Below are 72,089 nucleotides of genomic sequence, written 5' to 3'. Positions count from 1 at the left end.
ATGACATGCTAAAGAGTTGATGTTGGACAAGGAAGACAATGTAATGGGTTATGTTTTCTTATATCTGAAATAAAGCATATTGTCATGGATCATCCAACATGTTGAGCTTGCTTTTCCCCCTCATGCTAGCCAAATTCTTTGCACCAAGTAGAGATACTACTTGTGCTTCCAAATACCCTTAAACCTAGTTTTTCCATGAGAGTCCACCATATCTACCTATGGATTGAGTAAGATCCTTCAAGTAAGTTGTCATCGGTGCAAGCAATAAAAATTGCTCTCTAAATATGTATGATTGATTGGTGTGGAGGAAGTAAGCTTTATACGATCTTGTGATGTGGAAGAAATAAAAGCAACGGACTGCATAATAAAGGTTCATATCACAAGTGGCAATATAAATTGACGTTCTTTCGCATTAAGATTTTGTGCATCCAACCCTGAAAGCGCATGACAACCTCTGCTTCCCTCTGCGAAGGGCCTATCTTTTATTATTATCTTCTACCTTATGCAAGAGTCATGGTGATCTTCACCTTTCCTTTTTACATTTTATCCTTTGGCAAGCACAGTGTGTTGGAAAGATCTTGATATATATATATCTAATTGGATGTAAGTTAGCATGAACTATTATTGTTGACATTACCCTTGAGGTAAAAGGTTGGGAGGCGAAACTATAAGCCCCTATCTTTGTCTGTGTCCGATTAAAACTCCGTAACCACAAGTATTGCGTGAGTGTTAGCAATTGTGAAAGACTAAATGATAGTTGAGTATGTGGACTTGCTGAAAAGCTCTGACATAGACTCTTTCCGATGTTATGATAAATTGCAATTGCTTCAATGACTGAGATTATAGTTTGTTAGTTCTCAATAAAGTTTTTGATTCATACTTTGCATTGTGAATAGATTATTACTTGAGCATAAGAAATCATATGACACTATCCATATATGTTGCTGTTATAAGAATGATCATGATGCCCTCATGTCTGTATTTTATTTTACCGACACCTCTACCTCTAAACATGTGGACATATTTATCGTTATCGGCTTCCGCTTGAGGACAAGCGAGGTCTAAGCTTGGGGGAGTTGATACGTCCATTTTGCATCATGCTTTTATATTAATATTTATTGCATTATGGGCTGTTATTACACATTATGTCACAATACTTATGCCTATTCTCTCTTATTTTACAAGGTTTACATAAGGAGGGAGCATGCCAGCAGCTGGAATTCTGGGATGGAAAAGAAGCAAATATTAGAGACCTGTTTTGCACAACTCCAAAAGCCCTGAAACTCCACGGAAGTTATTTTTGGAAATAATAAAAATACTGAGTGGAAGAAATACCAGAGGGGGCCCACACCCTGGCCACGAGGGTGGGGGCGCGCCCTACCCCCCTGGGCGCGCCCGCCTGCCTCGTGGGCCCCCTGTTGGCCCTCCGATGCCCATCTTCTGTTATATGAAGTCTTTCGTCCGAAGAAAAATCATAAGCAAGCTTTCGGGATGAGACTCCGCCGCCATGAGGCAGAACCTTGGCGGAACCAATCTAGGGCTCCGGCAGAGCTGTTCTGCCGGGGACACTTCCCTCCGGGAGGGGGAAATCATCGCCATCGTCATCACCAACGCTCCTCTCATCGGGAGGGGGCCAATCTCCATCAACATCTTCACCAGCACCATCTCTTCTCAAACCCTAGTTCATCTCTTGTATCCAATTCATGTCTCTATGTCTGGGATTGGTACCTGTAGGTTGCTAGTAGTGTTGATTACTCCTTGTAGTTGATGCTAGTTGGTTTATTTGGTGGAAGATCATATGTTCAGATCCTATATGCATATTAATACCCCTCTGATTATGAACATGAATATGCTTTGTGAGTAGTTACGTTTGTTCCTGAGGACATGGGAGAACTCTTGCTATTATTAGTCATGTGAATTTGGTATTCGTTCGATATTTTGATGAGATGTATGTTGTCTCTCCTCTAGTGGTGTTATGTGAACGCCGACTACATGACACTTCACCATTATTTGGGCCTAGAGGAAGGCATTGGGAAGTAATAAGTAGATGATGGGTTGCTAGAGTGACAGAAGCTTAAACCCTAGTTTATGCGTTGCTTCGTAAGGGGCTGATTTGGATCCATATGTTTCATGCTATGGTAGGTTTACCTTAATACTTCTTTTGTAGTTGCGGATGCTTGCAATAGGGGTTAATCATAAGTGGGATGCTTGTCCAAGTAAGGACAGCACCCAGGCACCGGTCCACCCACATATCAAATTATCAAAGTACCGAACGCGAACCATATGAACATGATGAAAACTAGCTTGACGATAGTTCCCATGTGTCCTCGGGAGCGCTTTCCTCTATATAAGAGTTTGTCCAGGCTTGTCCTTTGCTACAAAAAGGATTGGGCCACCTTGCTGCACTTTATTTACTTTTGTTACTTGTTGCTCGTTACAAATTATCTTATCACAAAACTATCTGTTACCTATAATTTCAGTGCTTGCAGAGAATACCTTGCTGAAAACCGCTTATCATTTCCTTCTGCTCCTCGTTGGGTTCGACAGTCTTACTTATCGAAAGGACTATGATAGATCCCCTATACTTGTGGGTCATCAGCGCCCTCCACCCTCGTGGATTCCTCGTGTCCCTTTTGGACTACTTCTTATTTTCCTATTTTCTTAAATATTCCAAAACGGAGAAAAATTGCTATTAGAACTGTTTTGGAGTCGGTTTACTTACCGTACCACATACCTATTCCTTTTCGGAGTCTGAAACATTCTGGAAAGTGTCCCTTATGTACTCCTCTGGGGTTACAGTATCAATACATTGGTTTCAACATTTATGGGATTACTTGAGATATAATGTTTGATTCTTTGACCGTTCACCACCTTCGGATTTGTTCCTTCGAAATTGTTGATTTTTATTGCACCGGAACGATAGACCTCCTTGATAATGTAAGGACCTTCCCATTTAGAGAGGAGTTTTCCTGCAAGAAATCTTAAATGTGAGTTGTATAACAAAACATAATCACCTACATTAAACTCACGCTTTTCTATCCTTTTGTCATGCCATCTTTTAACTTTTTCTTTAAATAGTTTGACATTTTCATGGGCATTTCTTGACGTCTACTAATATTACCAACTCTTTGACATTCATCACAAGACAAGACAAACTTACGGGCATCTTTGAAAAGAGTAGGCCAATAAAAACCAGATTGTAATACCTTATGTGCAGTTCTATCTCCAGCGTGGTGTCCTCCATAAGCCTCGGAGTGACACTTGCGTAGGATCTGTTCCTGTTCATGCTCAGGTACACAACGTCTAATAACACCATCTACTCCTTCTATATAAAGGTGCGGGTCATCCCAGAAGTAATGTCTTAAATCATAGAAAAACTTTTTCTTTTGCTGGTATGTGAAACTAGGTGGTATAAATTTAGCAACAATGTAATTAGCATAATCAGCATACCATGGAGCAGTACGAGAAGCATTTATGACAGCTAATTGTTCATCAGGAAAGCTATCATCAATAGGTAGTGGGTCATCGAGAACTTTCTCTAACCTCGATAAGTTGTCTGCAACGGGGTTCTCAGCTCCCTTTCTATCAACAATATGCAAATCAAATTCTTGTAGCAAGAGAACCCATCTAATAAGTCTAGGTTTAGCATCTTTCTTTTCCATAAGATATTTAATAGCAGCATGATCAGTGTGAACAGTTACTTTAGAATCAACAATATAAGGTCTGAACTTATCACAAGCAAATACATTGCTAGCATATTGGATAACATTTAATTTCTTGTCAACTCTTTGTCCTAAACAACACCTACAGCATAATCACTAGCATCACACATAATTTCAAAGGGTAAATTCCAATCAGGTGGCTGAACAAATAGGTGAAAAGATCAAGGCTTTCTTAAGTATTTCAAATGCTTCTACACAATCATCATCAAAGACAAAAGGAACATCTTTTTGTAAGAGATTAGTCAGAGCCTAGAAATTTTTGAGAAGTCTTTAATGAACCTCCTATAGAAACCGGCATGACAAAGGAAACTTCTTATACCTTTGATGTCCTTAGGACACGACATCTTTTCAATAGCATCAACTTTAGCTTTATCAACTTCAATACCTCTTTCAGAAATTTTATGCCCCAAGACAATACCTTCATTAACCATAAAGTGGCACTTCTCCATTTTCAAGACAAAATTAGTTTCATCACATATCTGCAAAACTCGATCAAGGTTGCTCAAGCAATCATCAAAATAAGTTCCATACGCGGAGAAATCATCCATGAAAACCTCAACAATCTTTTCACAAAAGTCAGAGAATATAGCAGTCATACATCTTTGAACGGTAGCAGGTGCATTACATAAATCAGAAGTCATACGTCTATAAGCAAAGGTACCGAAAGGGCAAGTAAAACTGGTCTTTTCCTGATCCTCTTTTGACACATGTATTTGAGAGAAACCAGAATAACCGTCTAGAAAGCAAAAATGTGAATGTTTGGATAATCTTTCTAGCATTTGATCAATAAAAGGTAAAGGTATGATCCTTTCTAGTAGCTTTATTTAATTTGCAGAAGTCAATTACCATTCTATAACCTATAACAATTCTTTGTGGGATCAATTCGTCTTTATCATTTGGAACAACAGTAATACCTCCCTTCTTAGCGACACAATGGACAGGACTTACCCACTGACTATCAGCAACGGGATAAATTATACCTGCCTCCAGAAGCTTTAGTATTTCATTTCTTACCGATTCTTTCATCTTAGGATTTAACCGTCGTTGGTGATCAACAACCGGTTTAGCGTCTTTCTCCAATTTTATTTTGTGCTGGCATAGAGTGGGACTAATGCCCTTAAGATCATCAAGAGTATATCCAATAGCAGCACAGTGCTGCTTCAGAGTTTTCAATAATTTCTCTTCTTCCTGCTCTGAAAGGTTAGCACTAATAATAACAGGATATATCTTCTTTTCATCAAGATAAGCATATTTAAGAGTATCAGGTAATGGTTTAAGCTCAAACACGGGATCATCCTTGGATGGAGGAGGATCCCCTAAAATTTCAACATGCAAGTTGTGTTTCAAAATAGATCCCTATTTAAAGAATACTTCATCTATTTCCCTTCTTTCATTCATAAACATATCATTTTCATGGTCTAGCAAATATTGTTCACATTGATATCTTCGTGAGCAACCAAGTTGGATGCACACCCACTTAGTGTCTTTTGTTGAGCTTTCATACATTTATAGCTCTAGTGCATCCGTTGCATGGCAATCCGTACTCACTCACATTGATATCTATTGATGGGCATCTCCATAGCCCATTAATATGCCTAGTTGGTGTGAGACCATCTTCCTCTTTTTTGTATTCTCCACAACCACCATTCTATTCCACCTATAGTGTTATGTCCATGGCTCGCACTCATGTATTGCGTGAAAGTTGGAAAAGTTTGAGAATACTAAAGTATGATACAATTGCTTGGCTTGTCATCGGGGTTGTGCATGATTTGAACATTTTGTGTGACGAAGATGGAGCATAGCCAAACTATATGATTTTGTAGGGATGAACTTTCTTTGGCCATGTTATTTTGAGAAGACATGATTACTTTGTTAGTATGCTTGAAGTATTATTATTTTTATTTCAATATTAAACTTTTTTATTGAATCTTTCGGATCTGAACATTCATGCCACAATAAAGAAAATTACATTGATAATTATGTTAGGTAGCATTCCACATCAAAAATTCTGTTTTTATCATTTACCTACTCAAGGACGAGCAGGAATTAAGCTTGGGGATGCTTGATACGTCTCCAACGTATCTATAATTTTTTATTGTTCCATGCTATTATATTATCTGTTTTGGATGTTTAATGGGCTTTAATATGCTCTTTTATATTATTTTCGGGACTAACCTATTAACCGGAGGCCTAGTGCCAGTTTCTGTTTTTTTTGCCTATTTTAGTGTTTCGCAGAAAAGGAATATCAAACGGAATCCAAACGGAATGAAACCTTCGCGATGATCTTTCTTGGACCGAAAGCAATCCAAAAGACTTGGATTTGAAGTCTGGGACGCCACGAGGCGGCCACGAGGCAGGAGGGCGCGCCCCCACCCTCGTGGGCCCCTCATAGCTCCACCGATGTACTTCTTTCGCCTATATATACTCTCATACCCTAGATCGATCAGGGGGAGCCACGAAACCACTTCTCCACCGCCGCAACCTTCTGTACCCGTGAGATCCCATCTTGGGGCCTTTTCCGGTGATCTGCCGGAGGGGGAATCGATGACGGAGGGCTTCTACATCAACACCATTGCCTGTCCGATGAAGCGTGAGTAGTTTACCACAGACCTTCGGGTCCATAGTTATTAGCTAGATGGCTTCTTCTCTCTCTTTGGATCTCAATACAAAGTTCTCCTCGATGTTCTTGGAGATCTATTCGATGTAATACTCTTTTGCGGTGTGTTTGCCGAGATCCGATGAATTGTGGATTTATGAACAAGATTATCTATGAATATTATTTGTCTCTTCTCTGAATTCTTATATGCATGATTTGATATCTTTGCAAGTCTCTTCGAATTATCGGTTTGGTTTGGCCTACTAGATTGATCTTTCTTGCAATGGGAGAAGTGCTTAGCTTTGGGTTCAATCTTGCGGTGTCCTTTCCCAGTGACAGCAGGGGCAGCAAGGCATGTATTCTTTTGTTGCCATCAAGGATAAAAATATGGGTTTATATCATATTGCTTGAGTTTATCCCTCTACATCATGTCATCTTGCCTAATGTGTTATTCTGTTCTTATGAACTTAATACTCTAGATGCATGCTGGATAGCGGTCGATGTGTGGAGTAATAGTAGTAGATGCAGAATCGTTCCGGTCTACTTGTCATGGACGTGATGCCTATATTCATGATCATTGCCTTAGATATCTTCATAACTATGCACTTTTCTATCAATTGCTCGGCAGTAATTTGTTCACCCACCGTAATACATGCTATCTTGAGAGAAGCCACTAGTGAAACCTATGCCCCCCGGTTCTCTTTCTTATTATATTCCATCTTTTTTATTTACATCGCATCTCGTTTACTATTTTGCAATCTTTAGTTTCCAATCTATACAACAAAAATACCAAAAATATTTACTTTACTATCTTTATTAGATCTCACTTTTGCGAGTGACCGTGAAGGGATTGACAACCCCTTTATCGCGTTGGTCGCAAGGTTCTTGATTGTTTGTGCAGGTACTAGGTGACTTGTGCGTTGTCTCCTACTGGATTGATACTTTGGTTCTCAAAAAACTAAGGGAAATACTTACGCTACTTTGCTGCATCACCCTTTCCTCTTCAAGGGAAAACCAACGCACGCTCAAAAGGTAGCAAGAAGGATTTCTGGCGCCGTTGCCGAGGAGGTTTACGCCAAGTCAAGTCAAGATTTGATCTCCCGTCAACTTGCCGATTTCTGGCGCCGTTGCCGGGGAGATCTACGCCAAGTCAAGATATACCAAGTACCGATCATAAACTCTTCTCCCTCGCATTACATTATTTGCCATTTGCCTCTCATTTTCCTCTCCCCCACTTCTAAAACGTTTTTCGAAAACCTTTGCCTATTTCTTTGCCCCTCTTCCGTTCGTCCTTCTGTTTGCTCGTGTTACCATGTGCCTTCTATTTGCTTGCATCTTCGCTTGCTAAAAATCTATTGTTATGGATCCTCATCCTCTTTCTAATCTTTTTAAAAGATCCAATTATTATGAACCAATTGCTAGTGAGTTTCGTGCACTAGATTATCTTTATGAGGTTTTGCTTGAAATTCGTGAATCTGAAAATTGTGATGAAGTGTTGAAAGAAGAAACTTATGAAGTGATTCACAATAGCTCCTTGAATGAAAAGCATGATTGCAATGATATTATTATAAATTCTATTAATGTCAATTGTGTTAATGATATGCAAAACCCTAAGCTTGGGGATGCTAGTTTTGCTATGTCCACAACTTGTTGCAAGGATCATGATTGGGGTGATTCTTCTTATGATCTTGAAAATTTATTTAGGTCTCATGATGAATATGAGATTGATAATAATGTTTGCAATAATCTTGAAAGTGGGTTTGGAAGAGTGTCAACTTTATAACCCACATATTTGGAGAATGTTCAATCTTATGAAGTTTTTGATAAAAGTGGGTTTGGAGAGGTCATGACTTTAGTTAATGTTAATCCCACTATTTTGGAAGAGTGTCAACTTTGCATACATGTGGATCGTGTTAAGAATATGTTTTGTGATAGCTATATTGTTGAATTTGTTTATGATCCTAAATGTAATTATTATGAGAGAGGAAAATATGGTTGTAGAAATTTTCATGTTACTAAATTACCTCTCGTTATGTTGAGATTGCTATTGTTTCTTTCCGCTTCCTTGCATATGCTAGTTTTTTCTTACCTTGATAATTTGTTTGCCTATAAGAGCCTATGCATAGGAAGCATGTTAGACTTAGATGTGTTTGTCACGTGTTTTAAGATGCTCTCTTTGTGCTTCAAATCTTGTCTTTCATGTGAGCATCATTGAAATTATCACTGCCTAGCTAGGGGCGTTAAACGATAGCGCTTGTTCGGAGGCAACCCAATTTTATTTTTGTTCCTTGCTTTTTGATCCTGTTTAGTAATAAATAATTCATCTATCCTCTGTTTAGATGTGCTTTTATGTTTTAATTAGTGTTTGTGCCAAGTGGAACCTTTGGGAAGACTTGGGTGAAGTCTTTGCGATCTAGCTGTAAAAAACAGAAACTTTTGCGCTCACGAGATTAGATGCCATTTTTAATGGAGAGTGCTTTTAGGTTGATTCTTTTTGCATATGATTAATAGAAAAATTCCTCACGTCCACCAATTTATTTCAGAATTTTTGGAGTTCCATAAGTATTCGATTAAGTCAGATTACTACAGACTGTTCTGTTTTTGACAGATTCTGTTTTTCTCGTGTTATTTGCTTATTTTGATGAATCTATGAGTAGTATCGGGGGGTCTGAACCATAGAGAAGTTGGAATACAGTAGGTTTAACACCAATATAAATAAATAATGAGTTCATTACAGTACCTTAAAGTCGTGGTTTATTTTCTTATACTAACGGAGCTCATGAGATTTTCTGTTGAAGTTTTGTGTTGTGAAGTTTTCAAGTTTTTTGGTAAAGATTTGATGGATTTTGGAATAAGGAGTGGCAAGAGCCTAAGCTTGGGGATGCCCAAGGCACCCCAAGGTAAAATTCAAGGACAACCAAAAGCCTAAGCTTGGGGATGCCCCAGAAGGCATCCCCTCTTTCGCCTTCGTCTATCGGTAACTTTACTTGATGCTATATTTTTATTCACCACATGATATGTGTTTTGCCTGGAGCATCTTGTATGATTTGAGTCTTTGATTTTTAGTTTACCAAAATCATACTTGCTGTACACACCTTTTGGGAGAGACACGCATGAATCAGAATTTATTAGAATACTCTATGTGCTTCACTTATATCTTTTGAGCTAGATAATTTTGCTCTAGTGCTTAACTGATATCTTTTTAGAGCACGGTGGTGGTTTTATTTTATAGAAATTATTGATCTCCCATGCTTCACTTATATTATTTTGAGAGTCTTTTAGAACAGCATGGTAATTTGCTTTGGCTATAAAACTAGTCCTAATATGATGGGCATCCAAGATGGGTATAATAAAAACTTTCATAAAATTGCGTTGAATACTATGAGAAGTTTGATGCTTGATGATTGTTTTGAGACATGAGGATGGTGATATTAGATTCATGCTAGTAGATTAATTGTGAATTTGAGAAATACTTTTGTTGAGGTTTGCAAGTCCCGTAGCATGCACATATGGTAACCGTTGTGTAACAAATTTGAAGCATGAGGTGTTTCTTTGATTGTCTTCCTTATGAGTGGCGGTCGGGGACGAGCGATGGTCTTTTCCTACCAATCTATCCCCCTAGGAGCATGCGCGTAGTGCTTGGTTTTGATGACTTGTAGATTTTTGCAATAAGTATGTGAGTTCTTTATGACTAATGTTGAGTCCATGGATTATACGCACTCTCACCCTTCCACCATTGCTAGCCTCTCTAGTACCGCACAACTTTCGCCGGTACCATAAACCCACCATTTACCTTTCTCAAAACAGCCACCAACCTACCTATTATGGCATTTCCATAGCCATTTCGAGATATATTGCCATGCAACTTTCCACCGTCCCGTTTATTATGACACGCTTCATCATTGTCATATTGCTTTGCATGATCATGTAGTTGACATCGTATTTGTGGCAAAGCCACCACTCATAACTTTTTCATACATGTCACTCTAGATTCATTGCACATCCCGGTACACCGCCGGAGGCACTCATATAGATTCGTATTTTGTTCTAAGTATCGAGTTGTAATCCTTGAGTTGTAAATAAATAGAAGTGTGTTGATCATCATTATTAGAGCATTGTCCCGTGTGAAGAAAAAAAGAGAGTCCAAGGAAGCCAATGAAAAAAAGAGTGGCCAAAGAAGCCAAACAAAAAAAGTGAGAGAAAAGAGAGAAGGAACAATGCGACTATCTTTTTTCCACACTTGTGCTTCAAAGTAGCACCATGATCTTCATGATAGAGAGTCTCTTATTTTTTCACTTTCATATACTAGTGGGAATTTTTCATTATAGAACTTGGCTTGTATATTCCAACGATGGGCTTCCTCAAAATGCCCTAGGTCTTCCTGAGCAAGCAAGTTGGATGCACACCCACTTAGTTTCTTTTGTTGAGCTTTCATACATTTATAACTCTAGTGCATCTGTTGCATGGCAATCCCTACTCACTCACATTCATAACTATTGATGGGCATCTCCATAGCCCATTAATACGCCTAGTTGGTGTGAGACCATCTTCCTCTTTTTTGTCTTCTCCACAACCACCATTCTATTCCACCTATAGTGTTATGTCCATGGCTCGCGCTCATGTATTGCGTGAAAGTTGAAAAAGTTTGAGAATATTAAAGGATGAAACAATTGCTTGGCTTGTCATCGGGGTTGTGCATGATTTGAACATTTTGTGTGACGAAGATGGAGCATAGCCAAATTATATGATTTTGTAGGGATGAACTTTCTTTGGCCATGTTATTTTGAGAAGACATGATTACTTTGTTAGTATGCTTGAAGTATTATTATTTTTATGTCAATATTAAACTTTCATCTTGAATCTTCCGGATCTGAACATTCATGCCACAATAAAGAAAATTACATTGATAATTATGTTAGGTAGCATTCCACATCAAAAATTCTGTTTTTATCATTTACCTACTCGAGGAACAATAGGAATAAGCTTGGGGATGCTTGATACGTCTCCAACGTATATATAAGTTTTGATTGTTCCATGCTATTATATTATATGTTTTGGATGTTTAATGGGCTTTAATATGCTCTTTTATATTATTTTTGGGACTAACCTATTAACCGGAGGCCCAGTGCCAGTTTCTGTTATTTTTTTGCCTATTTTAGTGTTTCGCGGAAAAGGAATATCAAACGGAATCCAAACGGAATGAAACCTTCGCGATGATCTTTCTTGGACCGAAAGCAATCCAGAAGACTTGGAGTTGAAGTCTGGAATGCCACGAGGCGGCCACGAGGCAGGAGGGTGCGCCCCCCCACCCTCGTGGGCCCCTCGTAGCTCCACCGATGTACTTCTTTTGCCTATATATACTCTTATACCCTAGATCGATCAGGGGGAGCCACAAAACCACTTTTCCACCGCCGCAACCTTCTGTACCCGTGAGATCCCATCTTGGGGCCTTTTCCGGCGATTTGCCAGAGGGGAATCGATCATGGAGGGCTTCTACATCAACACCATTGCCTGTCCGATGAAGCGTGAGTAGTTTACCACAGACCTTCGGGTCCATAGTTATTAGCTATATGGCTTCTTCTCTCTCTTTCATTCTCAATACAAAGTTCTCCTCGATGTTCTTGGAGATCTATTCGATGTAATACTCTTTTGCGGTGTGTTTGCCGAGATCCGATGAATTGTGGATTTATAAACAAGATTATCTATGAATATTATTTGGTTCTTCTCTGAATTCTTATATGCATGATTTGATATATTTGCAAGTCTCTTCGAATTATCGGTTTAGTTTGGCCTACTAGATTGATCTTTCTGGCAATGGGAGAAGTGCTTAGTTTTGGGTTCAATCTTGTGGTGTCCTTTCCCAGTGACAGTAGGGGCAGCAAGGCACATATTGTATTGTTGCCATCGAGGATAAAAAGATGGGGTTTATATCATATTGCTTGAGTTTATCCCTCTACATCATGTCATCTTGCTTAATGCGTTACTCTGTTCTTATGAACTTAATACTCTAGATGCATGCTGGATAGCGGTCGATGTGTGGAGTAATAGTAGTAGATGCAGAATCGTTTCGGTCTAGTTGACACGGACTTGATGCCTATATTCATGATCATTGCCTTAGATATCTTCATAACTATGCGCTTTTCTATCAATTGCTCGGCAGTAATTTGTTCACCCACCGTAATACATGCTATCTTGAGAGAAGCCACTAGTGAAACCTATGGCCCCTGGGTCTCTTTCTTATTATATTGCATCTCTTTTATTTACATCGCATCTCATTTACTATTTTGCAATCTTTATTTTCCAATCTATACAATAAAAAGACCAAATATATTTACTTTACTGTCTTTATTAGATCTCACTTTTGCGAGTGACCGTGAAGGGATTGACAACCCCTTTATCGCGTTGGTTGCAAGGTTCTTTATTTTTTGTGCAGGTACTAGGTGACTTGTGCGTTGTCTCCTACTGGATTGATACCTTGGTTCTCAAAAACTGAGGGAAATACTTACGCTACTTTGCTACATCACCCTTTCCTCTTCAAGGGAAAACCAACGCATGCTCAAGAGGTAGCAGTGCTTCTACTGCAAAGGGAATGGTCACTGGAAGCGGAACTACCCGAAATACTGGGCGGATAAGAAGGATGGCAAAGTGAACAAAGGTATATTTGATATACATGTTATTGATGTGTACTTTACTAGTGTTCATAGTAACCCCAGGGTATTTGATACCGGTTCAGTTGCTAAGATTAGTAACTCGAAACGGGAATTGCAGAATTAACAGAGACTAGTTAAGGACGAGGTGACGATGTGTGTTGGAGGTAATTCCATGGTTGATACGATCAAGATCGCACACTCTCTCTACCTTCGGGATTAGTGTTGGACCTAAATAAATGTTATTTGGTGTTTGTGTTGAGCATGAATATGATTGGATCATGTTTATTGTGATACGGTTATTCATTTAAGTCAGAGAATAATTGTTGTTCTGTTTACATGAATAAAACCTTCTATGGTCATACACCTAATGTAAATGGTTTGTTCAATCTCGATCGTAGTGATACTATCGGATTTCGGGTTCCGCGGACCCTCGAGAGGTTCGAACTTTGGGGTGCGTGCAAAGAACTCAACCTCCCCAGTCTACCTACTCGCCAATCTCACGGCCTAGCTCGATGAACTGGAAGGAAATGGGACACATCAGTTTACCCAGGTTCGGGCCACCTTGCGGTGTAAAACCCTACTCCTACTTTGTGGTGGATTGGCCTCGAGGGGCTGAGGATGAACTAGTACAATGGGAGAACAACCTCAGGAGGAGGAGTGTTCTTGTGCTCGAGTAAGTTGGTGAGTGTGAGGATGGAATGGATCCGATCCGGTCCCTCTCCTATGGTAGTGGCTAGGTCCTATTTATAGTGGCCTTGGTCCTCTTCCCAAATGAAGGCGGGAAGGGATCCCACAATGGAAAAATTCGAAGGGAGACAACCAGTACATGCTATCCTGACAAAACTAGTCTTCGCCTGCGAAAGCCTCTGGTCGTGACACCGCGGTGGGCTCGGCGATGACCTCCGTCCTGCCGTCTTGGCGGTCTTGGTCTTGTTGCACCGGAATGGAAACCTTTGGCTGATTTCTCGGGACTCCGCGCCTGCGCTTGCCTCTTTAGCACCGAAGAGGAAACTGGTACACTGCGCCCGCTGGCGCCCGCCTGGCCTTGGTCGTCATGGCTCACGTCATTCGAACCTCACAAAGGTGGGGCTTGCATAGGAATCTCCGCTTCTCAGGAGCCAGGCTGAGGAGGCCAGTCCTCGTGGAGGTCTTGGGGTCATCCGCCTCGCGAGGCTTGGCCCCTCGCGAGGGTCTTGAGTTGTCGATGCTAAAGCTGGGCCATACCAGGCCATCGATGGAGCCACTGAAGGAAATATGCCCTAGAGGCAATAATAAAGTTGTTATTTATATTTCCTTATATCATGATAAATGTTTATTATTCATGCTAGAATTGTATTAACCGGAAACTTGATACATGGGTGAATACATAGACAAAACAAAGTGTCCCTAGTATGCCTCTACTTGACTAGCTCGTTAATCAAAGATGGTTAAGTTTCCTAACCATAGACATGTGTTGTCATTTGATGAATGGGATCACATCATTAGGAGAATGATGTGATGGACAAGACCCATTCGTTAGCTTAGCATAATGATTGTTAAGTTTTATTGCTATTGCTTTCTTCGTGACTTATACATATTCCTTTGACTATGAGATTATGCAACTCCCGAATACCAGAGGCACACCTTGTGTGCTATCAAACGTCACAATGTAACTGGGTGATTATAAAGATGCTCTACAGGTGTCTTCGAAGGTGTTTGTTGGGTTGGCATAGATCGAGATTAGGATTTATCACTCCGAGTATCAGAGAGGTATCTCTGGGCCCTCTCGGTAATGCACATCACGATAAGCCTTGCAAGCAATGTGACTAATGAATTAGTTGCGGGATGATGCATTATGGAACGGGTAAAGAGACTTGCCGGTAACGAGATTGAACTAGGTATGAGGATACCGACGATCGAATCTCGGGCAAGTAACATACCGATGACAAAGGGAATGATGTATGTTGTCATTGCGGTTTGACCGATAAAGATCTTCGTAGAATATGTAGGAACCAATATGAGCATCCAGGTTCCGCTGTTGGTTATTGATCAGAGATGTGTCTCGGTCATGTCTACATAGTTCTCAAACCCGTAGGGTCCGCACGCTTAACGTTCGATCACAATTTGTATTATGAGTTATGTATTTTTGTGACCGGTGATTGTTCGGAATCCCGAATGAGATCATGGACATGACGAGGAGTCTCGAAATGGTTGAGAGGTAAAGATTGATATATTGGATGATAGTGTTCGGACACCGGAATGGTTTCGGAGCGTTTCGGATATTTATCGGAGTACTGAGGGGTTACCAGAACCCCCCGGGGAAAGTAATGGGCCTACATGGGCCATAGGGGAGAGAGAGAGGCAGCCCACAAGGGGTGGCCCCCCCCCCATGGGCAGTCCGAATTGGACAAGGGGAGGGGGCGCGGCCCCCCCTTTCCTTCCCCCTCTCCCTCTCCTTCCCCCTTTCCACCTCCAAGAGAAGGAAGGGGGGCGACTTGGACTAGGAGTCCTAGTCGGTTCCCCCCCATGGCGCGCCCCCTAGACGGCCTCCTCTCCTCGTCCTTTATATACGGGGGCAGGGGCACCCCAAAGAACATCAGTTGCTCTCTTAGCCGTGTGCGGCGTGCTACCTCTTGAGCATGCATTGGTTTTCCCTTGAAGAGGAAAGGGTGATGCAGCAAAGTAGCGTAAGTATTTCCCTCGGTTTTTGATAACCAAGGTATCAATCCAGTAGGAGACTACACGCAAATCCCTAGTACCTGCACAAACAAATAAGAACCTTGCAACCAACGCGATAAAGGGGTTGTCAATCCCTTCACGGCCACTTGCAAAAGTGAGATCTGATAAAGATAATAAGATAAATATTTTTGGTATTTTTGTTGTATAGATTGAAAAGTAAAGATTGCAACATAAACGGCGACAGAAATAGCTAGTTGACGGAAGATTAATATGATGGAAAATAGACCCGGGGGCCATAGGTTTCACTAGTGGCTTCTCTCAAGATAGCATGTATTACGGTGGGTGAACAAATTACTGCCGAGCAATTGATAGAAAAGTGCATAGTTATGAAGATATCTAAGGCAATGATCATGAATATAGGCATCACGTCTGTGACAAGTAGACCGAAACGATTCTGCATCTACTACTATTAGTCCACACATCGACCGTTATCCAGCATGCATCTAGAGTATTAAGTTCATAAGAACAGAGTAACGCATTAGGCAAGATGACATGATGTAGAGGGATAAACTCAGGCAATATGATATAAACCCCATCTTTTTATCCTCGATGGCAACAATACAATACGTGCCTTGCTGCCCCTGCTGTCACTGGGAAAGGACACCGCAAGATTGAACCCAAAGCTAAGCACTTCTCCCATTGCAAGAAAGATCAATCTAGTAGGCCAAACTAAACCGATAATTCGAAGAGACTTGCAAAGATATCAAATCATGCATATAAAAATTCAGAGAAGAATCAAATAATATTCATAGATAATCAAGTTCATAAACCCACAATTCATCGGATCTCGGCAAACACACCGCAAAAAGAGTTACATCGAATAGATCTCCAAGAGAATCAAGGAGAACTTTGTATTGAGATCCAAAGAGAGAGAAGAAGCCATCTAGCTAATAACTATGGACCCGAAGGTCTGTGATAAACTACTCACGCATCATCGGAGAGGCCATGGTGTTGATGTAGAAGCCCTCCATGATCGATTCCCCCTCTGGCAGATCACCGGAAAAGGCCCCAAGATGGGATCTCACGGGTACATAAGGTTGCGGCGGTGGAAAAGGTGTTTCGTGGCTCTCCCCGAAGGTTTCAGGGTATAAGAGTACATATAGGCGAAAGAAGTAGGTCGGTGGAGCTGCGAGGGGCCCACGAGGGTGGGGAGCGCGCCCACCCCCTGGGGCGTGCCCTCCTGCCTCGTGGCCGCCTCGTGGCTTTTTTGACCTCCACTCCAAGTCTCCTGGATTGCGTTTGTTCCAAAAATGATCCTCGCGAAGGTTTCATTCCGTTTGGATTCCGTTTGATATTCTTTTTTTGCGAAACACTGAAATAGGGAAAAAAACAACAATTTGCACTGGGCTTCGGTTAATAGGTTAGTCCCAAAAATAATATAAAAAGGTATATTAAAGCCCATTAAACATCCAAAACAGATAATATAATAGCATGGAACAATTAAAAAATATAGATATGTTGGAGACGTATCAAGCATCCCCAAGCTTAATTCCTGCTCGTCCTCGAGTAGGTAAATGATAAAAACAGAATTTTTGATGTGGAATGCTACCTAACATAATTTTCAATGCAATTCTCTTTATTGTGGCATGAATGTTCAGATCCAAAAGATTCAAGATAAAACTTTAATATTGACATAAAAATAGTAATACTTCAAGCATAGTAACCAAGCAATTATGTCTTATCAAAATAACATAGCAAAAGAAAGCTCATCCCTACAAAATCATATAGTTTGGCCATGCTTCATTTTCGTCACACAAAATGCTCCCATTATGCATAACCCCGATGACAAGCCGAGCAATTGGTTCATACTTTTTAACGCGCTTCAGCCTTTTCAACCCTTACGCAATACATGAGCGCAAGCCATGGATATAGCACTATAGGTGGAATAGCATATGATGATGGGGGTTATGTGAGAAGACAAAAAAGTAGAAAGTCTCACATTGACGCGGCTAATCAACGGGCTATGGAGATGCCCATCGATTGATGTCAATGCGAGGAGTAGGGATTGCCATGCAACGGATGCACTAGAGCTATAAGTGTATGAAAGCTAATCAAAAGAAACTAAGTGGGTGTGCATCCAACTTGCTTGCTCACGAAGACCTAGGGCATTTTGAGGAAGCCCATCATTGGAATATACAAGCCAAGTTCTAAAATGAAAGATTCCCACTAGTATATGAAAGTGACAAAATAAGAAATTCTCTATCATGAAGATCATGGTGCTATTTTGAAGCACAAGTGTGGAAAAAGGATAGTGACATTTTCCCTTCTCTCTTTTTCTCTCATTTTTTTGTTTGGGCTTCTTTGGCCTCTTTTTTTCGTAAATGAAATGGTGGAAAGTTGCATGGCAATATATCTCGGAATGGCTATGGAAATGCCATAATAGGTAGGTATGGTGGATGTTTTGAGGAAGATATAAGGAGGCTTATGTGTGATACAGCGTATCATATCACGGGGTTTGGATGCACCGGCGAAGTTTGCACCAACTCTCAAGGTGAGAAAGGGCAATGCACGGTACCGTAGAAGCTAGCAAATTGCGGAAAGGTAAGAGTGCGTATGATCCATGGACTCACATTAGTCATAAAGAACTCATATACTTATTGCAGAAGTTTATTAGCCCTCGAAGCAAAGTACTACTACGCATGCCCCTAGAGGGATAGATTGGTAGGAAAAGACTATCGCTCGTGCCCGACCGCCACTCATAAGGAAAGCACTCAAAGAACACCCCATGCCTCAAATTTGTCACACAACGTTTACCATACGTGCATGCTACGGGACTTGCCAACTTTAACACAAGTATTTCTCAATTTCAAAATTACCCAACTAGCATGACTCTAACATTACCACCTCTATATCTCAAAACATCTATCAAGTATCATATTTATCATAGTATCTAATGCACTCTATATGAAAGTTTTTTATTATACCCATCTTGAATGCCTATCATATTAGGACTAATGTTATAGCCAAAGAAAATTACCATGCTGTTCTAAAAGACTCCCAAAATAATATAAGTGAAGCATGAGAGATCAATAATTTCTATAAAATAAAACCACCACCGTGCTCTAAAAAATATAAGTGAAGCACTAGAGCAAAATTATCTAGCTCAAAAGATATAAGTGAAGCACATAGAGTATTCTAATAAATTCCGATTCATGTGTGTCTCTCTCAAAAGGTGTGTACAGCAAGGATGATTGTGGTAAACTAAAAAGCAAAGACTCAAATCATACAAGACGCTCCAAGCAAAACACATATCATGTGGTGAATAAAAATATAGCCTCAAGTGAAGTTACCGATAGACGAAGACAAAAGAGGGGATGCCTTCCGGGGCATCCCCGAGCTTAGGCTTTTGGTTGTCCTTGAATTTTACCTTTGGGTGCCTTGGGAATTCCCAAGCTAAGGCTCTTGCCACTCCTTATTCCATAATCCATAAAATCTTTACCCAAAAACTTGAAAACTTCACAACACTAAACACAACAGAAAAATCTCATGAGCTCCATTAGCAAAATAAAACAAACCACCACTTTAAGGTACTGTAATGAACTCATTCTTTATTTATATTGGTGTTAAACCTACTGTATTCCAACTTCTCTATGGTTCATACCCCCCGATACTAGCCATAGATTCATCAAAATAAGCAAACAACACACGAAAAACAGAATCTGTTAAAAACAGAACAGTCTGTAGCAATCTGATTTGTTCGAATACTTCTGGAACTCCAAAAATTCTGAAAAACTAGGACAACATGGCTAATTTGTATATTGATCTACTGCAAAAAGAATTGGTATTATATCACGTTCTAGTGAATCTTAACAATTATTTTCGTGACCGTAAAGTTTCTGTCTTTTTCAGCAAGATCAAACAACTATGACCCAAGAAGATCCTATTGGTTCTACTTGGCACAAACACTAATTAAAACATAAAACCACATCTAAACAGAGGCTAGATGAATTATTTATTACTAAACAGAAACAAAAAGCAAGAAAAATAAAATTGGGTTGCCTCCCAACAAGCGCTATCGTTTAACGCCCCTAGCTAGGCATAAAAACAAGAATAGATCTATGTATTGTCATAATAATGGTAAGGCAAATCGCGAAAACTCATCTCATATTCCCTACGTTCAGCAGCAAGCTTTCTTTGTGGCAAGCAAAAGTAATCAAAAGGGCTAAATTTAATGGGACAAAAGTCCCCAAGATCAAGCTCGGGAGGTATGGGTTCCTCCTTTGGCCCCTTATATTGCACAACCAATTCATCATTATAAGCATTCTTTTGGCAAAAAGTCATGAGTCTTTGTTCAAGAGAAAAACCTAACCCATTGTTCTGAATATAAAAATCATCATTGAGTTCAGAAATTCTATTAACTAGAACATCAATAGGAACCTTCCTTCTAAGGTTTTCATTGTAAGCAACATTATCTAAAGATCGTAAACGCATTAAGTCTTCTTGATTAAAAAGGATAGCTTCTATGGGAGGACGACCAGCGTCCACCCTATAATGTGCAAAAATTTCATTGGCTTCTTCCATTATAAATCTGAACTCATGTGCCAAAAAGATAGTAGCTGCTCGCTTAACAGAAAAATGCCCGATATTGGGAAACTCTACAAAAATCCTTTGTATGCAAGGATGCATATGAATAAATTGTCTTTCAAGTTCAACTAGAGCAAAGATATAGCATCGGCAAGACTACTAGTTATATGAAGAATAGACCCACCCATAGTGGGCAGTGCACCGGCACAAGTAAAGAAATCTTGAATAACTCCTTTTCCAATAATATTACCACTACCAATCCGAAACTTTTTAGTGTGTAAAATAGTGGGTTCTACATGAGGATCATCAAAAGCATCAAAGTTTTCCATGTTATTACCACTATCCTTATCAATGATAACCTCCCCAGTTTCAGACATGATGGCAGCAAATTGCACAAAGAGCGAGCACACAAAAGGTAAGCAAAAAGAGACAAACGAAAAAGGGCAAATAAAACGACAAAGCTGAAGTGGGGGAGAGGAAAACGAGAGGCAAATGGGAAATAATGTAATGCGAGGGATAAGAGTTTGTGATGGGTACTTGGTATGTCTTGACTTGTGCATAGATCTCCCCGGCAACGGCGCCAGAAATCCTTCTTGCTACCTCTTGAGCATCCGTTGGTTTTCCCTTGAAGAGGAAAGGGTGATGCAGCAAAGTAGCGTAAGTATTTCCCTCAGTTTTTGAGAACCAAGGTATCAATCCAGTAGGAGACTACACGCAAATCCCTAGTACCTGCACAAACAAATAAGAACCTTGGAACCAACGCGATAAAGGGGTTGTCAATCCCTTCACGGCCACATGCAAAAGTGAGATCTGATAAAGATAATAAGGTAAATATTTTTGGTATTTTTGTTGTATAGATAGAAAAGTAAAGATTGCAAAATAAACGGCGACAGAAATAGCTAGTTGACGAAAGATTAATATGATGGAAAATAGACCCGGGGGCCATAGGTTTCACTAGTGGCTTCTCTAAAGATAGCATGTATTACGGTGGGTGAACAAATTACTGCCGAGCAATTGACAGAATAGTGCATAGTTATGATGATATCTAAGGCAATGATCATGAATATAGGCATCACGTCCGTGACAAGTAGACCGAAATGATTCTGCATCTACTACTATTACTCCACACATCGACCGCTATCCAGCATGCATCTAGAGTATTAAGTTCATAAGAACAGAGTAACGCATTAGGCAAGATGACATGATGTAGAGGGATAAACTCAAGCAATATGATATAAACCACATCTTTTTATCCTCGATGGCAACAATATAATACGTGCCTTGCTGTCCCTGCTGTCACTAGGAAAGGACACCGCGAGATTGAACCCAAAGCTAAGCACTTCTCCCATTGCAAGAAAGATCAATGTAGTAGGCCAAACTAAATCGATAATTAGAAGAGACTTGCAAAGATATCAAATCATGCATATAAGAATTCAGAGAAGAATCAAATAATATTCATAGATAATCAAGTTCATAAACCCACAATTCATCGGATCTCGGCAAACACACCGCAAAAAGAGTTACATAGAATAGATTTCCAAGCGAATCGAGGAGAACTTTGTATTGAGATCCAAAGAGAGAGAAGAAGCCATCTAGCTAATAACTATGGACCCGAAGGTCTGTGGTAAACTACTCACGCATCATCGGAGAGGCCATGGTGTTGATGTAAAAGCCCTCCGTGATCGATTTCCCCTCTGGCAGATCGCCGGAAAAGGCCCCAAGATGGGATCTCACGGGTACAGAAGGTTGCAGCGGTGGAAAAGATGTTTTGTGGCTCTCCCCGAAGGTTTCAGGGTATAATAGTATATATAGGCGAAATAAGTAGGTCGGTGGAGCTGCGAGGGGCCCACGAGGGTGGGGGGCGCGCCCTCCTGCCTCGTGGCTTTCTTGACCTCCACTCCAAGTCTCCTTGATTGCGTTTGTTCCAGAAACGATCCTCGCGAAGGTTTCATTCCATTTGGATTCCGTTTGATATTCCTTTTCTGCGAAACACCGAAAGAGGAAAAAAACCAGCAATTTGCATTGGGCTTCCGGTTAATAGGTTAGTCCCAAAAATAATATAAAAAGGTATATTAAAGCCCATTAAACATCCAAAACCGATAATATAATAGCATGGAACAATAAAAAATTATAGTTACGTTGGAGACGTATCATGGTGTCCCCCCCCCCCGACAGTTTACTCCTCCGGTCATATTTTCATAATGCTTAGGCGAAGCCCTGCGCGGATCACATTGATACGCCTCCAACGTATCTATAATTTATGAAGTATTCATGCTGTTATTTTATCATTCTTGGGTGTTTTACAATCATTTTATAGCAACTTTATACCATTTTTTGGGACTAACCTATTGACCCAGTGCCATTTGCTGTTTGTTGCTTGTTTTTTACATCGCAGGAAATCAATATCAAACGGAGTCCAAATACCACGAAACTTTTTGGAGAATTTTTTCGGACCAGAAGGAACCCAATGGGCCAGAGTTGCACCTGGGGGTGCCCCGAGGGGGGCACAACCCACCAGGGCACGCCAGGGCCCCCTGGCGCGCCCAGGTGGGTTGTGCCCACCTCGGTGGCCTCCCGCACCCCCTATTTGCACTATAAATTCCCAAATATTCTGAAACCCTTCGGGGTTAACCTAGATCAGAAGTTCTGCCGCCGCAGGGCTCCGTAGCCACCGAAAACCAATCTAGACCCGTTCCGGCACCCGGCCGAAGGGGGGAATCATCTCCGGTGGCCATCGTCATCATCCCGGCAGCCACCACGACGAGGAGGGAGTAGTCCACCCTCGGGGCTGAGGGTTTGTACCAGTAGCTATGTGTTTAATCTCTCTCTCGTGATCTATATCATGGGCTTTGTTAGAATAGATGGATCATATGATGTTTCTCCCCTCTACACTCTTGTTGTGATGAATTGAATCTTTACCCTTTGAAGTTTTGTCATGTCGGATTGAATATTCAGATTTGGGAACACATGATGTATGTCTTGCAGTATGAATACTTGAGGTGACATTGGGGTATCATATTGATTCACTTGATATATGTTATGGCATTCAACTTGCGGATTCCCACGGTGATATTGGGGTAATCTTTGCATAGGGGTTGATGCACGTTTTTATTATCTATTCTCCGATAGAAACTTTGGGGTCCCCTTGTAGTTCTTTGTGTGGATTGAGCATTATGAATATGAATTTGCTTTGGTGTTATTTTAGTACGAAATCTAGGATAGATTGAACGAAAAAAATAGCTTTGTGTTATTTTAGTACGAACTCTTGAATAGATCGAATGGAAAGAATAGCTTTGAGGTGGTTTCTTACCCTACAAACAATATCTATCTTTTTTTCTCCACTAATAGGAACTCGGCAGTGATTCTTTATTGCACTTTGAGGGATAATCATATGATCCAACTATGTTAACACTGTTGAGATTGCACTAGCGAAAGTACGGACCCTAGGCCTTGTTTTCAAGCATTGCAATACCGTTTTTGTGCCCGTTTACTATTTGCTACCTTGATGTTTTTATTAATTTAGATTATAAAATTATATTTCTACCATCCATATTACACTTTTATCACCATCTCTTCGCTGAACTAGTGCACCTCTACAATTTGCCATTGTATTGGGTGTGTTGGGGACACAAGAGATTTCTTGTATTTGGTTGCAGGGTCGTTTGAGAGAGACCATCTTCATCCTACACCTCTCATGGATTGATAAACCTTATTTCATCCACTTGACGTTAAATTGCTACTATCCTACAAAACTCTGCGCTTGGAGGCCCAACACGTGTCTACAAGAATAAAGTTACGTAGTAGACATCAAGCTCTTTTCTGGCGTCGTTGCCGGGGAGGTGAGTGCTTGAAGGTATATCTTTATATCTTGTAATCGAATCTTTTAGTTTCTTGTTTTATCACTAGTTTGGTTTATAAAAAGAAAACTACAAAAATGGAATTGAGGTTGCATCATATTATTGATCATCTTTATAATATCTTTCTTAAAAATGATGGTTCAGAAAATTGTGCTCAATTTCTAGAAGAAGAAGTCAATAAAATATTTGGCACAAAATATTTGAATGATGAGCATGATTGCAATGTTGTTAGTATAAATTCTTTGAATATCCATGATGCTAATGATATGCAAAGCCATAAGCTTGGGGATGCTATGTTTGATGAAGATGATATTTTTAGTCCCCAAAGATTTGATGTGCAAACTTGTTATAATGATTGCATGCCACCTATTTATGATGATTATAATGATGAAAGTGGATTTGGAGAGGTCATGGCTTTATTTAATGATGAATCCACTATTCTGGAGGAGGTTGCAATTGATTGTGACAACAAAGTTCCTATCTATGATGATTATGGTCATGACATGTATGCTATAAAGAATAATGATAACCATGAAACTTGTCATCATGATTTTAATTTTCAAGCCCATGATAGTTATTTTGTTGAGTTTTCTTCCACTGCTATTCATGAGAATAAATTTGCTTATGTGGAGAGAAATGAATTTTCTATGCTTTTGTGTCATGAAAAGAATACTTTATGTGATGGTTATATTGTTGAATTTCTTCATTATACTACTGAAAATTATTATGAGGGAGGAGCTTATGCTTGTAGGAATTGCAACAATATCAAGTTTCCTCTCTATGTGTTGAAAATCTTGAAGTTGTGCTTGTTTTGCCTTCCTATGCTAGTTGATTCTTGTTCCCATAAGTTATTTGCTCACAAAATCCCTATGCATAGGAAGTGGGTTAGACTTAAATGTGCTAGTCATATGCTTCATGATGCTCTCATTGTGTTTCAATTCTTATCTTTTATGTGAGCATCATTGAAATCATCATGCCTAGTTAAAAGGCATTAAAGAAAAACGCTTGTTGGGAGACAACCCAACACTTTTACCTACTGTTTTTATGTGTTAACATGATTAAGCTACTGCATGTTTTATTGCTTTCGTTTCAATAAAGTGCCAAGTAAAGCCTTTGGGATCATGTTGGGTGATAGTTGCTTTGATCTTGCTGAAAAACAGAAACTTTTGTGATCACGAAAATAATTCTAGTTTTTAACAGAAGAGTGCTTTTGAGTTGATTATTTTTGAAGAATATTAATATGCAAATTCCTCACGTGGTCCTAATTTTTCATAATTTTTGGAGTAGCAGAAGTATGGTTTGAGTACAAATTACTACAGACTGTTCTGTTTTTGACAGATTCTGTTTTCAATGCATAGTTTGCTTGTTTTCTAGTTTCTATGGCTTATATTGCTCAATATAAATTGTGGAAATGATATGCTACAGTAGGCATTGTGTGAGAACAATTATGAATCTTATCTTTGACAGTACCAAAAGTGGAATGGTTTGCTCCTTATCATACTAACCTATCTCACAAAGTTCCGTTAAGTTTTGTGTGATTGAAGTTTTCAAGTTTTCGGTGAGACGTCGATATGAGGAGAATAAGGAGTGACAAGACCCTAATCGTGGGGATGCCCAAGGCACCCCCAAGGTAATATCCAAGGAAGATCCAAGCAACTAAGCTTGGGGATGCCCCGGAAGGCATCCCCTCTTTCGTCTCCAACAATATCGGTAACCTTACTTAGAGCTATGTTTTCATTCATCACATGATATGTGTTTTGCTTGGAGCATCAATTTATTTTGTTAGTATTTGGTTGCTATTATTTATAATAATTTTTTGCATATTTTATTTCATTAAAAATGTCAAGGCTAGCCTTTACCATGCTTATTTTGCAAGTATACATGTTGCTGTTTGAAAACAGAAAGTTTACCACTGTTGCAAAAATTCCCTAGAAAAGTCAAAATGTGATAAAATGTTGAATTTTTTGCAAAGTAAGCTCTGATAAATTTTCTACAGTGTGTTAAATTTTCAGAATTTTTTGAGTTGAATAAGTATTGATACTCTTGCATTCTTTACAGACTGTACAGTTTTGGCAGATTGCTGTTATGTTTGCATTGTTTACATATGGTTGCTTGTTTAATGATCCTATTTGAGGATAGGAGTATTAAATATGCAAAGGCATTTAGTATTCAATGTTGAATAATAATTTTAGTGATTTGCTACAGTAGAGAATGACAAGGTTTTTGCATTGGTTTATACTAACTTATCTCACGAGTTCTTGTTGAGTTTTGTCTGGATGAAGCTTTTGAGATTTAGGAAAACCATGATATGAGAAGAATTAAGGAGACACAAAAACTCAAGCTTGGGATGCCCATGGCATCCCAAGATAATATTCAAGAACTCTCAAGCATCTAAGCTTGGGGATGCCCCGGTAGGCATCCCACCTTTCTTCTTCAATAATTATCGGTTAGTATCGGTTGAGCCTAAGTTTTTGCTTCTTCACATGAGTTGTGCTATTCTTAAAATGTTATTTTATTTTGTTTTGCTTGCTTTTTTAATAAAGTACTTAGATCTGAAAGTTTTTTAAATAAAATAGAGTTCTCAAATAGTTGCCAAGGAGGCTAAGTAAGCGCCATTTACATCTCGTCAACGAAGCTCTTTCCTATGTCATTTACTCTTGTGCTTCAGTTATATCCTATGAGTAAGTTGTTGAATAAATTGAATGTCATGAAGTTAAAATCATATCATGCCTAGTGGTAGCTTCACATTGGGTTTAGAAAGTGAAATCTTTTGGGGCTTGACAATCACAATATTGGTCATACAAGCAATTCATGAATAATTAGTATAAGGAAGAGAACTTTCACATGCAGATACACTATCTTGGAAATTTTTTGTGATTGTGAGCCCCTTTCAAAATATTATATGGAAAAATTGTTGACGTTGGACAAGGAAGACAACGTAATGATTTATGTTTGTTCATATTCACATTGAAGTTATATTGTCATAGATCCTTCAACATGTGGTGCTTGCCCCCCATCTTTGCTAGCCAAAAATTCCGCACCAAGTAGAGATACTACTTGTGCATCAGAAAACCCTTAAACTAAAATCTTATTTTCAAGAGTCCACCATACCTACCTAAGGATTGAGCAAGATCCTTCAAGTAAGTTGTCATCGGTGCAATAAGGCAATAAAAATTGCTTCTAAAAGTGAGATCATTTAGTGTAAGAGAAAATTGAGCGTTGTACGAACTTGGATGGCAAAGAATAAAAGCGACAGAGTGCATAATAAGGGTTGCCATCTTAAGGGGCAATACAATGTGATGTTCTTTTGCACTAAGGGATTGAGCATACAAACAAATAAGCGCATGGCAACCTCTGCTTCTCTCTGCGAAGGGCCTATCTTTTACTTTTTAGTATTTACTTTTATGCAAAGAGTCAAAGTTTTTCTCTCTATTCCTTTTTATTTTTCTCCTTTGGCAAGCATCATGTGGTGAGGAAAGATCTAGGCACATATGTCCAGTTGAATATGGGTAGCATGAGTTATTATTGTTGACATCACCCTTGAGGTGAATACGTTGGGAGGCAAAACAATAAGCCTCTATCTTTCTATGTGTCCGGTTGAAACGTTTTGCTCATGTGTATGCGGTGAGTGTTAGCAATCATAGAAGACTATAAGATGGTTGAGTATGTGGAGCTCTTACTTAAACTCCGTTGAATAAGTTGAATTGCAATTGCTTGGTGACTAAGAACATAGGTTGTTGGGTTTCAAGAGAATTCATTGTTTGAACCTTAACATGTGAATTGGTTGCCACTATAACATGAGAAGTTTTATAAGAAAGGATTGATGTTATGATGCTAGGAAAAGTGATTGAAATTGTCATTGATCAAACTTATGCACTTTGCTAGCATTCACACTTCATAAATTATTTCTTTTATCATTTACCTACTCGAGGACGACTAGGAATTAAGCTTGGGGATGCTGATACGTCTCGAACATATCTATAATTTATGAAGTATTCATGCTGTTATTTTATCATTCTTGGGTGTTTTACAATCATTTTATAGCAACTTTATATCATTATTTGGGACTAACCTATTGACCCAGTGCCCAGTGCCAGTTGCTGTTTTTTGCATGTCAAACGGAGTCCAAACACCACGAAACTTTTTGGAGATTTTTTTGGACCAGAAGGAACCCAGTGGGCCAGAGTTGCACCTGGGGGGTGCCCCAAGGGGGCACAACCCACCAGGGCGCGCCAGGGGCCTCGGTGGCCTCCCGCACCCCCTCTTTGCACTATAAATTCCCAAATATTCCGAAACCCTTCGGGGTTAACCTAGATCAGAAGTTCCACCGCCGCAGGGCTCCGTAGCCACCAAAAACCAATCTAGACCCGTTTCGGCACCCTGCCGGAGGGGGGGAATCATCTCCGGTGGCCATCTTCATCATCCCGGCGGCCACCACGATGAGGAGGGAGTAGTCCACCCTTGGAGCTGAGGTTTTGTACCAGTAGCTATGTGTTTGATCTCTCTCTCTCTCGTGATCTATATCATGGGCTTTGTTAGCATAGATGGATCATATGATGTTTGTCCCCTCTACACTCTTGTTGTGATGAATTGAATCTTTACCCTTTGAAGTTTTGTCATGTCAGATTGAATGTTCAGATTTGGGAACACATGATGTATGTCTTGCGGTATGAATACTTGAGGTGAAATTGGGGTATCATATTGATTCACTTGATATATGTAATGGATTCAACTTGCGGATTCCCGCGGTGATATTGGGGTAATCTTTGCATAGGGGTTGATGCATGTTTTTATTATCTATTCTGTGATAGAAACTTTGGGGTCCCCTTGTAGTTCTTTGTGTGGATTGAGCATTATGAATATGAATTTTCTTTGGTGTTATTTTAGTACGAACTCTAGGATAGATCGAACGGAAAAAATAGCTTTGTGTTATTTTAGTACGAACTCTTGAATAGATCGAATGGAAAGAATAGCTTTGAGGTGGTTTCATACCCTACAAACAATATCTATCTTTTGTTCTCCGTTAATAGGAACTCGGGAGTGATTCTTTATTGCACTTTGAGGGATAATCATATGGTCCAACTATGTTAGCACTGTTGAGAGATTGCACTAGCGAAAGTACGGACCCTAGGCCTTGTTTTCAAGCATTGCAATACCGTTTTTGTGCCCGTTTACTATTTGCTACCTTGCTGTTTTTATTTATTCAGATTATAAAAATATATTTCTACCATCCATATTACACTTTTATCACCATCTCTTCGCCGAACTAGTGCACATATACAATTTGCCATTGTATTGGGTGTGTTGGGGACACAAGAGATTTCTTATATTTGGTTGTAGGGTCGTTTGAGAGAGATCATCTTCATCCTACACCTCTCACGGATTGATAAACCTTAGGTCATCCACTTGAGGGAAAATTGCCTGTCCTACAAAACTCTGCGCTTGGAGGCCGAACACGTGTCTACAAGAATAAAGTTGCGTAGTAGACATCACACATCACCGTCACCACGCCGTCGTGCTGACGAAACTCTCCCTCAACACTTTGCTGGATCAAGAGTTCGAGGGACTTCATCGAGCTGAACATGTGCAGAACTCGAAGGTACCATACATTCGGTGCTTGATCGGTTGGATCGCGAAGACATTCGACTACATCAACCGTGTTAAGCTAACGCTTCCGCTTTCGGTCTGTGAGGGTACGTGGACACACTCTCCCCCTCTCGTTGTTATGCATCTCCTAGATAAATCTTGCGTGATCGTAGGAATTTTTTTGAAATTGCATGCTACGTTTCCCAACAATGGTATCAAAGCCAGGTTTATGCGTAGATGATATGCATGAGTAGAACACAAAGAGTTGTGGGCGATCATAGTCATACTGCTTACCACCGTCTTATTTTGATTCGGCGGTATTGTTGCATGAAGCGGCCTGGACCAACCATACATGACCACGTTCACGAGACCGGTTCCACCGACAGACATGCAACTTGTTTTGCATAAAGGTGGCTGGCAGGTGTCTGTTTCTCCAACTTTAGTTGAATCGAATTTGACTACGACCGGTCCTTGTTGAAGGTTAAAACAACAAACTTGATGAAAGATCATTGTGGTTTTGAGGTGTAGGTAAGAACGGTTCTTACTAGAAGCCCGTAGCAGCCACGTAAAACTTGCAACAACAAAGTAGAGGACGTCTAACTTGTTTTTGCAGGGCTTGCTGTGATGTGATATGGTCAAGATATGATGAGATATACGTTGTTGTATAAGATGATCATGTTTTGTATAAGTTATCGGCAACTGGCAGGAGCCTTATGGTTGTCGCTTTATTGTATGAAATGCAGTCGCCATGTAATTGCTTTATTTATCACTATGCTAGCGATAGTCATAGAAGCAATAGTTGGCGAGATGACAACGACGCTACGATGGAGATCAAGGTGTCAAGCCGGTGACGATGGAGATCATGACGGTGCTTTGGAGATAGAGATCAAAGGCACAAGATGATGATGGCCATATCATGTCACATATTCTGATTGCATGTGATGTTTATCTTTTATGCATCTTATTTTGCTTAGTACGGCGGTAGCATTATAAGATGATCCCTCACTAAATTTCAAGGTATAAGCATTCTCCCTGAGTATGCACCGTTGCGACAGTTCGTCGTGCCGAGACACCACGTGATGATCGGGTGTGATAAGCTCTACCTTCACATACAACAGGTGCAAGACAGTTTTGCACGTGCAGAATACTCAGGTTAAACTTGACGAGCCTAGCATGTAGAAACATGGCCTCGGAATACCGAGACCGAAAGGTCGAATGTGAATCATATAGTAGATATGATCAACATAGAGATGTTCACCATTGAAACTACTCCATCTCACGTGATGATTGGACATGGTTTAGTTGATATGGATCACGTGATCATTTAGATGACTTGAGGGATGTCTATCTAAGTGGGAGTTCTTAAGTAATATGATTAATTGAACTTAAATTTATCATGAACTTAGTCCTGTTAGTTTTTGCATATCTATGTTGTAGATCAATGGCCCGTGCTACCATTCCCTTGAATTTTAATGCGTTCCTAGAGAAAGCTAAGTTGAAAGATGATGGTAGCAACTACACGGACTGGGTCCATAACTTGAGGATTATCCTCATTGCTGCACAGAAGAATTACGTCCTGGATGCACCGCTAGGTGCAAGGCCTGCTGCAGGAGCAACTCCGGACATTATCAACGTCTGGCAAGCTAAATCTGATGACTACTCGATAGTTCAGTGTGCCATGCTTTACAGCTTAGAATCAGGACTTCAAAGACGTTTTGAACGTCATGGAGCATATGAGATGTTCCAGGAGTTGAAGTTAATATTTCAAGCAAATGCCCGAGTTAAGAGATATGAAGTCTCCAACAAGTTCTATAGCTGCAAGATGGAGGAGAATAGTTCTGTCAGTGAACACATACTCAGAATGTCTGGGTACCATAACCACTTGACTCAGCTAGGAGTTAATCTTCCTGATGATAGTGTCATTGACAGAATTCTTCAGTCACTCCCACCGAGCTATAAAGGCTTCATGATGAACTATAATATGTAAGGGATGAACAAGACGATTCCCGAGCTCTTCGCAATGCTCAAGGCTGCGGAGGTAGAAATCAAGAAGGAGCAACAAGTGTTGATGGTTAACAAGACCACTAGTTTCAAGAAAAAGGGCAAAAGGAAGAAAGGGAACATCAAGAAGAATAGAAAGCAAGTTGCTGCTCCCGGGAAGAAGCCCAAGTCTGGACCTAAGCCTGAAACTGAGTGCTTCTACTACAAAGGGACTGGTCACTGGAAGCAGAACTGCCCCAAGTATTTGGCGGATAAGAAGGATGGGAAAGTGAAAGGTGTATTTGATATACATGTTATTGATGTGTACCTTACTAATGCTCGTAGTAGCGCCTGGGTATTTGATACTGGTTCTGTTGCTCATATTTGCAACTCGAAACAGGGGCTACGAATTAAACGAAGATTGACTAAGGACGAGGTGACGATGCACGTCGGAAATGGTTCCAAGGTCGATGTGATCGCCATCGGCATGCAACCTCTACAACTACTTTGGGATTAGTTTTAGACCTGAATAATTGTTATTTGGTGCCAGCGTTGACCATGAACATTATATCTAGATCTTGTTTGATGCGAGACGGTTATTCATTTAAATCAGAGAATAATGGTTGTTCTATTTATATGAGTAATATCTTTTATGGTCATGCACCCTTTATGAGTGGTTTATTTTTGTTGAATCTCGATCGTAGTGATATTCATAATATTGATGCCAAAAGATGCAAAGTTAATAATGATAGTGCAACTTATTTGTGGCACTGCCGTTTAGGTCATATTGGTGTAAAGCGCATGAAGAAACTCCATGCAGATGGGCTTTTGGAATCACTTGATTATGAATCACTCGATGCTTGCGAACCATGCCTCATGGGCAAGATGACTAAGACTCCGTTCTCCGGAACAATGGAGCGAGCCACTGACTTATTGGAAATAATACATACTGATGTATGCGGTCCGATGAGTGTTGAGGCTCGTGGCGGGTATCGTTATTTTCTAACCTTCACAGATGATTTGAGCAGATATGGGTATATCTACTTAATGAAACATAAGTCTGAAACATTTGAAAAGTTCAAAGAATTTCAGAGTGAAGTGGAAAATCATCGTAACAAGAAAATAAAGTTTCTATGATCTGATCACGGAGGCGAATATTTGAGTTACGAGTTTGGTCTTCTTTTAAAACAATGTGGAATAGTTTCGCAACTCACGCCACCTGGAACACCACAGCGTAATGGTGTGTCCGAACGTCGTAACCGTACTTTATTAGATATGGTGTGATCTATGATGTATCTTACTGATTTACCACTATCATTTTGAGGTTATGCATTAGAGACAGCTGCATTCACATTAAATAGGGCACCATCTAAATCCGTTGAGACGACACCATATGAACTTTGGTTTGGCAAGAAACCTAAGCTGTCGTTTCTTAAAGTTTGGGGTTGCGATGCTTATGTGAAAAAGCTTCAGCCTGATAAGCTCGAACCCAAATCGGAGAAGTGCGTCTTCATAGGATACCCAAAAGAAACTGTTGGGTACACCTTCTATCACATATCCGAAGGAAGATATTTGTTGCTAAGAATGGATCCTTTCTAGAGAAGGAGTTTCTCTCGAAAGAAGTGAGTGGGGGAAAGTAGAACTTGATGAGGTAGTTGTACCTTCTCTCGAATTGGAAAATAGTTCATCACAGAAATCAGTTCCAGTGATGCCTACACCAATTAGTGAGGAAGCTAATGATGATGATCCTGAAACTTCAGATCAAGTTACTACCGAACCTCGTAGGTTAACTAGAGTATGTTCTGCACCAGAGTGGTACGGTAATCCTGTTCTGGAAGTCATGTTACTAGACCATGACGAACCTACGAACTATGAGGAAGCGATGATGAGCCCAGATTCCGCGAAATGGCTTGAGGCTGATGTGTAGGCAATAGGTTCTATCATGTATGCAATGCTATGTACCAGACCTGATGTGTGTCTTGCTATAAGTTTAGCAGGGAGGTACCAAAGTATAGGAGTGGATCACTGGACAGCAGTCAAGAACATCCTGAAATACCTGAAAAGGACTAAGGATATGTTTCTCGTTTATGGAGGTGACAAAGAGCTTGTCGTAAATGGTTACATCAATGCTAGCTTTGACGCTGATCCAGATTACTCTAAGTCGCAAACCAGATACGTATTTATATTGAATGGCGGAGCTATCAGTTGGTGCAGTTCCAAGCAGAGCGTCATGGTCGGATCTACGTGTGAAGCGGATTACGTAGTTGCTTCGGAAGCAGCAAATGAAGGAGTCTGGATGAAGTTCATATCCGATCTAGGTGTAATACCTAGTGCATCAGGTCCAATGAAAATCTTTTGTGACAATACTGGAGCAATTGCCTTGGTGAAGGAATCCAGATTTCACAAGATAACCAAACACATCAAGAGACGCTTCAACTCCATCCGCGATCAAGTCAAGGAGGGAGACATAGAGATTTGCAAGATACATATGGATCTGAATGTTTTTTGGAGTCCTGGATGAGATCACGGAAATGAAGAGGAGTCTCGAAATGGTCAAGAGGTAAAGATTGATATATTGGACGATATTGTCCGGACACCGGAATGGTTTTGGAGCGTTTCGGATATTTATCGGAGTACTGAGGGGTTACCGGAACCCCCCGGGGAAAGTAATGGGCCTACATGGGCCATAGGGGAGAGAGAGGGCAGCCCACAAGGGGTGGCGCCCCCCCATGGGCAGTCCGAATTGGACAAGGGGAGGGGGCACTGCCCCCCTTTCCTTCCCCCTCTCCCTCTCCTTCCCCCTTTCCACCTCCATGAGAAGGAAGGGGGACGACCTGGACTAGGAGTCCTAATCGGTTCCCCCCCCCCAGGCGCGCCCCCTAGGGCCGGCGGCCTCCTCCCCTCCTCCTTTATATACGGGGGCAGGGGCACCCCAAAGAACATCAGTTGTTCTCTTAGCCGTGTGCGGCGCCCCCCTCCACAGTTTGCGCCTCCGGTCATATCTTCATAGTTCTTAGGCGAAGCCCTGCATGGATCACTTCACCATCACATTCACCACACTATCATGCTGACGGAACTCTCCCTCGACACTTTACTGGATCAAGAGTTCGAGGGACGTCATCGAGCTAAACGTGTGCAGAACTCGGAGGTGTCGTACGTTCGGTGCTTGACCGATCGGAACGAGAAGAAGTTCGACTACATCAACCGCGTTGTCAAACGCTTCCGCTTTCGATCTACGAGGGTACGTGGACACACTCTCCCCCTCTCGTTGCTATGCATCTCCTAGATAGATCTTGCGTGAGCGTTGGATTCTTTTTGAAATTGCATACTACGTTTCCCAACACGGTCCACCCACATATCAAATTATCAAAGTAACAAACGCGAATCATATGATCATGATGAAAACTAACTTGACAACAATTCCCATGTGTCCTCGGGAGCGCTTTGCTTTATATAAGAGTTCGTCCAGGCTTGTCCTTTGCTACAAAAAGGATTGGGCCACCTTGCTGCACCTTAGTTACTTTATTTACTTGTTACCCGTTATGATTTACCTTATCACAAAACTATCTATTACCGATAATTTCAGTGCATGCATAGAATACCTTGCTAAAAACCACTTGTCATTTCCTTCTGCTCCTCGTTGGGTTCGACACTCTTACTTATCGAAAGGACTATGATAGATCCCCTATACTTGTGGGTCATCAATTAACCTTGCATATTATGAGAGAAAATGCATTAGAATTACTCCAAAAAGCATTATTATGCATAAAAACATCATAAATAACAGTGGGTAAACATGATGCAAAATGGACGTATCAGGCAGCGGGGTGCCGGTCTCCCAGTATTGGTGGCTGACTTCGATCTTGACGTAGGGCCAGAAGCGTGGTGTGGCCGCCAGAGGGGAGATGGATAAGGACGCCGGCGCGGTGGAGTGGCTGGACGTGCTTCCGGACGGCGGACAGCGACCCCGCCTCACCGTCGTGCTTGCACTTCTTGCCGGGATGCCACTTCCTGTAGCCCATGGCCGTCGGGGAGCGAGGTGGATGGCGGCTAGGGTTTGGTGTCTCCGGTAGAGGGGGCAATGGTGGGGAAGTGGATGGGGACGGAGAAGTGGAAGTGGCAGTGGAAGTCCATGGCTTCCCCATAAAAAAATACGTGGTCGGGGCCGTCTGGGTGGTAGTTGGACGGCCGACATGCGGGCCCGAGGCGGACGCTGAGATGCCGCATGCTCGTTCGTTTGTTGTTCGCGCGGCCGCAAAGCACGCTCAAGTATGCGTCCGTATGGCCAGGGCTCGTGTACATGGAGAGGCAGCGGACGACAGCAACGGCGTCGTGTTCATCGGGAGCTAACCGGCTTTGACGGAACAACCAAAACGAGGTTTGGCGTACCGCCGAACGGAGGAAACGGCCTTCTGTTCGACCGCGTACGGTCGAAACAGGGTCCTGTTCATCGGGAAGGGTCTAGCGTACCACAAACGGAGGAAACAGACTTTTGTTCAAGTGCCTACGGTCGAAACGGGGTCTTATTGATCGGGAGGGGTCTGGCGTACCGCAAAACAGAGGAAACAGACTTCTGTGGAGCGCCTACGATTGAAATGAGGTCCTGTTCATCCACCGTCTACTGCCTCACTCCAGCCTCCACCGGCTACTGTTCATCCACCGTCGACTTCCTCCAGCCTCCACCAGCTACTGTTCATCCACGGGCTACTGTTCACCCATCCTCCACCGGCTACTGTTCATCCAACCTCCACGGGGTCCTGTTCATCCACCCCCAACCGGTTGGGGTGCGGCGGCCTCCTCGGGGTCCTGTTCATCCAGTGACAATGGCCTACTACCACGGGGTCTTGTTCATCCAACCCCCACCGGGAGCTGTTCATCCACAACCAACCAACCGGCTCGACTCACCACGTCTCGACTCGTTCTATGTACCCCGCGCACGGTAGCAACGGTCACTGATCATCGAGAGGCAACCCAACACCGGCTGGCTACGTCTCGCACGGGGGCTCGATCGGCTTCAGTAAGCAGTAGAAGTGATCGATCTCCCGGGTTCAGTTAGCAGCAACAGCAAAGGAATCGCTCGGGTTCAATCAGCAGCGAATGAATCGCAACAGCCAAGGGATCGATCACTCGGGTTCAGTAACATGCGATCGCTTGGGTTCAGTTAGCCAACGCCTCGCACACACACGCGTACATGAGAGAAATGCGTGAACCTCCATGCATCGCTCGGCCCCGACCACCCACCGTAACCGGGAACTCCCCGATATTTTCCTCGCCCTCGCTTCTACCATGATTTTTTCCGTCATGGACGGCCCAAAGAATGTCATGCAGGTGCGTCCCCGGCCCGCCTAGGACGAAAAAACCATTTTCTGTCATGATTTTTTGTCATAGAAGTAGGAGCCCACCACATCTATGATGATACATGTTTTTGTCGCAATTATCGTCATAGAAGTGTCATAAGCATGACAGAAAAAAATTCCGTTCGACCAAAATGTCACGGATGTGTCTTTTTTTTGTAGTGGTTCCATTTCCTGCATAAGGATTAGCAAGCAGTTTCTCTATCATACCCGAAGGAATCTCATAATAAACATTTTCAGTAGGTGCAGTAGGTTGAGGGGCAACTCTTTGTGCCTCCGGTCGAGGTGAAGATACCCCGAACAAACCCCTCAAAGGATTGTTTTCCGTAATAACAAGTGACAGTAAATTTCAGCACATAATATAAATTTTTCCTGAGCAAATTCCACTCACCAAAGGCGCTTCACTCCCCGGTAACGGCGCCAGAAAAGAGTCTAGATGACCCACAAGTATAGGGGATCAATCATAGTCCTTTCGATAAATAAGAGTGTCGAACCCAACGAGGAGCAGAAGGAAATGACAAGCAATTTTCAGCAAGGTAATGTCTGCAAGCACTGAAATTATCGGTAACAGATAGTTTGATAGCAAGGTAATTTGTAATGAGCAACAAGTAACAATAGCAACCAAGGTGCAGCAAGGTAGCCCAATCCTTTTTTGTAGCAAAGGACAAACCGGAACTCTTTCTCTTATAGTAAGCAAAGTGCTCTTGAGGACACACGGTAATTTCATCTAGTCACTTTCATCATGTTCGTTTGATTCGCCTTCATTACTTTGATAATTTGATATGTGGGTGCACCGGTGCTTGGGTGCCGTTCTTACTTGAACAAGCCTCCCACTTATGATTAACCCCTCTCGCAAGCATCCGCAACTATGAAAGAAGAATTAAAATAAATCTAACCATAGCATGAGACGTATGGATCCAAATTAGCCCCTTACAAAATAGCGCATAAACTAGGGTTTAAGCTTCTGTCACTCTAGCAACCCATTATCTAATTACTACTCCATAATGCATTCCCTTAGGCCCAAATATGGTGAAGTATCATGTAGTCGACGTTCACATAACACCACTAAGGGAAACAACAACATACATATCATCAAAGTATCGAACGAATACCAAATTCACATGATTATTTATAACAAGACTTGTCCCATGTCCTCAAGAGAAAAGGCAACTACTCATAAATCATATTCATGTCCAAGATCAGAGGGGTATTGAATAGCATCAAGAATCTGAACATATAATCTTTCACCAAATAAACCAACTAGCATCAACTGCAAGATGTAATCAACACTACTAGCAACCTACAGGTACCAATATGAGGTTTTGAGACAAAGATTGAATACAAGAGATGAACTAGGGTTTGAGATGAGATGATGCTGGTGAAGATGTTGATGAAGATTGATCCTCCCATGATGAGAGGGTTGTTGGTGATGACGATGGCTTCGATTTCCCCCTCCCGGAGGGAAGTGTCCCCGACAGAATTGCTCCGCCGGAGAGCAAAAGTGCTCCTGCCCAAGTTCTGCCTCGAGATGGCGGTGTTCCGTCCCGAAAGTCCTCCTCTTATTTTTTCTTCTTCTATGGCAAATGGGATTATACACGAGAAGATGGGCCACAGAGGCTGGCCAGGGCCCCCACAAGCCACCAGGGTGCGCCCTGGTGCCTCGTGGGCACCTGGGTGGCCTCCTCTGGTATTTCTTTTCTTCAATATTTTTTATTTATCTCAAAATAATTCTCCGTGAAATTTCAGCTCATTTCGAGATGTGCAGAATAGTTATCTCTGACATAGCTTTTTCAGGTCCAGAATTCCAGCTGTCAGCAATCTTCCTCTTCATGTAAATCTTGCAAATTAAGAGAGAAAATGCATTAGAATTGCTCCACAAAGTATTATATTGATAAAAACATTGTAAATAACAGTAGGAAAACATGATGCGAAATGGACGTATCAGGCTCTCGGAAAAGAAGGTGCACGCTGTTGATATGAGTAGTCTATCATTCCTATTAAGCCGGGACGTCACACCTGACCGTGTAACTTTGATGGGTAATGGATCCAGATTCCAATAGCTTCATATATAATTCTGCACCCCAACGTCACATTGTTCCTGAACTTGGTAGTTGTACTATGGATCGCTGTGATCGAACCATCAACATTTTAATTGGTCATTTTATGGCTAACTAATTTTATCAAAGATAATTTTAAGGCGTTTTTAGTTCTAAATATGTTTTAATGATAACTAGTTGTAAGGTTTACCTGGCTAATTGCTAATTCTTTGAATTACCACAAACGAAACAATTTAATCGATAGACAACTATAGTTTGTTTGCCATGCCTATGCTATCTAGAAATGCTACCGGTGAACCTACGAATCTCACTATATTTTTTCTACGTTTTCTTGTACTTTGTTATTATGTAATTTATTATTCTATGCATGCAAAACAATTTGAAATACTTGATATGCTAATCCTTTGGTAACTAGCAAAGTTACTGTGATTGACAACCTCACTAGAGAAGTTGCGGACACAAGTTAAGTTTCTTAGTTGAGTGCAGGATTGATCATTGAACCTGTTGTTGACATTTCATGGATTGAATACATTGATTCCTTAACTAGGGCAAAGGCTTTCTGCTTACTACAAATCCTTGCGCTTTATGGCTGAACTAAAACCTTTTATTTGTGCTCCCCCCTACTCCATTCATACTACCTAGATTCTCCCTCCTTGTACACCCAAGTATTATATTTAATCCTTTTGCACAAAAAGACAAATTTATAATCCGCTTGTACCATTACGTTTGTCCTTATGAGATCTATGAAAGTATTGAGTGCATATTTTGGTAGGTACTTTTCACTTTAAAATATGGTGAAACCAAAGTGAACTTCATTGGAACCGTGACCGGGATAATTTATTATGTAAATATGTTTAAAGAAATAAGTAACATTGCGTTTTAAAAGTGCACAACAATGTTCCGTTGTGTTTCAATGTGCTTCAACCAATTTTGTTCGCTTCCATTGTGTTTTAGAGTATCATTTCATTGCGTTTTATAATATTTTTACCCGGTTCCGCTGCGCGCCACAACTTTTCATTGTGTTTTAGTTCGCTTCGAACGTGTATTAGGCATAGTTGATTTCTTTTGTAAAACAAGGATAAATTTTATGTATTTTCTTTAGGTATCGTCGTGTTTTAGAGGTGATCGTAAATGCTTCATTTTGTGTCAATGTGCTACCTTGTTTGTACACTATTATGATGTGCACCATAACGTTTATAGCATTCCAATGAATTTTGTTGGGTTTTATCCTATGTTAGATTGAATTATAATGATCTATCTGCCTGTGTGTCACCTTAACTTTTACTCTAACCTGATGTGCACCTCGACGTTTTCATTGCTTTTCTGCGGGCATCAGACCAATTCTGTTGGGTCTTGCGTGTTTTGGAGCGCACATTTCATACAAGTTTAATTATATTTTAGTATGTATCAAAATTCAAAATTGCCAAAACATATTGTATATCTATCGATCCGAGGTAGAAATCAAAAGTGGACGTCAAATGCATGGATGTAAGCAACCCAGTGATATATCTCTTGATCTATTGCAATATCTCACGAATCAGGTGGCAATTAGAATTACAATCACGGATACATGAATTGGGGAAGAAGGGAAAGGGGAAGAGAGCCGCCGCCGGTTCCGCCGTGATCCACTGGATACCTAGCGCTTGTGGGTGGAATCGCCTTAAGTAGTCGGTGCGGTGTCACACCCACTCTGGCTCGCAGACCTTGTTGTTGGGCCGTTTCTGTCTGATGGGCCGAGCTGGTGGTGAGGCCCGTTCCTTGCCTGGTGTGGCTGCAGCGCTGACAGTGGCCTTGACACCCCCTCCTTCTTGCGATGAGGCTTGCCCCCAAGCCTCTGCAGCAGGGAAACGAGCTTGGAGTTCTTCTTTGTCTTCCCAAGTGTCGCTGAGTGATGCAGGGTCGGACCACCGAACAAGGATCTGTTCAACCATGGCACCCTGTTTGCGACGCCAGCGCGACGCCAGAACCTGGACTGGGATTGCAGGCACATCAGTGGTGGTAGGGAGTTGTTGTTGAATTGGCGTACCTGGCAGCAGGGCCTTCCTTAGCAGAGATACATGGAAAACTGGGTGAACTGTTGCGTTCGCTGGGAGTTCCAATTTGTAGGCCACCGGGTTGATCTTGGCGATGACGGAGTACGGTCCGTAATAGCGGAAGGAGAGCTTGTCGTTGGCTCGTTTGGCCACCGATGTTTGCATGTACGGTTGTAGCTTCAAGTAAACCTTGTCGCCGATCTCAAAAACATGTTCTGAGCATTTCTTGTCTGCCTGTTGTTTCATGCACAGGCGAGCTCGCTGAAGATGTTGCTGGAGCAAATCCTGAATCGTGGCACGTTCATCCAGCCAGGTCTGGAGAGCGGGAACTGAGCAAGACGAGGTGGCAGTGATGCCCCAATGGCGAGGCTCATGGCCAAACATTGCCATGAATGGAGTCATGCCAATGGCTGAATGTGGTGCTGCATTGTACCAGAATTGCGCCAGAGGAATCCATTGGCTCCAGCGCTTGGGGCAAGAATGTGTAAAGCAGCGAACAAAAGTTTCGAGGCATTGATTCACACGCTCTGATTGTCCATCGGTTTGCGGGTGGTTAGCAGTGCTCATGCGGAGATCAGTACCGGCATGGCGAAAAAGCTCTTGCCAAAAGTGGCTAGTGAAAACGGGATCGCGGTCAGAAACAATGGACTGGGGAAAGCCATGGATGGGGTAAATGCGTTGCATGTATAGTAGAGCGACACGAGAAGCAGTGTAAGGGTGGGCAAGCGGTAAGAAGTGTGCGAATTTGGTCATTTTGTCGACCAAAACCCAGATGCAGTTGTACTGACCTGATTGTGGGTGGCCGTCAATGAAGTCCATTGTGATCATATCCCATGACTTGTTAGGAATTGGGAGAGGTTGAAGAAGCCCGGGCGAAGCCACTCGCTCTGCTTTAGCTTGTCGACAAATTTGGCAGCACTGAACATATTGGAGGATATGAGTTTTCATTTTTGGCCACGCGAACAAGCGCCTAATCCTCTTGTAGGTGACTGGGAACCCCGAATGCCCTCCCACTGGACTGTCATGGAAAGCAGAGATGATCTGCTGCTGAAGCACAGTGCTGCCTCCGAGCCAAATGTGATTTCTGAAACGCAAGAGCCCTTGCGACAAGCTGGAACGCCCTTTCGGATCCGGTCTGACTACCAATTGTTCCAGGAGACGCTGTGCTTGAGGGTTGGAATTGTAGCTTGCTACAATGTCTTCGAGCCATGCTGGTTGGCAACTTGAGATCGCCATGGCCTGCTCTGGGTGGTGTAAGCGAGATAATGCATCTGCGGCTCCATTCTCTACACCCTTTTTATACACAATCTTGTATTGCAACCCAAGTAGCTTGGTGAATGCTCGCTGTTGCCAAGGAGTAGTGAGTCTCTGCTCTTGCAAGTAAACCAAACTGCGTTGATCCGTCTTGATGATGAACTCCGCGGACTGCAAGTATGGTCGCCATTGGTCAACGGCAGCGATCACAGCTAGGTACTCCTTCTCGTATGTGGACAGGCCTTGATACCTGGGGCAGAGTGCCTTGCTCATAAAAGCGATGGGGTGCCCTTCTTGCTGTAGAATTGCTCCAATTCCTGTATTGCATGCGTCCGTTTCCACTGTGAACTGTTTCTGAAAATCTGGTAGAGCAAGCACCAGCGCTGTGATCAGACCCTGTTTGAGTATTTGAAAGCTTTGCTTAGTGTTATCTGTCCATACGAACGGTGTCCCCTTCTTGAGGAGGTTGAAAAGTGGTCGAGCTAGGATTCCAAACTGTCGGACGAAACGCCGATAGTATCCTGCCAGCCCCAAGAACTGCCTGACTTCCTTTACACTTGTAGGTGTGGGCCACGCAGCTACTGCCACAACCTTAGTGGGATCTGTTGCCACACCTTCAGCGCTGATAACATGGCCCAAGTACGTTATCCGCTGTTGCCCAAAGCTGCACTTGCTTCGTTTCACCTTCCATTGATCACGCCGAAGGAGTTCAAAGACTTGGCTGAGATGTGCTGCATGCTCTTGCAGCGTCTTGCTGAATACTAGTATGTCATCGAAGAAGGACAGAACACACTCACGCATCAAGGGGTGAAGTGTGCCAGTGATAGCACCGTTGAAAGTCGCAGGTCCACCAGCCAGACCATACGACAGCACCTTGAATTCAAAATGTCCCGAGTGGGTTTGAAAGGCGGTCTTGAATTCCTCTCCTTCAGCCAGTCGAATTTGGTGGTATCCTGCCCTCAAATCAAGCTTGGAGAACCACTTAGCCCCGTGCAGTTCATCTAGTAGCTCTTCGATTATGGGCACATGGTACTTGCCCACGATGGTCATGGCGTTGAGCTGCCGGTAATCTATGCATAGCCGCCAAGTGCCATCCTTCTTCTTGACTAAGATCACAGGTGAAGAGAAGGGACTGTGGCTGCGCTGAATCACACCTGACTTCAGCATCTCCTGCACTTGCTTTTCAATCTCATCTTTATGTTCAGGCTTGTGCCTATACGGTCTCAAGTTCACCGGTTGTGCTCCAGCCATCAGTGGTATCCTGTGATCACAATCTCTGCGTGGGGGCAGACCTGTTGGTTCACCAAACACATCCTCAAACTAATCAATGACCTTCTGAATATTGTCCGGTGTTGGTGTGTACACTTCGTCTCCTTCAGTGACTTGATATAGTTGAACCACTTGCGTCAGAGAGCCCTGTTTCTGCAGGGATTGCAACTGCAAAGCGTTGATCTCAGGGCAGGGGCCAACGCTCTCTTGATGGCCTCGCAACTGCGCTGGTCCACGCGGAGTAGTGATCAGCAACTGTTTGCCCCGCCAGTCCACACTCATCGGGCTGTGTTCCTCAAGCCAGTCCATGCCGAGAATGGCGTCATACGCGCCCAGGGTCAGCACTTTCATGTCAGTGATGAATTCGTGTGTTTGGGACACCCAACTGCAGCGTGGTATGTGGGAGAGGCAGCAGAGTTCTCCTCCATCTGCAACCTTGACGCGGCAGGGTCGACGAAGAGGTAATACTCCCGTCAGCACAGATGCGAGACGCGCGTCGATGAAAGATGTAGAACTGCCAGAATCCACCAACAGTAGCACCTCATGGCCTTGCAACCATGCGTGAAGACGAATTGCTTTTGGAGATTTGCCACCAGTGAGGGCGTGGCAAGAAATTGCCATCGCCGTTTCTGCCAACGTGTCGTCGAGCTGTGGTCTTGGGGAGTCGCCGTCAGAGTCGAGGCCGAACAGCTCGAGGAGTTCCTCGAGGACGTGGAGCTGGACGCTGGTAGGGCAGTTGTGGTCCTATCCCCATCGCTCCCCGCACTTGAAACAGAGACCCTTTGCACGGCGATATTCTCGCAGTGCCTTGAGCTTGGTGTTGTCTGCACGGCTGGCTTCCACCGCGCACCGATCCATGGCTGTCGGCGTCGTCGGCGGTCGTCCTTGGGGTGGCGGTGGTGGAAGTGCCATGGGCACGCCCGTGCCGCCGCGGTGGCTCTAGTCCGGGGCGATGGCACGCGCTGCGCCCTTACGCGCGCGCTCCCGCGAGGCACCATCTGCTACCTCCTCTTGGAGTAACGCCAAGGCGCATGCGGTGTCGAGGTCGGGTGGCCGCTACACCAGTACCACCACGCGGATGTCGGGCCGGAGTCCCTCGACAAAACGAGTAAGATAATAGTAAGGGTGGATGGATTCAGAATATGCAGATAGATGACTGATAATCAGCTCAAATTGCTCAATGTACTCAGCTACAGTTGTTTTCTGTGACAGAGAATAAAACAGGCGGATTAGGAGCTGGTGACGGTCGCGACCAAATCTCGCACACAAAAGTGACGAGAATGACTCCCAATCAAACTCAGTTAACTTCCTCTGCACCGATTGCAACCACACCGATGCAGAGCCAGAGAAATTCAGCGAGGCCATCAGGACCCAATATTTCCCATGGATATCAAACATTTGAAAGTACTGCTCGCACAGCATCTTCCACAGCCGTGGGTTCTCGCCCGTGAATTGGGGAAACCCGATCGATGGGTGAGCCTGGCCAATCCCCGCGAGGATCTGACTGGCATGCGCGTATGGAGATGCGATGGTAGATGGGACGGGGGGTTGTGACCGACCGTTGGCCGGGGTGGCCACCGACGCGAACGCCGGTGCCAGGCCCCGTGGAAGAACGTCGATGCCGTGGTCAATCGACCCGAGGGTGTCGCCCTCCGCGCGCTTGCTGGTGCCGACGTGGTCACGCAGTGGCGCTGGTGGTGCAGGTGGTGGTGGCGCTGGCGCCTCCACTGGGCGCTCCTCCGTGGTGGTAGCAGGTCGTGCTTGAAGTTCGGCGACCGCCGCGAAGAGCTGATCCACACGCCGCTCCAGATCGGGGCGCCACTGGCCCAGATCGTCCAGCTTGGTGGTGTGGGAGCGGATATCGGAGTGGATCGCGTCGAGGGAGTTGGTGAGCTTGTCGAAGTAGTCCTTGAAGGATGGATCCATGGCGCCGATTCGATCCTTGATCGATTTCTGTAGCCTTGTTTCGATTAGATGCGCCAGGGTGTGGATCCATGGCTCTGGATACCAGATGTAAGCAACCCAGTGATATATCTCTCGATCTATTGCAATATCTCACGAATCTGGTGGCAATTAGAATTACAATCACGGATACACGAATTGGGGAAGAAGGGAAAGGGGAAGAGAGCCGCCGCCGGTTCCGCCGTGATCCACTGGATACCTAGCGCTTGTGGGTGGAATCGCCTTAAGTAGTCGGTGCGGTGTCACACCCACTCTGGCCCGCTGACCTTGCTGTTGGGCCGTTTCTGTCTGATGGGCCGAGCTGGTGGTGAGGCCCGTTCCTTGCCTGGTGTGGCTGCAGCGCTGACATTGGCCTTGACAATGGACGCTATTTGCTCATTTCGGCAAAGCAGAGCAGAGGTCGTATGATTCTTTTAGGAAACGGGAGGTTTCCAGTGAGATTCTTGCAAATTCCAAATAGACCTTCTTTGCTCATTCTATGCCGGTGACTATCGTCGACAGCTCCTCTCCGTTTTACTACTCCCTCCATTCCAAAATATAGTGCGCCCGCGTTTCCCGAGGTCGAACTTTGACCATAAATTTAACGAACGAGACCGACTGCGGCGGGTGAAAAAATTACATAATTAAAAACTTCTTTCGAATACGAATTCACTAATATAATTTTTGCTCCCGCCGCAATCAGTCTTGGTAGTTAAATTTACGGTCAAAGTTGAAGCACGGAGATAGAGCAAGCACTACATTGTGGAATGGAGGGAGTACCGCGCAAGCAAACTTTTTTGTACAGTACGATCGTATCCTATCCCACCAAATGCCCGCCCCAATCGTTGGCGCCATCATTTGATTTCCACGCAAATAATATATCGCGCAGCCACTCCATCAAGCTTCTGGTGCTACTGCGGCAGTGGCGCCGGCCTCTACGTCCTTGCTGCTGCCGGAGCGGCTGTCGTCGTCCTTGCCACTCTCCTGCAGCTCCATGATAGGCTTCATCTTGCGGTCCGTGATGGCGATGGCGATGTCGTTGGGGAAAAGGTCGTGGTACACCAAGGCGTGCACCATGGTGGTGGCGAAGAGGCCCGTCACGGTGAGCGTGGCCAGCAGAGACAGCCCCACGCACAGCGCCTTGGTGAAGGCGTTGTCCACCACGGTGGCGTACCGGATGGACGCGATGGCCGCTCCGGTCATCGGGAACGTGTAGGCCCACCACGACAGCGAGAACATGAACCCTCTGAAGAAGTTGATCCGGACGGCGAGCGACGCGTAGAGGAACATGGCGATGAAGTAGGCGAGCTTGGCCCCCACGCCGAACTCGTCCACGATCTTGGCCCACGCCATGGACGCCACGCTCGGCGCCGCCACGAAGAGGAAGAAGACCGGGTGCAGGTCCTTGGGCAGCGTCGCGTTGGTGGGCAGCCGCTGGTACAGCGTCACGAACAGCACGGTGTAGTGCGCCACCCCGACGCCGAAGAAGAAGATGGGACCTTCCTTGAGCCCCATGGACGCGCCCATCAGCGCGCCCACGAAGTTGCCCACGACGGACAGGTGGTTGGACGGGTTGGCCACCTTGGACAGCCGCCTCTGCCCGCCGGACATCCACTGCCCGTAGATCTTGAGCTCGAGGCACAGAAACGGAGACATGAGCGCGTACCAGAGCCAGGGAGGCAGCTGGGTGGCGACGGAGGGGGGCACGCCCATGGCCAGGAACAGGCAGGCGATCCACGGCGCGAAGAAGAAGTTGACACGGATGGGGTGGTAGTACTCGCGACGGACGGCCTCGAAGAAGAAGATGATCTTGAATGCGTACGCGGCCGTGATGATGGACATGAGCCCGACGGAGATGAACCAAAGCACCAGGTTCACCTTGGGGTTCACGTGCAGGAACTCGGTCGGCGCCGCCGTCGCGATCGTCTTGTACAGGATCGCCTGGCTGCTCACTCCGAGGCACATACCGAACGCCGAAATGGGGAACCGGAGCAAGAACGGCCACTTCTTGTCCGCCGGCAGCGCCAGCTCCTCCGACGACTGAAGCAATCACACAAGTTTCAGAATTTTGAGACTCGAATGGGAGGGCAATATGCATGATAATGTGATCGACCGACCGAAGAAGAAGAAGAAGAAGTAGTGGTACCTTGAGTTTGTCCAGCTCGGGTCCCTCCAGTGCGGCGAAGAAGCGATCAACGTTGTCGCCACTCACGGCTTCTCCCTGTCCCTGGGCGAACTCCTCCTCCTCGGGGGTACTAACCGGCACGCCGCCGCCGGCCAGATGGGTGATCTGCCGCTCCAGCTTCCCGGAAAACGTCTTGAACGAGTCGTAGCGCTTGTCCCGGTTCATCGTCCTGCCGCCCCGGCTACCCATCCGTCTCACGGCGTGGGTGGGCACCCCGCCGGGGTTCGGCTGCGACCGGAACATCACCCTGTGCGGCTGCACGAACCTCACGTGCTGCGCCGGCTCCTGCGCCGCGTTCGACATGGCCTGCTTCCGCTCGTGCAAGTCGCCGCCGGGCGCCACGAGGGGCTCGCCGAAGCCGGTCGGCGACGACGGCAGGCTGATAGACACGGGGTGCCCCGAGCGCTGCCCCGGCGGGTTGAACGGCGAGTCGAAAGCTGGGATCACCGCCTCGCTGCGCGGGGCCACGCGCTCCGGCGGGCGCATCTGCATCAAATTGAAATACATAGGCGATCGATCATGTCCAAGCTCCATTTCTTTTCAGCCGTGCCGTGCCGTGGTCCGTACGAGAGAGCGGAAGACTCACCCGGGCGGGGCGGCCCGTGTCGGGGTGAAGCACCGGTTTGGGGCTCTGCATCGGGGTGGTCGTATCGAAGCCGTCGAGATGGGAAACCTCAACGTTGGCGAGGAGGGACGGCACACCGCTGGTCTTGCTGCTTGTGTTGGCTTCCATGGCCCGCTCAGACGAGACCTGCACAGAGCGAGTGTGAGAACCAAGCAAGGAGAGAGTGAGCGCGCTTAAATAACAAACTTTATTTAACTAATTATTTTTTGCTAGAGAGTGAAACAAATTAGGAGTCATCATCCAAACTGCCAAGAGCAAATCAATGTTTTTCTGCAAACTTACTAGTGCCAAAGCCAAACTGTCCATGTCGAGCTGGACCAGCAGGCGATCAGCAGATTTGCCTTATATTTGCCTTTTTGTATCTTAATAATGAAATGAAATCGGTAGAGCTTCTGACTTGCCTGGAGAAACTAAGAAAAAACTGGCAACCAAGTTGTTGAGCAACTACTAGACGCTTCTGGGCGTTGTTAGGCTAGGCGGACAGGCATGGAAGTACTCAGAGCATCAGCATCAGAAGCACAAAACCCTTTTGATGAAGAGGGAGGAAAAACCTAGGAAGGCAGGCAGGGAACACAAGGTGGTGGACAGATCATGTGCAAGTGCAACCGACGATTTGTGTTTGGCTTTTAAATAGGCAAATGCGCCGTTCGTATATGGTGATGAGTCGATGACTGGCTGGTTCGTTGGCTTGGCACTGGCCCCATCAGTGCGTGACACATCGCGTGGACACATCCTAGCTAGGAGCTGTATGTGTCATCCTCGGAAAAAAAAGGAGCCGTATGCGTACTTCTGGCTGGGTACTACGCGCCACCACCTGACAGTTGTGGATGCTACTGAAACAAACCGGTTGTGAGAGCAAGCTGTATACTACTAGCAGTGAATACTGCTCCATGACGCTACACGAGAGCTTCACACAATTCTTCACAAGTCTGTTTGTTTTTTCTACTGACAGATCTTGGCAGCTCTCTGAAAGGAGGCGCCCAAAGTGTGGCGAGCAGTGCTGCACTTGCACTTTTGCAGGAGTTTCAGCAACGTTCTGACGCGGATGACAACAGTAACGTGCGTTTGGGGTGGCGGCCTAATTCAAGGAAGTTGGTTATTTCATTTTCCTCATCCTCGCTCCTCTTTGTAAGCAGACTCTTTCCATGAATGAATGAAACATTCAAGTATGGCATTACTGCTGGAGCGTCGCTTTCAGGAGTAGCAAGATGATCGTTCAAGCTATTAGGTGGATAAAATTTCGTTTGGGTTCCAGTGACCTCTAATCGTACCCACCGATTCCTCTTGTTTGGAGAAACAAACACGCTCCTGATTGGCAAGGATTCTGCTGAACAACCCTCCCCCACATCAGGCCTGCAGACGTTGTTGAATCATCAGTAGTCGTCGTAAGTTTCACAATCTAAAATAGTCCAGGTGGCAGGAGCAATTCCAGGCCGGGCAAAATGCACGGTGTGAGATAGAAACAGCTGTGCATGCACACTTCAAATCAGAGTCCAGGACACGAGTAGTAAAATCAGGGCCGTCCCCATCGTCTTGACAAGGGACCAGCCGTAGGTACAGGAGGATGGATCGGGCATGGAAAGGCTTGACATTCTGGAGACAGACATTACAAAGATCAGCCGTCGCCCATCGACCGCGCCGCATGTGTGGTACAGTATATATTTTCATTTGATTGCACAGCTGGGACTGGGAGGAGATATTGGACGGAACACATCGGTCGTTAGCCGTACGTCCACGTCCGCGGCGGTGGCGTCCGTCTGGTCCGGCCATAGACGAGACGCCGCATGTGTCCCAGGATGACTTGTGCAAGACAAGGAGTTTTTAAATCATATAAAATTCAAGTAAAAAACTCCGTCTTGTCCTGGCGACGGCGAGATAGGTGTAAAGCTGGTCCCGTATGCATGAGCCTAACCTACTTAGCTAGATCGCTTGGTTTACGCCCTAATCCCTGGCCAGCTAATATTCCTACGACGACGGTGCATGCATGCATACAATTCTTGTGAGCGCATAAACAATTCCTCTTGTCCCAGGCGCGCGGCGGCGTACGTGGTTGGTCATGCAACTTGATTGCTGATTCATCTATTCGATCGCCACGCCGCCGGGCGCAAACAAAACAAGTGGGATTGGATGTTACCTGGCGAGAGAGAGAGAGAGAGAGAGAGAGACAGCTAGGTACGACGACGGAGGAGGCCGGGGCAGCAAGGAACAAGGCCGGCCGGCGATGTTGGCGGCCGCGGCAGCCGGTCCGGCAGTGGAGGATCGCCGGAACCAGCACCCAGCCTCGAGAGAGAGCCAAAACGGGCGCGGCCGTTGGGTGGCCTAGCTCTCCTATTACAAACGCGGCGGCGTGGGTTGTTGGCGGGGGACAGGCTGGACCGGAGCTCCTAAACATGGCAATCCAGCCAGCGTAAGGGATAGCAAGACAGACGTACAGCTTCATTTTTTTTTTTGCCAGAACGTACAGCTCCATCTTGATCAGCGCAGCAGAATAAAAATAAAATAGGTCGGTCTTATGCGCATAGACCTACGGCACGGTGGTCGTCCTTGGCCGACTTATCCAAGGATGCCCGGAGCCACGTCAACCAAAGTAAAGGAATCATGTCGGGCCACGTGATTGGGGCAGGAGGGCCGCATGAAACCGGTGATCGCGGCAGGGAGATTTTGTTCCATCGCCATGTTGCCCAAGTAGCACTTGTCTTGTCTTTGAGGGTTCGGTTCCTCTACGATTATGCTATCGCTGTAATCTAAGGCCAACTCCACCGACCCAAAACGGACGTCCGTTTTGTCCGGATTCTGTCCGTTTGGATAGGGCAATGAGGTCGTGTCCGGGCGTGTCCTGGGATGCGGTGGCCGTGCGCCCAGCGCGCGGCCGCATCCATTTGCCCCATCCTGTCTGTCAGGGCCAAAAATGCTCATATTTTCATCAAAACTAGTTTTACAACCCAAATATTTGTCTGGAAATTAAAATAGTTTTACGACCCAATTGAAATTGTCTTTAATAAAATAGTTTTACAATCAAACCGAAATTGTCTTGACTGAACATAAAATGTACCAATACATCTATTGGTTGCCAATGTGATCCCACACGTGCTCAACCAAGTCATTTTGAAGATTCAAATGAATGTGCCAATCACGCATCTCACGGTGGAATTGGACAAGTTGTTCAAATGTGGCCGGGTCTTGGTGCAGGGGCTCAATATTTTCACCTTGATAATCAAATCCTTGGTCGAAGATACTCTCATCACGCTCATCCTCGACGATCATGTTGTGCATGATCACACAAGCAGTCATCACCTCCCAAAGCTTCCTTTCATCCCATGACAGTGCAGGGTTTCGAACGATACCCCACCGGGATTGAAGCACACCAAAAGCACGTTCCACATCATTTCTAGCACTCTCTTGCATTTGGGCAAATCTCTTTCTCTTCTCACCTTGGGTTTCGAGATTGTCTTCACAAAAGTTGATCACTGAGGATATATACCATCAGCTAGATAGTATCCCTTGTTGTACTGGTGGCCGTTGATCTCAAAGTTGATAGGTGGGGAGTGGCCTTCTGCAAGCCTCGCGAAGACTGGAGAACGTTGCAGCACGTTGATATCATTGTGAGAACCTGCCATGCCGAAGAAAGAATGCCATATCCAAAGATCCTGCGATGCCACCGCTTCTAATATGACAGTGCACCCGTTGACATGCCCCTTGTACTGGCCCTGCCAAGCAAATGGACAGTTCTTCCACTCCCAGTGCATACAATCTATGCTGCCAAGCATACCTGAAAGCCTCTAGCTGCGTTGGTCGCCAACAATCTCTCTGTATCAGCGGCAGTTGGCTGCCTCAAGTACTCTGGGCCAAACACCTCGATCACAGCCTGGCAAAACTTGTACATTGACATCAGACATGTTGTCTCACTCATACGCACATACTCATCCACCAGATCGCCTGGAACTCCATATGCAAGCATGCGGATGGCCGCGGTGCATTTCTGATAAGAGGAGAATCCAAGCTTGCCAAGGACATCCGTCTTGCACTCGAAGTATGGGTCATGAGCAACCACTCCCTCTCGGATACGACTGAGCACATGCCTTGCCATACGAAAACGGCGACGAAATTTATCCGTCTTGAAAAGCGGGGTGTTCGCAAAGTAATCGGCATAGAGCAGGGCGTGGCCTCTCTCCCTGTTGCGGTTCAGGTTGGGAGCACGGCTAGGGACTGACCCCCTGTACCGAGGAAGCTTCCGTTGAATGTGGTCGTGAACACCAGTGCAACCACCACAAGATCTTCATCATCCGACGACGAATCGTCCGATGAACAAAGGAAGTGATGGAAGAAAAACTCGTCTCCACTGTCCATACCTTTGTGGGAAAAATGTCGAACACCTTGCGGTCGTGGTGGCGAAGAGGCCGCGATGATCACCTCGACGCAGCAGGGATGGTTGCCGGCCGGCTACTGGCCGCTCTGGAGCTCTCGTCGGAAGCTGCCGCGGCCGCCGTGGTACGTCGCCGACGGTCGTGTCCGCTCTGCCATGGGCAAAGACGGCGACGGCCAAACCTCCTCCGATCGACGGCCAAAACTATGGCGAAAGCGCGGGCGTGGTGGCGGCCATGTCGAGACATGGTTTGGTATGGACGGCCGGGGGCTGCTCGGTGAGGAGGCGGCCGGAGAATAGCGCCGGCGCTGAGATTCGATCGTCGGTATCTCAATACCTAGTTCAATCTCGTTACCGGCAAGTCTCTTTACTCGTTCCGTAATACATCAACCCGCAACTAACTCATTAGTTACAATGCTTGCAAGGCTTATAGTGATGTGTATTACCGAGTGGGCCCAGAGATACCTCTCCGACAATCGGAGTGACAAATCCTAATCTTGAAATACGCCAACCCAACAAGTACCTTCGGAGACACTTGTAGAGCACCTTTATAATCACCCAGTTACGTTGTGACGTTTGGTAGCACACAAAGTGTTCCTCCGGTAAACGGGAGTTGCATAATCTCATAGTCATAGGAACATGTATAAGTCATGAAGAATGGGTCAAGTGCTAAGCTAACGGAATGGGTCAAGCCAATCACATCATTCTCCTAATGATGTGATCCCGTTAATCAAATGACAACTCATGTCTATGGCTAGGAAACATAACCATCTTTGATCAACGAGCTAGTCAAGTAGAGGCATACTAGTGACACTCTGTTTGTCTATGTATTCACACAAGTATTATGTTTCCGGTTAATACAATTCTAGCATGAATAATAAACATTTATCATGATATAAGGAAATAAATAATAACTTTATTATTGTTCTCAAGATCAGAGGGCATCTTATTATAATTTCCATAAGAATTTTTGTAGGAATTATCATAATTAGAATTACTAGGAAACGGCCTAGGGTTGAAATTACCTCTATATGCGTTATTACCAAAATTGTTCCTACCAACAAAATTTACATCCATAGATTCATTATTGTTCCCAATCAAAGTAGACAAAGGCATATCATTAGGATCAATAGGAGCACTCTTACTGGCAAACAATTTCATAAGTTCATCCACCTTTCCACTCAAAACATTAATTTCTTCAATCGCATGCACTTTTTGAAGGAAATATGCCCTAGAGGCAATAATAAAGTTATTGTTTATTTCTTTATATCATGATAAATGTTTATTATTCATGCTAGAATTGTATTAACCGGAAACATGATACATGTGTGAATACATAGACAAACAGAGGGTCACTAGTGTGCCTCTACTTGACTAGCTCGTTGATCAAAGATGGTTATGTTTCCTAGCCATAGACAAAGAGTTGTCATTTGATTAACGGGATCACATCATTAGGAGAATGATGTGATTGACTTGACCCATTCCGTTAGCTTAGCACTTGACCCATTCTTCATGACTTATACATGTTCCTATGACTATGAGATTATGCAACTCCCGTTTACCGGAGGAACACTTTGTGTGCTACCAAACGTCACAACGTAACTGGGTGATTATAAAGGTGCTCTACAAGTGTCTCCGAAGGTACTTGTTGGGTTGGCGTATTTCAAGATTAGGATTTGTCACTCTGATTGTCGGAGAGGTATCTCTGGGCCCACTCGGTAATACACATCACTATAAGCCTTGCAAGCATTGTAACTAATGAGTTAGTTGCGGGTTGATGTATTACGGAACGAGTAAAGAGACTTGCCGGTAACGAGATTGAACTAGGTATTGAGATACCGACGATCGAATCTCGGGCAAGTAACATACCGATGACAAAGGGAACAACGTATGTTTTTATGCGGTTTGACAGATAAAGATCTTCGTAGAATATGTGGGAGCCAATATGAGCATCCAGGTTCCACTATTGGTTATTTACCGGAGATGTGTCTCGGTCATGTCTACATTGTTCTCGAACCCGTAGGGTCCGCACGCTTAAAGTTCGATGATGGTTATATTATGAGTTTATGTGTTTTGATGTACCGAAGGTAGTTCGGAGTCCCGGATGAGATCGGGGACATGACGGGGAGTCTCGAAATGGTCGAGACGTAAAGATCGATATATTGGACGACTATATTCGGACATCGGAAAGGTTCCGAGTGATTCAGGTATTTTTCGGAGTACCGGAGAGTTACGGGAATTCTCCGGGGAGTATATGGGCCTTATTGGGCTTTAGGGGAAAGAGAGAGGAGAGGCTGGGCGCCCCCCAAGGCCTAGTTCGAATTGAACTAGGGGGAGGGGCTGCGCCCCCTCCTTCTTTCTCTTCTCTCTCCCCTTTCCTTGACTCCTACTCCTACTACTTGGAGGGGGGGGGATCCTACTCCCGGTGGGAGTAGGACTCCTCCTAGGGCGCGCCATAGAGAGGGCCGGCCCTCCCCCTCCTCCACTCCTTTATATACGGGGAGGGGGGCACCCCTTGGAGACACAACAATTGATCTCTTGATCTCTTAGCCGTGTGTGGTGCCCCCCTCCACCATAATCCACCTCGATAATATCATAGCAGTGCTTAGGCGAAGCCCTGCGTCGGTAGAACATCATCATCGTCACCACGCCGTCGTGCTGACGGAAATCTCCCTCAAAGCTCGGCTGGATCGGAGTTCGAGGGACGTTATCGAGCTGAACGTGTGCTGAACTCGGAGGTGCCGTGCGTTCGGTACTTGATCGGTCGGATGGTGAAGACGTACGACTACATCAACCGCATTGTGCTAACGCTTCCGCTTTCGGTCTACGAGGGTACGTGGACAACACTCTCCCCTCTCGTTGCTATGCATCACCATGATCCTGTGTGGCGTAGGAATTTTTTTGAAATTACTACGTTCCCCAACAGTGGCATCCGAGCCTGGTTTTATGTGTAGATGTTATATGCACGAGTAGAACACAAGTGAGTTGTGGGCGATATAAGTCATACTGCTTACCAGCATGTCAGACTTTGGTTTCGGCGGTATTGTTGGATGAAGCGGCCCGAACCGACATTACGCATATGCTTACGCGAGACTGGTTTTACCGCCGTGCTATGCACACAGGTGACTAGCGGGTGTCAGTTTCTCCAACTTTAGTTGAACTGATTGTGGCTACGCCCGGTCCTTGCGAAGGTTAAAACAACACCAATTTGACAAACTATCGTTGTGGTTTTGATGCGTAGGTAAGAACAGTTCTTGCTCAGCCCATAGCAGCCACGTAAAACTTGCAACAAGAAAGTAGAGGACGTCTAACTTGTTTTGGCAGGGCATGTTGTGATGTGATATGTGCAAGACATGATGCTATATTTTATTGTATGAGATGATCATGTTTTGTAACAGAGTTATCGGCAACTAGCAGGAGCCATATGGTTGTCGCTTTATTGTATGCAATGCAATTGCCCTGTAATGCTTTATTTTATCACTAAGCGGTAGCGATAGTCGTAGAAGCATAAGTTGGCGAGACGACAACGATGCTACGATGAAGATCAAGGTGTCGCGCCGGTGACGATGGTGATCATGACGGTGCTTCGGAGATGGAGATCACAAGCACAAGATGATGATGGCCATATCATATCACGTATATTGATTGCATGTGATGTTTATCTTTTATGCATCTTATCTTGCTTTGATTGACAGTAGCATTATAAGATGATCTCTCACTAAATTATCAAGGTACAAGTGTTCTCCCTGAGTATGCACCGTGGCGAAAGTTCTTCGTGCTGAGACACCACGTGATGATCGGGTGTGATAGGCTCTACGTTCAAATACAACGGGTGCAAAACAGTTGCACACGCGGAATACTCAGGTTAAACTTGACGAGCCTAGCATATAATAGATATGGCCTGGGAACACTGAGACCGAAAGGTCGAGCATGAATCATATTGTAGATATGATCAACATAGTGATGTTCACCATTGAAACTACTCCATCTCACGTGATGATCGGACATGGTTTAGTTGATATGGATCACGTGATCACTTAGAGGATTAGAGGGATGCCTATCTAAGTGGGAGTTCTTAAGTAATATGATTAATTGAACTTAAATTTATCATGAACTTAGTCCTGGTAGTATTAGCATATCTATGTTGTAGACCAATAGCTCGAGTTTAGCTCCCCTGTTTTATTTTTGATATGTTCCTAGAGAAAACTAAGCTGAAAGATGTTAGTAGCAATGATGTGGATTGGATCCGTGATCTGATGTTTATCCTCATTGCTGCACAGAAGAATTATGTCGCTAGGTGACAAACCTATTGCAGGAGCAGATGCAGATGTTATGAACGTTGTTGCTAGCTCAATATGATGACTACTTGATAGTTTAGTGCACCATGCTTAAACGGCTTAGAATCGGGACTTCAAAGACGTTTTGAACGTCATGGACCATATGAGATGTTCCAGGAGTTGAAGTTAATATTTCAAGCAAATACCCGAGTTGAGAGATATGAAGTCTCCAACAAGTTCTATAGCTAAAAGATGGAGGAGAATAGCTCAAGCAGTGAGCATGTGCTCAGATTGTCTGGGTACTACAATCGCTTGAATCAAGTGGGAGTTAATCTTCCAGATAAAATAGTGATTGACAGAATTCTCTGGTCACCATCACCAAGTTAGTAGAACTTCGTGATGAACTATAATATGCAAGGGATAACGGAAACGATTCCCAAGCTCTTCGTGATGCTGAAATCGACGAAGGTAGAAATCAAGAAAAGCATCAAGTGTTGATGGTAACCAAAAACCACTAGTTTCAAGTAAAGGGACAAAGGGAAGAAAGGGGAACTTCAAGAAGAACGGCAAGCAAGTTGCTGCTCAAGTGAAATAGCCCAAGTCTACACCTAAGCCTGAAACTGAGTGCTTCTACTGCAAAGGGACTGGTCACTGGAAGCGGAACTACCCCAAGTAATTGGCGGATAAGAAGGATGGCAAAGTGAACATAGGTATATTTGATATACATGTTATTGATGTGTACTTTACTAGTGTTTATAGCAACCCCTCAGTATTTGATACTAGTTCAGTTGCTCGAAATGGGAGTTACAGAATGAACAGAGACTAGTTAAGGGTGAAGTGACGATGTGTATTGGAAATGGTTCCAAGATTGATATGATCATCATCGCACACTCCCTATACTTTCGGGATTAGTGTTGAACCTAAAATAAATGTTATTTAGTGTTTGCGTTGAGCATGAATATGATTGGATCATGTTTATTGCAATACGGTTATTCATGTAAGTTAGAGAATAATTGTTGTTCTGTTTACATGAATAAAACCTTCTATGGTCATACACCCAATGAAAAATAGTTTGTTGGATCTCGATCGTAGTGATACACATATGCATAATATTGAAGCCAAAAGATGCAAAGTTAATAATGATAGTGCAACTTATTTATGGCACTGCCGTTTATGTCATATTGGTGTAAAGCGCATGAAGAAACTCCATGCTGATGGGATTTTGGAATCACTTGATTATGAATCACTTGATGCTTGCGAACCATGCCTTATGGGCAAGATGACTAAAACTCCGTTCTCCGGAACAATGGAGCAAGCAACTGACTTATTGGAAATAATACATACTGATGTATACGGTCCGATGAGTGTTGAGGCTTGCAGCGGGTATCGTTATTTTCTGACCTTCACAGATGATTTGAGCAGATATGGGTATATCTACTTGATGAAACATAAGTCTGAACATTTGAAAAGTTCAAAGAATTTCAGAGTGAAGTGGAAAATCACCGTGACAAGAAAATAAAGTTTCTACGATCTGATCGCGGAGAAAAATATTTGAGTTACGAGTTTGGTCTTCATTTGAAACAATGCGGAATAGTTTCGCAACTCACGCCATCTGGAGCACCACAGCGTAATGGTGTGTCCGATCGTCATAACCGTACTTTATTGGATATAGTGCAATCTATGATGTTTCTTACCGATTTACCACTATAGTTTTGGGGTTATGCATTAGAGACAGTTGCATTCACGTTAAATAGGGCACCATCAAAATCGGTTGAGAGGACGCCTTATGAACTGTGGTTTGGCAAGAAACCAAAGTTGTCGTTTCTTAAAGTTTGGGGCTGCGATGCTTATGTGAAAAAGCTTCAACCTGATAAGCTCGAACCCAAATCAGAGAAATGTGTCTTCATAGGATACCCAAAGGAAACTGTTGGGTACACCTTCTATCACAGATCCGAAGGCAAGATATTCGTTGCTAAGAATGGATCCTTTCTAGAGAAGGAGTTTGTCTCGAAAGAAGTGAGTGGGAGGAAAGTAGAACTTGATGAGGTAACTGTACCTGCTCCCTTATTGGAAAGTAGTTCATCACAGAAATATGTTCCTGTGACTCCTACACCAATTAGTGAGGAAGCTAATGATGATGATCATGTAACTTCAGATCAAGTTACTACCGAACCTCGTAGGTCAACCAGAGTGAGATCCACACCAGAGTGGTACGGTAATCCTATTCTGGAGGTCATGTTACTTGACCATGACGTACCTACGAACTATGAGGAAGCGATGATGACCCCAGATTCCGTGAAATGGTTTGTGGCCATGAAATCTGAGATGGGATCCATGTATGAGAACAAAGTATGGACTTTGATTGACTTGCCCAAATGATCGGCGAGCCATTGAGATTAAATGGATCTTCAAGAGGAAGACGGACGCTGATAGTAGTGTTACTATCTACAACGCTAGAATTGTCACAAAAGGTTTTCGACAAGTTCAAGGTGTTGACTACGATGAGAGTTTCTCGCTCGTATTTATGCTTAAGTCTGTCCGAATCATGTTAGCAATTGCCGCATTTTATGAAATCTGGCAAATGGATAAACAAAACTGCATTCCTTAATGGATTTATTAAAGAAGAGTTGTATATGATGCAACCAGAAGGTTTTGTCGATCCTAAAGGTGTTAACAAAATGCGCAAGCTCCAGCGATCCATCTATGGACTGGTGCAAGCATCTCGGAGTTGGAATATACGCTTTGATGAGTTGATCAAAGCATATAGTTTTATACAGACTTGCGGTGAAGCCTGTATTTACAAGAAAGTGAGTGGGAGCACTACAACATTTCTGATAAGTATATGTGAATGACATATTGTTGATCGGAAATAATGTAGAATTATTCTGCAAAGCATAAAGGAGTGTTTGAAAGGAGTTTTTCAAAGAAAGACCTCGGTGAAGCTGCTTACATATTGAGCATCAAGATCTATAGAGATAGATCAAAACGCTTGATAAGTTTTTTCAATGAGTACATACCTTGACAAGATTTTGAAGTAGTTCAAAATGGAACAGTCAAAGAAAGAGTTCTTGCCTGTGTTACAAGGTGTGAAATTGAGTAAGACTCAAAGCCCGACCACGGCAGAAGATAGAAAGAGAATGAAAAGTCATTCCCTATGCCTCAGCCATAGGTTCTATAAAGTATGCCATGCTGTGTACCAGATCTATTGTATACCCTACACTGTGTTAAGCAAGGGAGTACAATAGTGATCTAGGAGTAGATCACTGGACAACGGTCAAAATTATCCTTAGTGGAATAAGGATATGTTTCTCGATTATGGAGGTGACAAAAGGATCGTCGTAAAGGGTTACGTCGATGCAAGTTTTGACACTGATCTATATGACTCTAAGTCTCAATCTGGATACATATTGAAAGTGGGAGCAATTAGCTAGAGTAGCTCCGTGCAGAGCATTGTTGACACAGAAATTTGCAAAATACATGCGGATCTGAATATGGCAGACCCGTTGACTAAACTTCTCTCACAAGCAAAACATGATCACACCGTAGTACTCTTTGGGAGTTAATCACATAGCGATGTGAACTAGATTATTGACTCTAGTAAACCCTTTGGGTGTTGGTCACATGACGACGTGAACTATTGGTGTTAAATCACATGGCGATGTGAACTAGATTATTGACTCTAGTGCAAGTGGGAGACTGAAGGAAATATGCCCTAGATGCAATAATAAAGTTATTATTTATTTTCTTATATCATGATAAATGTTTATTATTCATGCTAGAATTGTATTAACCGGAAACATGATACATGTGTGAATACATAGACAAACAGAGTGTCACTAGTATGCCTCTACTTGACTAGCTCGTTGATCAAAGATGGTTATGTTTCCTAGCCATAGACAAAGAGTTGTCATTTGATTAACGGGATCACATCATTAGGAGAATGATGTGATTGACTTGACCCATTCCGTTAGCTTAGCACTTGATCGTTTAGTATGTTGCTATTGCTTTCTTCATGACTTATACATGTTCCTATGACTATGAGATTATGCAACTCCTGTTTATCGGAGGAACACTTTGTGTGCTACCAAACGTCACAATGTAACTGGGTGATTATAAAGGTGCTCTACAGGTGTCTCCGAAGGTACTTGTTGGGTTGGCGTATTTCAAGATTAAGATTTGTCACTCCGATTGTCGGAGAGGTATCTCTGGGCCCACTCGGTAATGCACATCACTATAAGACTTGCAAGCATTGTAACTAATGAGTTAGTTGCGGGATGATGTATTACGGAACGAGTAAAGAGACTTGCCGGTAACGAGACTGAACTAGGTATTGAGATACCGACGATTGAATCTCGGGCAAGTAACATACCGATGACAAAGGGAACAACGTATGTTGTTATACGGTTTGACAGATAAAGATCTTTGTAGAATATGTGGGAGCCAATATGAGCATCCAGGTTCCGCTATTGGTTATTTACCGGAGACGTGTCTCGGTCATGTCTACATAGTTCTCGAACCCGTAGGGTCCGCACGCTTAAAGTTCGATGACGGTTATATTATGAGTTTATGTGTTTTGATGTACCGAAGGTAGTTCGGAGTCCCGGATGAGATCGGGGACATGACGAGGAGTCTCAAAATGGTCGAGACGTAAAGATCGATATATTGGACGACTATATTCGGACATCGGAAAGGTTCCGAGTGATTCGGGTATTTTTCGGAGTACCGGAGAGTTACGGGAATTCGCCGGGGAGTATATTGGCCTTATTGGGCTTTAGGGGAAAGAGAGAGTAGAGGCTGGGCGCCCCCAAGGCCTAGTCCAAATTGGACTAGGGGGAGGGGCTGCGCCCCCTCCTTCCTTCTCTTCTCTCTCCCCTTTCCTTGACTCCTACTCCTACTACTTGGAGGGGGGGGATCCTACTCCCGGTGGGAGTAGGACTCCTCCTAGGGCGCGCCATAGAGAGGGCCGACCCTCCCCCTCCTCCACTCCTTTATATACGGGGAGGGGGGCACCCCTTGGAGACACAACAATTGATCTCTTGATCTCTTAGCCGTGTGCGGTGCCCCCCTCCACCATAATCCACCTCGATAATATCGTAGCAGTGCTTAGGCGAAGCCCTGCGTCGGTAGAACATCATCATCGTCACCACACCGTCGTGCTAACGGAACTCTCCCTCAAAGCTCGGCTGGATCGGAGTTCGAGGGACGTTATCGAGCTGAACGTGTGCTGAACTCGGAGGTGCCGTGCGTTCGGTACTTGATCGGTCGGATGGTGAAGACGTACGACTACATCAACCGCGTTGTGCTAACGCTTCCGCTTTCGGTCTACGAGGGTACGTGGACAACACTCTCCCTCTCGTTGCTATGCATCACCATGATCCTGTGTGTGCGTAGGAAATTTTTTGAAATTACTACGTTCCCCAACACTTTTTTACTAGTAGAAGATCTTTTGGTATGCCATTGAGAGTAATTAGCCATAATATTATCTAGGAGTTTAGTAGCTTCTCCTAATGTGATTTCCATAAAACTACCTCCCGTGGTCGAATCTAAAAGATTTCTAGATGCAAAAATCAATCCGGCATAAATTTTCTGTATGATCATCCATAAACTTACACTACTGGAATCAGAAGATTTGCCGTCCGCCCCATCTTTGCTGTCAGCTAGCTGACGGCAAAGAATGGCTTTGCCATCAGCTAGAGGAAAGCCGACGGCAAAGAGGCAGCGGACGACATAGGATGGCTTTGCCATCATCCAGCATTTTGCCTTCAGCTAGCTGATGGCAAAGCTTCTTTGCCGTTCACTAGCTGACGGCAAAGAGGGTGTTGGGCCCACTTGCTGGTAACACTACAAAAGGAAGACACATCTGTGACATTTTGGGCCGAATGAAATTTTTTTCTGTCATACTTATGACACGTCTATGACAATAATTGTGACAGAACACGGTATCATCATAGATGTGGTGGGGTCCTACTTCTATGACAAAAAATCATGACAGAAAATGGGCTTTTCGTCCTGGGCGGGCCGGAGACGCAGTTGCATGACATTCTTTGGGCCGTCCATGACGGAAAAAACCGTGGTAGAAGCGAGGGCGAGGAAAATATCGGGGTGTTCCTGGTTACGGTGGGTGGTCGGGGCAGAGCGATGCGCGTTTCTCTCGTACACACACGCGCGTGGGTGCGAGGCGTTGGGCTCTAACTGAACCCGAGCGAGGCATTGGGCTCTAAATGAACCCGAGCGATTGCACTGCAGGCTACGCGTTACTGAACCCGAGCGATCGATCGATGGCTGTTAATTGAACCCGATCGAGCGATTCCTTCGCTACTGCTGCTAACTGAAGCCGATCGATGCTGCCTCTGGATGAACAGTGAGCGTTGCTGGGGGGGTTTGGATGAACAGTTCCCGATGGGAGTGGATGAACAGGACCCTGTGGTGTTGCCTCTGGATGAACAGTGAGCGTTGCTGGGGGGGTCTGATGAACAGTTCCCGGTGGGGGTGGATGAACAGGACCCTGTGGTGTTGCCTCTGGATGAACAGGACCCCGATCGATCGAGCCGGTTGGGGCTGGATGAACAGGACCCGTGGAGGGCTGGATGAACAGGACCACCCCGTGGAGGGCTGGATGAACAGTAGATGGTGGAGGGCTGGATGAACATTAGCCCGTGGAGGGGTGGTTGAACAGGAGCCCGTGGAGAGGGCTGGTTGAACAGTAGCCGGTGGAGTAGTGCGCGGTGGAGGCTGGATGAACAGGAGCCCGTGGATGAACAGTCGCAGGTGGAGGCTGGAGGAGGTCGATGGTGGATGAACAGTAGCCCGTGGAGGATGGAGGGGGTCGACGGTGGAGATGAACAGTATCCCGTGGAGTCCCGTTTTGCGGTACGCCACACCCCTTCCGATGAACAAGACCCTCGTTTCGACCGTAACGCTCCAACACAAGTCCGTTTCCTCCGTTTTGCGGTACGCCACACCCCTCCCGATCAACAGGACCCCCGTTTCGATCGTAGAGGTCCGTTTCCTCCGTTTTGTGGTACGCCAGACCCCTCTCGATGAACAGGATCCCGTTTCAAACATGGCCGGTCGAACACAAGGCTGTTTCCTCCGTTCTGCGGTACGCCAAGCCTCATTTCCATCGGCTGTTCCGTCCAAGCCCTCCCGATGAACACGACGACGCATTCCGTTCCGACCCAGCCGGTTGGCTCCCCATGAACATGACGACGATGCTGTTTCTCCGTTCCGACCCAGCCATGTACACGAGCCCTGGCCGTACGTGCGCGCGAGTAGGCGTTCAAGACCCCGCCCGTATGTACGTACGTGGCCGTATTTACTTTCTTGCACCCTGGCCGCTGTACGTACGTGTACATACTACGTGCGCCCCTCTACTACGACACGTGCGCGCATCTACATCGACCAGTATGTACGTACACGTTCGCGACTAGAATGACAACGCTACGTACGCTTCGACCAGGTGGGTCCCGACTGTCACGCACTTCCTTGCGTGCGAAGATGTAGCTGGTGGGTCCCAGCAGTCAGGGGGGCGAATCATTTTTTTTGCCCGGACGCACTTCCTTGCGTGCGAAGATGTAGCTGGTGGGTCCCAGCAGTCAGGGGAAACGTTTTTTCACGAAATAAGTTGGCCCGTCTGGTGGGTCCCCGCTGTCAGGTGGAGGAATAATTATTTTGCGCGTAATAAGGAGGCACTTCCTTGCTGCGGCCGTAGACTCCTACCTCTTGAGCACTGCGTTGGTTTTCCCTTGAAGAGGAAAGGGTGATGCAGTAAAGTAGCGTAAGTATTTCTCTCAGTTTTTGAGAACCAAGGTATCAATCCAGTAGGAGACCACGCGTGAGTCCCACGCACCTACACAAACAAACAAGAACCTTGCAACCAACACGATAAAGGGGTTGTCAATCCCTTCACTGTCACTTACGAGAGTGAGATCTGATAGATATGATAAGATAATATTTTTGGTATTTTTATAATAAAGAGTAAATAAAGATGCAAAGTAAAATAAACGGCAATGGAAATAACTACGTGTTGGAAGATTAATATGATGGAAGATAGACCCGGGGGTCATAGGTTTCACTAGTGGCTTCTCTCAAGAGCATAAGTATTACGGTGGGTAAACAAATTACTGTCGAGCAATTGATAGAATTGAGCATAGTTATGAGAATATCTAGGTATGATCATGTATATGGGTATCACATCCGCGACAACTAGACCGAAACGATTCTGCATCTACTACTATTACTTCACACATCGACCGCTATCCAGCATGCATCTAGAGTATTAAGTTCATAAGAACAGAGTAATGCTTTAAGTAAGATGACATGATGTAGAGGGATAAAGTCATGTAATATGATATAAACCCCATCTTTTTTATCCTCGATGGCAACAATACAATACGTGCCTTGCTGCCCCTGCTGTCACTGGGAAAGGACACCGCAAGATTGAACCCAAAGCTAAGCACTTCTCCCATTCCAAGAAAGATCAATCTAGTAGGCCAAACCAAACTGATAATTCGAAGAGACTTGCAAAGATAACCAATCATACATAAAAGAATTCAGAGGAGATTCAAATATTGTTCATAGATAAACTTGATCATAAACCCACAATTCATTGGATCTCGACAAACACACCGCAAAAGAAGATTACATCGAATAGATCTCCAAGAAGATCGAGGAGAACATGGTATTGAGATCCAAAGAGAGAGAAGAAGCCATCTAGCTAATAACTATAGACCCGAAGGTCTGAGGTAAACTACTCACACATCATTGGAGGCGCTATGGTGTTGATGTAGTAGCCCTCCGTGATCAATGCCCCCTCCGGCGGACCGCCGGAAAAGGCCCCAAGATGGGATCTCATGGGTACAGAAGGTTGCGGCGGTGGAAATAGGGTTTTGGCTCCGTATTTGATGTTTTCAGGGTATACGGGTATATATAGGAGGAAGAAGTATGTCGGTGGAGCAACAAGGGGCCCACGAGGGTGGAGGGCGCGCCTAGGGGGGTAGGCGCGCCCCCTACCTCTTGCCTTCCTCGTTCGTTGCTTTGCGTAGACTCCAAGTCCTCTGGACCACGTTCGTTCCGAAAATCATGTTCCCGAAGGTTTCATTCCGTTTGGACTCCGTTTGATATTCCTTTCCTTTGAAACACTGAAATAGGCAAAAAAACAGCAATCTGGGCTGGGCCTCCGGTTAATAGGTTAGTCCCAAAAATAATATAAAAGTGTATAATAAAGCCCAATAAACATCCAAAACAGAATATAATATAGCATGGAACAATAAAAAATTATAGATACGTTGGAGACGTATCAAGCATCCCCAATCTTAATTCCTACTCGTCCTCGAGTAGGTAAATGATAAAAACAGAATTTTTTATGTGGAATGCTACTTAGCATACTTTTCAATGTAGTTCTTCTTATTGTGGCACGAATGTTCAGATTCAATATGATTCAAGATAAAGGTTTAATGTTGACATAAAAACAATAATACTTCAAGCATGCTAACCAAGCAATTATGTCTTATCAAAATAACTTAGCCAAAGCAAGTTATCCCTACAAAATCATATGGTCTGGCTATGCTCCATCTTGACCACACAAAATATTCATATCATGTACAACCCCGGTTTCAGCCAAGCAATGGGTTCATACTTTTTAACACGCTTCATCCTTTTCAACCTTTATGCAATACATGAGCTCAAGCCATGGATAGCACTATGGTGGAATAATGTATAATGATAGGGGTTATGTGGGAAGACAAAAAAGGATAAAGTCTCACATCGACGAGGCTAATCAACGGGCTATGGAGATGCCCATCAATTGATGTCAATGCAAGGAGTAGGGATTGCCATGCAACGGATGCACTAGAGCTATAAGTGTATGAAAAGCTCAACAAAAGAAACTAAGTGGGTGTGCATCCAACTTGCTTGCTCACGAAGATCTCGGGCATTTGAGGAAGCCCATCATTGGAATATACAAGCGAAGTTCTATAATGAAATTTCCCACTAGTATATGAAAGTGACAAAATGAGAAACTCTCTATCATGAAGATCATGGTGCTACTTTGAAGCACAAGCGTGGTAAAAGGATAGCAACATTGTCCCGTCTCTCTTTTTCTCTCATTTTTTTTCTTTGGGCCTCTTTCTTTTTTCCCCTTTTTTTGGCCTCTTTCTTTTATTTATTTATTTATTATGTCCGGAGTCTCATCCCGACTTGTGGGGGAATCATAGTCTCCATCATCCTTTCCTCACTTGGGACAATGCTCTAATAATGATGATCATCACACTTTTATTTACTTACAACTCATGAATTACAACTTGATACTTAGAACAAGATATGACACTATGTGAATGCCTCCGGGGGTATACCGGGATCTGCAATGAATCAAGAGTGACATGTATGAAAGAATTATGAACGGTGGCTTTGCCACAAATATGATGTCAACTACATGATCATGCAAAGCAATATGACAATGATGGAGCGTGTCATGACAAACGAAACGGTGGAAAGTTGCATGGCAATATATCTCGGAATGGCTATGGAAATGCCATAATAGGTAGGTATGGTGGCTGTTTTGAGGAAGGTATAAGGAGGTTTATGTGTGATAGAGCGTATCATATCACGAGGTTTGGATGCACCGGCGAAGTTTGCACCAACTCTCAAGGTGAGAAAGGGCAATGCACGGCACCGTAGAGGCTAGAAAAATTGCGGAAAGGTAAGTGTGCGTATAATTCATGGACTCACATTAGTCATAGAGAACTCATATACTTATTGTAAAAATTTATTAGCCCTCGAAGCAAAGTACTACTACGCATGCTCCTAGGGGAAGGGTTGGTAGGAGTTAACCATCGCGCGATCCCGACCACCACACAAAGGATGACAATCAATAAATAGCTCATGCTCCGACTTCTTTACATAACGGTTCACCATACGTGCATGCTACGGGAATCACAAACTCCAACACAAGTATTCCTCAATTTCATAATTACTCAACTAGCACAACTATGATATTACCACCTTTATATCTCAAAATAATTATCAAGCATCAAATTTCTCATGATATTATAATTAAAGCAAATTGCCATGATGTTTTAAGACTCTCAAAATAATATAAGTGAAACATGAGAGATCAATAGTTTCTATAAAATTAAACCACCACCGTGCTCTAAAAAGGTATAAGTGAAACACTAGAGCAAAAACTATATAGCTCAAAAGATATAAGTGAAGCACATAGAGTATTCTAATAAATTCCGATTCATGTGTGTCTCTCTCGAAAGGTGTGTACAGCAAGGATGATTGTGGTAAAATAAAAAGCAAAGACTCAAATCATACAAGACGCTCCAAGCAAAACACATATCATGTGGTGAATAAAAATATAGCTCCAAGTAAAGTTACCGATGGAAGTAGACGAAAGAGGGGATGCCTTCCGGGGCATCCTCAAGCTTTGGCTTTTTGGTGTCCTTAAATTATCTTGGGGTGCCATGGGCATCCCCAAGCTTAGGCTCTTTCCACTCCTTGTTCCATAATCCATCAAATCTTTACCCAAACTTGAAAACTTCACAACACAAAACTTAACAGAAAATCTCGTGAGCTCCGTTAGCGAAAGAAAACAAAACACCACTTCAAGGTACTGTATTGAACTCATTCTTTATTTATATTGGTGTTAAACCTACTGTATTCCAACTTCCCTATGGTTTATATACTCTTTTACTAGCCATAGATTCATCAAAATAAGCAAACAACACACGAAAAACAGAATCTGTCAAAAACAGAACAGTCTGTAGTAATCTGTAACTAACGCAAACTTCTGTAACTCAGAAAAGTCTACCAAAATAGGACGACCTATACAATTTGTTTATTGATCAGCAGCAATTGGAATAAATATTTTATCACGTTCTGGTGATTTTTAACAATTGTTTTCGTGAACAGAAAGTTTCTGGAATTTTCAGCAAGATCAAATAACTATCATCCAAGAAGATCCTATAGGTTTAACTTGGCACAAACACTAATTAAGACATAAAAACAAATCTAACCATAGGCTAGAAAAAATATTTATTCCTAAACAGAAGCAAAAAGCAAAAAAAAAACTAAAATAAAATTGGGTTGGCTCCCAACAAGCGCTATCGTTTAAAGCCCCTAGCTAGGCATTGATAATTTTAATGATGCTCACATGAAAGACAAGAATTGAAGCGCAAAGAGAGCATCATAAAACACGTGACAAACACATCTAAGTCTAACATACTTCCTATGCATAGGCATATTATAAGCAAACAAATTTGCAAGGCAAGCAAAAACTAGCATATGCAAGGAAGAAGAAAGTGACGATAGCAATCTCAACATGAAGAGAGGTAATTTAGTAACATGAAAATTTCTACAACCATATTTTCCCCTCTCATAATAATTACATGTAGGATCATAAGCAAATTCAACAAAATAGCTTTCCCATAAAATATTTTCAACACGATCCACATGCATGCAAAGTTGACACTCTTCCAAAATAGTGGGAATAACATTAACTAAAGTCATGACCTCTCCAAACCCACTTTTATCAAAAATACCATAAGATTGAACATTCTCCAAATATGTGGGATCTAAAGTTGACACTCTTCCAAACCCACTTTCAATATTATTGCAAACATTATTATCAATCTCATACTCATCATGGGGCTTAGATAAATTTTCAAGATCATAAAAAGAATCACCCCAATCATGATCATTGCAAGAAGTAGTAGACATAGCAAAACTAGCATCCCCAAGCTTAGGGTTTTGCATATTATTAGCACAATTGACATCAAGAGAATTTCTGGTAACATCATTGCAATCATGCTTTTCATTGAAGGAACTATCAAGTATGGGTGCAATAGCAACGATCTCATGTTTAACATAAAGAACTATAGCAAATTCATCTTCATAAATATTGGCATCATGGCCACAAGAATAGCAAGCATCATGTTCATCAAGGGAAATTTCAATCAAATCATCGGAATCGTCATTATCTACAGATTCATGCATATCATTATTTTCTTCTAAAGCAACGGTCACTCTCTCAATAAATTCTTTAACATAGACATTACGTGCACAGTTTTCATAGCAATATTTAAGTATGTCACAATTTTCAGATTCGTAGAGAGTAATATCATACTTTTCAATCAAAGAAGCAACTTCATAAGCACCCTTAAAAGCAACAAATTCTTCAATTTGTACAATATCATAGTAACTATAAACACCCTTTGCATAAGAAGATAAGATTTCATTTTCATTAAACTCACATAGGTAGGGAAGGTGTTTTTTAGGGTTCTTAGAGCAACAAGTAAAATCATGAATTTCACAAAGATTCCAAGCATAACACATCAATCTGTTTATTTGACCCCATAAGAGTTTCCCCTTTTCAGACAAACGATGACGCACAAAATGAGCATGCTCATCTAAAGATTTCCCATCAACTAGGCTAGTTGGAGTTTCAGCACAAGCGCATAAGGATCGAAGATGATCCAAGTAGAACACTTTAAGTGGATCCATATCAATAGATTTTTAGCAAGCAAAGATGCAAGCCAATAGAAGGCACGTGGAAACACAAACAAAAAGGCATACGGGAAGAAGGGAGAATAAAACGGCAAGGGTGAAGTGGGGAGAGGAAAACGAGAGGCAAATGGCAAATAATGTAATGCGAGGGATAAGAGTTTGTGATGGGTACTTGGTATGTCTTGACTTGTGTGTAGACTCCCCGGCAACGGCGCCAGAAATCCTTCTTGCTACCTCTTGAGCACTGCGTTGGTTTTCCCTTGAAGAGGAAAGGGTGATGCAGTAAAGTAGCGTAAGTATTTCCCTCTGTTTTTGAGAACCAAGGTATCAATCCAGTAGGAGACCACGCGTGAGTCCCACGCACCTACACAAACAAACAAGAACCTCGCAACCAACGCGATAAAGGGGTTGTCATTCCCTTCACGGCCACTTACAAGAGTGAGATCTGATAGATATGATAAGATAATATTTTTGGTATTTTTATAATAAAGAGTAAATAAAGATGCAAAGTAAAATAAATGGCAATGGAAATAACTAAGTGTTGGAAGATTAATATGATGGAAGATAGACCAGGGGCCATAGGTTTCACTAGTGGCTTCTCTCAAGAGCATAAGTATTACTGTGGGTAAACGAATTACTGTCGAGAAATTGGTAGAATTGAGCATAGTTATGAGAATATCTAGGTATGATCATGTATATAGGCATCACGTCCGCGACAAGTAGACTGAAACGATTCTGCATCTACTACTATTACTCCACACATCGACCGCTATCCAGCATGCATCTAGAGTATTAAGTTCATAAGAACAGAGTAATGCTTTAAGTAAGATGACATGATGTAGAGGGATAAACTCATGCAATATGATATAAACCCCATCTTTTTATCCTCGATGGCAACAATACAATACATGCCTTGCTGCCCCTGCTGTCACTGGGAAAGGACACCGCAAGATTGAACCCAAAGCTAAGCACTTCTCCCATTGCAAGAAAGATCAATCTAGTAGGCCAAACCAATTTGATAATTCGAAGAGACTTGCAAAGATAACCAATCATACATAAAAGAATTCAGAGGAGATTCAAATATTGTTCATAGATAAACTTGATCATAAACCCACAATTCATCGGATCTCGACAAACACACCGCAAAAGAAGATTACATCGAATAGATCACCAAGAAAATCGAGGAGAACATGGTATTGAGATCCAAAGAGAGAGAAGAAGCCATCTAGCTAATAACTATAGACCCGAAGGTCTGAGGTAAACTACTCACACATCATCAGAGGGGCTATGGTGTTGATGTAGAAGCCCTCCATGATCAATGCCCCCTCCGGCGGAGCGTCGGAAAAGGCCCCAAGATGGGATCTCACGGGTATCTGATGTTTTTAGGGTATACGGGTATATATAGGAGGAAGAAGTACGTCGGTGGAGCAACGAGGGGCCCACAAGGGTGGAGGGCGCGCCTAGGGGGGTAGGCGCGCCCCCTACCTCGTGCCTTCCTCGTTCGTTGCTTTGCATAGACTCCAAGTCCTCTGGATCATGTTCGTTCCGAAAATCACGTTCCCGAAGGTTTCATTCCGTTTGGACTCCGTTTG

At 43.7% G+C, this 72,089-nt stretch overlaps 3 protein-coding genes across 3 annotated transcripts; all 3 read right to left on the bottom strand.

Annotated features, from left to right (window-relative positions):
• Positions 1–46,209: 46,209 nt before the first annotated feature.
• Positions 46,210–48,524, bottom strand: LOC109746423 (S-type anion channel SLAH2). Its single transcript, XM_045233417.2, has 3 exons — positions 48,313–48,524; positions 47,688–48,212; positions 46,210–47,581 (listed from the first exon to the last, which is right to left on the bottom strand). The coding sequence occupies exons 1-3, from the start codon at positions 48,457–48,459 to the stop codon at positions 46,439–46,441; spliced, it is 1,815 nt and encodes a 604-aa protein (XP_045089352.1). The 5' UTR covers positions 48,460–48,524; the 3' UTR covers positions 46,210–46,438.
• A 2,887-nt stretch (positions 48,525–51,411) lies between these two features.
• LOC141027853 (uncharacterized) lies at positions 51,412–51,756 on the bottom strand. The gene has a single exon (XM_073505389.1). It carries the CDS (start codon positions 51,754–51,756, stop codon positions 51,412–51,414), a length of 345 nt encoding a protein of 114 aa, XP_073361490.1.
• A 59-nt stretch (positions 51,757–51,815) lies between these two features.
• Positions 51,816–52,438, bottom strand: LOC141027851 (uncharacterized). Its single transcript, XM_073505388.1, has 2 exons — positions 52,121–52,438; positions 51,816–52,058 (listed from the first exon to the last, which is right to left on the bottom strand). The coding sequence occupies exons 1-2, from the start codon at positions 52,436–52,438 to the stop codon at positions 51,816–51,818; spliced, it is 561 nt and encodes a 186-aa protein (XP_073361489.1).
• Between the last annotated feature and the right edge of the window lie 19,651 nt (positions 52,439–72,089).

The sequence above is a fragment of the Aegilops tauschii genome, chromosome 1 (genome assembly GCF_002575655.3).
Source record: "Aegilops tauschii subsp. strangulata cultivar AL8/78 chromosome 1, Aet v6.0, whole genome shotgun sequence".
NCBI classification, from domain to species: Eukaryota; Viridiplantae; Streptophyta; class Magnoliopsida; order Poales; family Poaceae; genus Aegilops; species Aegilops tauschii.
This window is presented reverse-complemented; position numbering and strand designations above follow the sequence as displayed.

What these genes read in the sequence shown, in the direction of transcription:
- LOC109746423 (XM_045233417.2), bottom strand. Translation starts at nt 48,459, where the DNA reads ATGGAAGCCAACACAAGCAGCAAGACCAGCGGTGTGCCGTCCCTCCTC. An exon ending in ACACGGGCCGCCCCGCCCGG is followed by an intron (nt 48,213 to 48,312) that starts GTGAGTCTTCCG and finishes AATTTGATGCAG; the next exon opens with ATGCGCCCGCCGGAGCGCGT. An exon ending in CCGAGCTGGACAAACTCAAG is followed by an intron (nt 47,582 to 47,687) that starts GTACCACTACTT and finishes TGATTGCTTCAG; the next exon opens with TCGTCGGAGGAGCTGGCGCT.
- LOC141027851 (XM_073505388.1), bottom strand. Translation starts at nt 52,438, where the DNA reads ATGGCAAGGCATGTGCTCAGTCGTATCCGAGAGGGAGTGGTTGCTCAT. An exon ending in ACGCAGCTAGAGGCTTTCAG is followed by an intron (nt 52,059 to 52,120) that starts GTATGCTTGGCA and finishes TTTGCTTGGCAG; the next exon opens with GGCCAGTACAAGGGGCATGT.
- LOC141027853 (XM_073505389.1), bottom strand. Translation starts at nt 51,756, where the DNA reads ATGCAAGAGAGTGCTAGAAATGATGTGGAACGTGCTTTTGGTGTGCTT.